Source organism: Magnolia sinica, chromosome 6 (assembly GCF_029962835.1).
Source record: "Magnolia sinica isolate HGM2019 chromosome 6, MsV1, whole genome shotgun sequence".
In the NCBI taxonomy this organism is placed as follows: Eukaryota; Viridiplantae; Streptophyta; class Magnoliopsida; order Magnoliales; family Magnoliaceae; genus Magnolia; species Magnolia sinica.
Window position 1 is genome coordinate 86,501,690 of NC_080578.1, and position 51,644 is coordinate 86,553,333.

At 41.8% G+C, this 51,644-nt stretch overlaps 1 protein-coding gene and 1 pseudogene across 1 annotated transcript; both read left to right on the forward strand.

The window, feature by feature from the left end:
* Nucleotides 1-6,183: 6,183 nt before the first annotated feature.
* On the forward strand, nt 6,184-49,945 carry LOC131249689 (uncharacterized). Its single transcript, XM_058250465.1, has 6 exons — nt 6,184-6,363; nt 11,779-11,976; nt 39,482-39,658; nt 39,768-39,851; nt 49,022-49,103; nt 49,205-49,945. Exons 1-6 carry the CDS (start codon nt 6,184-6,186, stop codon nt 49,633-49,635), a joined length of 1,152 nt encoding a protein of 383 aa, XP_058106448.1. The 3' UTR covers nt 49,636-49,945.
* On the forward strand, nt 12,008-30,180 carry LOC131250180 (uncharacterized; annotated as a pseudogene).
* Nucleotides 49,946-51,644: the final 1,699 nt, after the last annotated feature.

Here is a 51,644-nt window from a genome sequence, read left to right on the forward strand (position 1 = left end):
GATCCCTTAGAGAAGGGGTTTGTAAGACCCGTATCCTAGCCCGTACTATTCCATCGAATCTCGCGATCCTTCCCATCGAATTCTGACAAACTGCAACTGATAATCAATGCTAGTGCGCGACCCTAAGTCGTATCCTGTAAATTCGAGTCGGCTTAATCCGAAACTTGTACTATTGCGACCGCACCGTCGCCGCGGTTCCAACGCCGCGACTCCCGCACCGATCCAATACCCTAGCCGAGAGATGTGGGTCGGCGTTTATTTCGAAGAAACGCCGCGCGGATGCAATCCCAAGAGAATCTCTACATCATGTCCCATCAATCAATCACTCAAATCAATCAATCAATCAACCCATACTTTCTTTCTCTACAAGTCAAGCAACCACCAAGTCAACTCTCTCTCACCCTCTCTCTTACACACCGATACATGTCAAGTACAACATCACCTCACCCATCACTCACATCCATCACTCTCTCTCCTTACGTCCCATCTCTCTCTCTCTCTCTCTCTCTCTCTCTCTCTCTCTCTCTCTCTTTTCTCTACACAATTTCCAAGCAACCAAAGAGAGAAAAAATGTGAATGTCCATAGTCTTTCATGAGAGAAAAGAGTGTTGTGTGGCCCACTTTCCTATTTCAAATCCTTCATCCTAACCTTTAATTCCTCACCATCCACCATCAAAGTGGAGCACAAGGAGATCAACTTTCCAACGGACCAAGAAAATCGAACGGTGGGTGCTTCTATAGGCTAGCTTTCATGTTTGTATGATGGGCCAAGGCCTACCGATTGATGGTATGGATCTCACTTTGGACCCTAGGTGTGGCCGATGGCCCACCTTGATTATCATGATCATTCCATGTCGAGGCCATTCTCCATGGACTCCATCATGATGTTTACTTTCTTTGCATGGATAGAGGTCATCTAGACCTTCCATTTTGGAGGAAAAGTAATCTCCACCGTTGATCTTTGATTTGGTAGGCCCACATTATTGGGACCCACTTGATGTATGATTGAATGCTTAGAAAGGGAGGGCCCATAGTATCGGGGTCCCTCCATCACGTGTGTGTGTGTGTCTCTCTCTCCCTCTCTTTTTCATTTTTTTCATGTGATGATGTGGTTGTGTGGCCCACTCGGATGGACCCCACCTTGATGTATGTCTTATCCAACCGTCCAAGCCATGTGGGCCCTACCCTTGGTGATGGGAAAACACAAGTGTCAGGTTGATACAATCAAGTGGGTCACGTCCATGTGGGACCCATCAGCCGTGGTCCCCACACGTGCGACCCACCATGATAAAACATCCACGTCCAGCGTCCCTGGACGCTGGACTCACTTCACTGACAGTGGGTGTGCTCCCAAAAAAAAAGAAGATATAATAATATATTATATTTGGTTTATACTTTTTGGGTGGGCTGCTCATACAAGCCCTACCTTAATATATGAATTCAATCCAAGCCGTTTATCCCATTCCTTAGATCATTTTAGGCGTTGAGAAAAAAAATGAAGCTGATCCGAATTTTCGATGGGCCATAGCATAGAAAATAGTGGTTTTCACTGTTAAAATGCACTCTGACCTTTTTATACCCTAAACATGCCCAATATTGGGCTTGATGGATTGGTTATGGACTATAGAATCTAGTGGACGCGGTGGATTCAACTGATGCGAGCCCCACCTATAAAAAACCTCAAAAAAATAGATTTCCAAATAAAAAATATATATATATACATGTAACATCCAAGCAGCAGGTGCTGCTGACGTCCTCTGGATGTGCAGCGTCCTGCTGCGCTGGACGTGAAAAGAGGCTAGGTCGTGGGTCCCTGCCATGGGCCCCACCGTGATGTGTGTTGAACATCCACACTGTGCATTTGTTGGCCCCTTTAGGGAAGTGGGCCTCATCCAAAAATCATCCGTATAAGAAACTCGGGTGGCCCACATCATAGGGGACAGCGTGATTGAACGTCTACCATTGAAACTCTTTTGGGAGTCACTGAAGTTTTGGACCATTGTGAAATTTGTTTTTCTACTTTATCTGGGTCTGCGTGACCTCATCAATAGGTTGGATGGGAAAACAAACATTATGGTGGGCCCCACGTGGGACCCACTGATGTAAGCGTTTTACTCACACCGCCCAACCATTCTTGGGAGCCGACGGTTGGTGTACCTCACTGCAGCCACATAGCTGCTGTAGCAGCGTCACCAAGTTCCGTGGGTCCCACCAGCTCCATCCACGCAGTCCGTCTATGGGACCCACCTTGATGCATGCGTTGCATCCCATCTGTCCATCCATTTTGAAAACTCATTTTGTGGCATGAGGTTAAGAATGAGTTAGATCTAAAGTTCAAGTGGACCCACCATCAATGTGGACAGTGACCTTCACCATTCAAACTTCTTAGGAGCAATGGTAGCTTCCAATTAAGCTTATATTTTGTTTTCACTTCATCTAGCGCTATGTTAACTCATGAATTGGTTGGATCTCAAACACATCACGGCGGGCCACTCCGTGATATGACCATCTGTAAGGTCCACCTTGATGTGCATGAGGCCCATTGTTGAGGCCCACTTTGATGTGTTTACGACCCATCCATGAGACCCACCTTTGATTTGACATATGTATTTCTCTTTCAGCATTGTATTCAAATGATTATATTAGTGGATATGTGATGATGATGTTGCTTTTGTGATTTGGGTAAACTTGTAGTTATGCTTCTTACGAAAAAAAAGTGTACGTTAGAAAATCCTCCTTATAGGATCCCAGGATCAGAATCTAGCATGTGAGTGTCGGGATCCGACAATGGGGCACTACGGAGGCTGTCGGCGCCGGATTCGGCGATCAGGAATTTTGTGAGCCCGTTTTCTGAGTTTGGGGCGTGACAGGGTTAATATGTTAACCCACGAAAACTCGTTAAGGGGTCCCTCTCATATTTGGGGAAAAAGCCCATGGATGACCCGATTCCTCGACTAAGGAGTCGGCTCGTCATGCGATTAACGGATCTACAAAAAGTTACTCGCCATTCATAGGGGGGTTGACCCCTCAGGAGGTCGGTCCTTGTGATTTTAAACATTACGCGATTTTACAAAATAACCAAGGGGTCTCCCCCAAATACAGAAAGACAGCCCTGGAATGAGCCGACTTGCTAAGAAGTCGGCTCGACAATCAACAACTTAACACCTAGCAATCATCAGTGCAATCATCATCCAAAAAATCAACTATGTTATGTCACGCCCTCTCCGGAGGGTCAAAAAGATCATCCACCAAATTATCCATCAAAACTATTGACAAAATAATTGTTTAAAAGAGTTAAAAGAGGAGGGAATGTCAGAAACTATTCAGTCGGAGGAGGCTGAGAGGCGGGAGCCGGGGAGACGTCTTCAGCCGGTTTCTCCCCTGCATCCTTAGGGACGAGGGGCTTAAGGTTGAGATCTGGATAGAGCTCCTGGACCACATCTAGGCAAGCATCGTAGTCACAGTTATAGAACTTGGTAGCTTTGGCGGTTCTCTCCTCCAAAGACGTGAACGCGTCCAATGTAACGGCCACCACCAACGCCAGGGAGGCCTCATCTTCAGCCCGTTGAGCTTCCTCTGCCTACGTTACTGCTCGGCTCAGCTTTTCTGCCGACTCGACTTTGGTTCGTTCCAGCACGTCCCCCAATCGAGCATTATCCTTTGCAAGCGAGACGGCGTGGGCCCTAGCTCCTGTTAGCTCAGTTGCAGTAATAGTGCATCATGCCTGAAGGTCGTCGATGACCCCTCGAAGTTGCAGCTCTCACGCCTTTCCGTCGTTGAGCTGCCGACATAGTTTTGCCTGCTCTATTAGGAGAAACGCAGCCTCATCTCAGAGAGTCCCGACCTCGCCCCTGAGAGCCGCTATCTCCTTGCCCTTCTACGTGATCTCCCTCAACCTCACCTGAGTCATCAGGAGCTTCGGGACGGACTGAATTAAAAAAAAAAAGAAGAAAATATAAGCACACGAACGTGATGAGAAGAGAATCAAGATAGGAAAGGTTAGTAAAATACCGAGTAGAAGACAGAGGTCATGTCATTTATGAAGGACTCGTCTAATTTATTGAGGAGGGCTGCAATCTCCTCCTCTGGGGCATGTTTCGAAGCCTAGCGAACCAAGCTCGACATATGATAGCCTAACGGAAGTCTGTCCCCACTAGTCCCGACCCGAGCAGACCCCGTTGCTCCTGCCCAGTCCCACTGCCTGCCGAAGCTTGGGTCTCGGCTCTGGAGTCATCTCCAACTTCTAGAGGAGAGAGCATCGTGTCATCCGAATGGCCTTCTCCCGTTCAGAAGAAGACGGGATGGCAATGCAGGGTTCAAAGGTTGGTGGAGGTGCTTCAGAAACATAAGGAGCGATGGCTGGAGTGGGAATTGGAGCTGGGGCATTATCGACCGTGACCCCGACCGCGATGTGTGCTGAAACTGTAACAACTGAAGCCGGAGCTGCAACAACAAAAATTGAAGCTGGAGCCAGAGCTGCAATGACAAAAATTAGGGTCGTCGCGAGGAGTCGCCTGCCTCCTCCGATTCGTTGTCTTTGTCCGCGGTTCGGACCTTAGCATCTCCTCGATGGATGGGGGGGCCTTGCTCTTCCGAGATCCGGAGGCTTCGGCCATACCTGCACACGGGACAATGAATCAATGTCTGAGCTAAGAAATCTTCAGTTTCATTAAAATAAAAGGTGAAGGGGCACTTACTAAATGAAGTGGGGAGCGGCTTGGATTTACGAAGCCCGGACCGATGAAGGTTGTTTGCGGTAATCAGGACCAACCAGGAGCGTAGATCTTTTGAATGCGCCCTGGCCTTAGCAATCTGATTCTTCTGATTCGAGGTGACGGGAGGCGGGCCCCTCGGAAAGTCTACAAAAATGGAATAAAGACGCTGATCAGACTACAGTAAACAGAGAAACATTGCAAAGAGATTGTTTGGGATACAACCTGGAAGAGTAAATTGAGCAGGAACCTGAGTCCTCAGATTCCTGAGCTTCGCCGCTGACACTTCCCACTCGCCGAAGCCCAAAACCACTTGTTCTTCCAATCCTGAATAGAGGATGAAAGTTGCAGGACCAGCCCCAAGCCCTTGCTGCCGGTGGTTGCGAAATAGTACCACGGCTCCTAACTATCGTACTTGATCAAGTATAAACTATCAGCACTTTTGGTGTCAGTTTCGGGTTCTTGACTTGATGCCAGATGATGTATGAAGATATTAAAACCCTCCAAGCATTGGGAGTAAACTGGCCTGGGGCCAGTCCCAAATAAGCCATCAGGGCTTGGATGAAGGGATGCATCGGAAGGTGGAGTCCACATTGTAGGGTAGAGAGGAAGATCACTACTTCCCCTTCAGTAGGAGCTCTAGCGGTGTCAAGAGGCTCCGACGCCCGTATCCGTACGAAGTTCGGGATCTCAAATTTTGATCGGATCCAGTCCATCTGAGACTCAACCAGTACAGAGCCTCCTAGGATGGTCTCTGCAGTTCCCTCACTCGCAGGCATCTCCGTAGCCCCCTCCATCGAATCTCAGGGGGCTCAAGAGAGGCCTTTTTCCCGCCCTTGCAGCGCGTCCGAGACCCAGCTTCTTTGCCCCTCCTGAGAGGAGGGTAGAGAGGTACTGCATCGAGGGGGCCTTTAGAGGCCTCCATCTGAGCTCTCTGGCCCTGAGTCATCCTCGAAGGCATAATTGCCTTGGACCATCTCTAAGTCGTTCAACATCCCATAGAAATAAATGCTCTAAGGGTAACCCAGAAACGAGAGGGAGGGCTCACCGGACAGTCACTGGAAATCGCTAATATCGGAAACTCCTAATCGGTTTGAAATTGCCTCTCCCGCAGGTCGCAAGCGCCGGAAATAGCCTCCTCAGGTAGCTTACAACAACAAGAATTCAGAAAACGGAAAGGTGGGCGCCTCCGAACGCTAGGGTTTTTATAACTCATAAGGGATTCTCGCATTAATGACAAGACATGATGACCGCAGCCGAATCGTCGCGAGCCGACTTTGGAAGACACGTGGCTGAGTGCCACTGGCCTGGGCACTGCCAAATCACGTGCCTCTAGCATCGGGAGACGAGCCTCGAGCAGTGGAAGCGTCACCTAGCCGCCCCTCGTGGCTTACGTGGCGATCCCTCATAATGTCTCTGACGATTCGAGATCCTAACCGTCGCCACACATCCGCTTGAGGCTAACCCGCTGATGGAAAACCCGAGGACGTATCTTTTCGAATATGGAAACCATGATTGCAACTACATGCGTTGGGGGCGCAATGGAGGAAGCTACCAATCTTCTGCATGTGCTTACTCTCTGAGTCCATGTCCGAACTCGGAGCGTAGGGGGCTTCTGTTATGGGAAGATCAGAGACGTCTCAGCTCCGAGGTTTGAGGTTATCTAGAGCTGACTCGAGGCGTAGGACTAAGCTTGAAGTCATGAGTATAGGCGAGGGATGGGCCTCCAATTCGACGACTGTTATGTTTTCACTCCAAGGCCCCAGACGGTATGATTTGAGGTTGAGTTGTTCCATCCAGAGGTCAGAGCGGAATCCTAGAATGATTCGAGGCTGAAGCTGTCAGCTCAAAACGATCTGGCGCCGAGGTGCTCGGTTTGGGACTCAGACTGGAACCCACTTATAAGGGGGACCATGAGGTGTCCCATTACCACACGATTGGTGATGGTTTCTCAACAGCCCACATCTGCATGACCATACAACGACTAGGTAACCGCATCTCATGAGGGATGTGGCAAATGCCCCAAGATGCACCGAGTTATGCGGACATGTCCATCTCAGGTGAGGGGGTATAAATAGCATCTTGCGGGGAGGAAACAGGTATGCAATATCTCGTATTTTCCCTCTAGAACTCTACTTAGACCCAGATTCCCTTGACCTGACTTAAGCATCAGAGGGTCCCCTGTTTCAGCCAGGGTCTCCTTTGCTCACAACCGTTGTGCATGTTTAGGTCTCTGAAGCGGCTCGGAGTTCAAGTATCCGAGTGGAGGGTAATCCAGATTTTGTCTGCAATAGCAACATCACACGAAACAGTGGGGTTGAACACATACCATTGAAACTTTTTTGAGATCTGAAGCATTAAATCCATATTGTTCCTTATGGTGTGGCCCACCTAAGTGTCTGATCTGTCTCATTTTGGGGGTCACATTCTAACATGAGACAGATGGAAGGAGTGGATTTCACACTGAGATTTTTGTGCTACACGGGCTAAGCGGATTGGCTGGTGTACCTCACACCAGCTATACAGCTGCTGTAGGTACGTGTCGTGCGAAGACGAGCACTGATGCTCCTCGAGCTCCAAGATGTAGGAACGGTTCAAAGGAGATCAAAGTTACATGGCCCCACAGTGATGTATTTATTATAACTACACCGCTCATTTATTTTTAGAGATCATTTTAGAGCATTATCCAAAAAACATCTGGACCAGACCACAAATAGCAGCGGAGATAATGATTTTCACTGTTAAACAATTCGTAGGGCCCACCATAACGTTTATTTTTCCATCCAATCTGTCCGTAAGGTCAAAAAGACCTGAATTAAGAGGAAAAACAATTTTCATATTGATCCAAAACTTCTGTGACCCCAAAAAGGGTTTCAATGGTAAACGTTCAATCCCCCACTGCTTTTTGCAGTGTGGTCCGCTTGATAGTTTAATCTGTCTTATTTTTCATCTCAAGCCTTAAGACGAGCTCGCTAAATGTATGGACAGTTTGGATATAACACATACCTCATGATCAGACCCACAAAACTTACTGACGTCAATACAATAGCTATATACCTGGTGTGAGGTACACTAGCCAATCCTCTTCCAATGTATCGGAAGCGGATTGCGGGATGTGTGGTTCACGTCCCAAGTTCCATGACCCACCATGATCCAAATCCTCCGTCCATTTGATAGGATCGCTTTATAGCTTAATCCCAAAAAAAACAGTAGACATATCCAAACCTCAAGTACACTACACCACAAAAATCAATGGAGATTTAACATCTATGATTGAAAACTTCTTTACATGAAATTTGTATCAATCTGATATTTATGTTTTTATTTCATCATAGCTGTGTAATAGGTTAGATTGCAAATAAACATCATGGTAAGGTGGAAATCATTATCCCTACTGCTTTCTTTAATATGGTTCATTTGAACTATGAATGTACTTCAATTTTTGGCTCAAGCCCTAAAACGGTTTGACAAATTGATGGATAGTTTTGGATATAACACATACATTATAGTGCGACGCAGATTTCCTGCAAAAGCATTTAGAAGGAAGTTTATGCACTGGAAACCTTGGTGGGCCCACTGTAATGTTTATAATAAATCACCCCACATTTTAAGTTCATCTCAATAGTAATGATGATAGTAACATGGATGGCATGTAAACATATGTCGATGCCGGAGGGAGGTTTTAACTGTAGTAATTTCACTAATCACTTTTCCTTTAGTGCAGCCCACTTGAGTCTTATATCATGTTCATTTTTTGTCTTAGTCCTAAAATGAGCTCACAAAACAGATGGATAAGATAAATTTGTCACAAACATTACAGTAGGCCTCACTAAGGTTTCCACCTCAGGAACTTCACGTCATATCCTAAGCCTTTCCAAGGAAGTTCTTCACGAGATGTAGGGTGGGGCCCACCGCCATTCATCCGTTTTGTGAGATTATTTTAGGACAACCAAAATTGAAGATCCAACATTCAAGTGGGCTACACTAGAGGAAACAATGGGGATTTAGTGAGAACCGTTGAAACATTTTTGTGGCTATAAAATTTTGTATCATGCTATTTATTTATTTTTTCTGGTATTTTCACTTCATTCTAATGTTAATGACGTTATTAACGGTTTGGATGGCATATAAACATCAAGGTGGAGCCAAAGAAGGTTTCAACGGTAGCAATTTCTTCCCCCTATTTTCCCTATCGATGTGACCCACTTGATTTTTGAAACCACTTAATTATTTATCTCATGTCCTAAAATGAGTTTGCAAAATGGATGAATGAGGTAGATTTCTCACAAACATCACAGTGGGCCCAAACTAGCATTCTTAGGCGGAAGCTTCCTGCCAAAGGCTTTGGCAGGAAATCCGCCTCCTTTTATATCTGTCTTTCCAAATTATTTCAGAGCACTATCCAAAAATAAAATAGATTGAATTCTCAGATTGACCGTCCTAAAATGAGTTTGCAAAATGGATGAATGTATAAATAAAGTAGATTTCTAGTAAACATATAGTGGACTTGCATAGGTATCATCATTGGCTCTAGCAGGAAATGTTGTATTTTAAATTATTTCAAAATATCTATTGGGTCAAGTCGCGGCCATAGGTGCATACGTGCCCTACGGATGTGTCTTTTCACATCAGTCCGAAAGGTTGCAACCTTTCATATTTTGTTTTTAAAATGTGTCTTTTTAATCCTAAGGGTCACATCAATTGTGTTTAAACCCAATAGTCACAACCCTTTTTTAAAGGGTATCTTTACAAAGTCCATAAATAGACTTTCTCTCATCCGTTTTAAATTAGTAAGAAAAAGTTTGTTTTACATTAAAAATATGGTTTAAGTGTTTTCTAGTTCGGGTTAAGACTACAAGTGGTTCGAGCTCGTGTACAGTGAGTGCACCGCTGAGACCGGGTCATAGTCGTTGTATCTTGGAGGTCGATTGCTCTGGAAACCTGTTGCACTTGGGACGTTGTTCAAGAGGAGCAAATTCGATTTCAAGCCAAGTGACTCACATCACGCCTCGACTTTTATAAACCGATAAGTTTTCTTTTATTATCAATTTAAAATTTATTTTGTTTAAATAGTTTTCCAAACTCCATATCTCAACAGGAAATCCCCTCCATAACTAGTACACTTGTCTGTGACCCCGCCACATGAAGTTTTTGTGGTCTGGAGATATATGGGGCTCATAGAGATGTCTGTGTCTATCACTTTTGCAAGGCAACTATAGGACATAATTAAAAAAATTACTTAGGTGGACCACACCACATGAAATAGTGAAAACAGAAACATCCAAGACTGAAAACCTCCCGGGAGCAGACCATGATGTTTATATGCCACCTAATCCTATAAATAGTGTGCACAATATCACCGTGATACAAAACTTATATGACCCCACAAAGTTTCTAACAGGGAGTTGTGTAGTATGGCCTAAGGCATTGAATTTGCATTAATTTTTTGGACTCCTTTAATATTGTGATCTCCAGAGATGGATGGGGGTGGATTTATCACAACTACTTTTGTGGGCTCACATAACTTCTAACCACCCAAGCGAATAGTGGACTGAGTAAGTCCATACAATAAACTCCGTTGGGCCTACCTTGAATATATTTGGCTTGTCCACACCTTACATCCAATTTTTTCAAGCTCATTTTAGGAGTTGAGTCCAAAATTCAAATATATTCCATATTCAAGTGGACCACACCATAGGAAACAGTGAGATAAAGGCATTTAATTGTCAACCAACCCACAATCCAACTTGTTCATGATGACACACAGACATCGCTGAAGGGAAAATATCAGCTTGATCCCCATCTTTTGTGGCTCATGAGAAGATTTCAATGATCGGTGTTCAATTCACACTGCTTCTTTTAGTGTGGTGCACTTGAATTTTGAATTTACTTCAATTTTGGACTCATATTGTTAAGATAAGTAGTAAAAGGGATAGAAAACATGGATAAAACTACATAAATTATGGTGTAACGCAACGGCTTACTCCGGCCACGAAAACTTCCTGCAAGTGGAAAGGGGATTGGCTGGTGTACCACACACCGGCTATATAACTAGTGTATTGACGTCAGTAAGTTCTGTGGGTCAAATCATGAGGTATGTGTTATATCTAAACTGTCCATCCATTTTGTGAGATCTTATTAAGGCTTGAGGCAAAGAATAAGTCAAATTTAAAGATCAAGTGGACCACACTACAAAAAGTGGTGGAGGATTAAATGCCTACCATTGAAACTCTTTTAGGAGTCACAGAAGTTTCAGATCAATACATAATTTTATTTTTTTCATATTCATCTAGGTATTTTTGACCTTATGAATAGATTGGATGGAAAATAAACGTCATGGGGCTTACTAATTTTTTAATGGTGAAAATCATTATCCCGCTTCTATTTTAGGTGTGGTTCATTTGAGCTTTGGATATGATTCATTTTTTGGGTAGTGCTTTAAAATGATATTAAAAAATGGATGAACGGTGTGGATATAATAAATACATCATTGTGGGGCCATGTAACTTTAATCTCCTTTGAACCGTTCGCACAAATAAGAGCTCGAGGAGCGGCGGCGGTCGTCTTCGCACGACATCGTATCTACACCAGCTATGACGCGGATTGCTTAATACCCCGCCTGTCCCTAGCTCCGAATGGGCAGGTCTGTGGGCGGGCCCACCGTGATGTATCTGTACATCCAAGCTGTCTATCCTTTTTCTCATATTATTTTAAGGCATCAAAACAAAAATGAGGCAGATCCAACGATCAAATGGACTATAGATGACTCTTGCATTTAATGCAAGTTTTAATGCAACTTGCATTTAATGCTTTGTGCAATCCGCGTCCCCATGTAACAATGGTATTGTTTCCTATATATGTAACAATGGTGTAGACCACATAGGAAACAATGGTTATTGAACGGCATACAAATATCAACTCATCCAAGGCTTTTGTGGCCCACGAAAGGTTTTCAATAGCAATAACTGCTGTTTCATGTGGTGGGGTCCACCTGAAAATTTTATCTGTGTCACGTTTGGGACCATGCTCCACAATATAGTTACAAAACATATGGACGGCGTGATATACAATACATACATCGAAGTCGGTCCTACAGTCAGGGTCGCACCCACATCAATGGTTCCGGGGTCGCAGCCGCACTCCACAGGACCACAACAACTACCATTCCCTCTTCTCCTCTCATCAGGAGTCGTTTGGCACCCACATAATCTTCGATTTCGTAAAATGTCGTCGAGAAGAGCTGCCGCTGCCGCTGCTCAAAAGGGTAAAACTCTCTCCTCTCCAGCTTCTATTGAAATTACCATTTCTGCCTTGATTCTAAAATCACAGAGAACAAGATCCCGACTCCAACCCAATTCAACCATTTGGTGAATGATCTATTCAATTCGATTCGAGCCGGTGCTTTTGTGAGGTTAGAGGATGCAGCGGGCCTCTTCAATCGTATGGTCCGCACGCAGCCGCTGCCTTCAATCCAGACCTTTAATCGCCTGTTAACTACTATTGCTAAAATGAAACACTATTCGACCGTGATTTCTTTTCATCGGGAGATGAATTGGTTAGGGATCCCATCCGATATCTATACTTGGAGCATTCTTCTCAATTGTTTCTGCCACTTGAATGGCGTCCGTTCCGGTTTCGCTGTTCTCAGCAACATCCTGAAACGTGGCCATGAGCCGAATGTCGTGACTCTGGCTACTTTTATTAAGGGGTTTTGTATGGAAGGGCGGATTGGGGAAGCGAGTAGTTTCTTTCTGAAGACGGTAGAAATGGGATATCCTTATAATGTGGTGTCGTTCGGGATACTAATCGACGGTCTTTGCAAGTCGGGGAACACCGGAATGGCTCTTGGGTTGCTTCGGGAAATGGAGAAGGGTGTGGGTAAATGTAGGCCTAACCTTACAGTTTATACCTCAATCATCGACAGTCTAAGCAAAGATGGGCTCACAAAAGAGGCGCTTAACCTCTTCTCAGAAATGGTCTCTAAAGGGATTCAGCCAAATGTTTTCACTTACAGTTCTTTAATTCATGGACTATGTAATGTAGGGCAGTGGAAAGAAGCAATGAGTCTGTTTGAGGAAATGTTGGATCGAGGAATCTCGCCTGATGTCACAACTTTTAACATATTGGTGAATGCTCTTTGCAAAGAAGGAATGGTTAAAGAAGCACATGGATTACTAGAATTGATGACTTAGAGAGGTGAGGAGCCTAATGTAATCACATATAGTGCATTGATGAATGGCTACTGTTTTATTGGCCAAATGGATGCCGCCTTAAAGATATTTGATTACATGGTGTGTAAAGGTCATAAGCCTAGTGTCGTGACTTATGGCATGTTAATCAACGGCTATTGCAAGAAGCAGATGGTAGATGAGGCTATGTGGCTTTTCCGAGAAATGCCTTGCAAGGGATTGAAGCCCGATGTTGCTACTTACAGCACTCTTATAGGTGGGCTATACCAGGTTAGGAGAATTGTGGCTGCACAAGAGCTCTTCAATGAGATGCAAGCTCATGGACAATGTCCGGATCTCATCACATACACCATTTTGATGGATGGGCTGTGTAAAAGTGATCGTCCTGTCGAGGCAATGAAACTACTTAATGAGATGCAAATTAGAGGAATTCAACCAAACAATAAAGTTATTGGTGTTCTTATCAATGGGATGTGCGAAGCTAGGGAACTTAAATATGCAAAGGAGCTTTTCAGTTGGGCCTCTGCCAAGGGCTTGGCGAATAATGTTAGGACATATAACGCCTTAATCAATGGGCTCTGTGAAGAAGGGCTTTTGGAGGAAGCTAATGGATTGTTCTTGCAAATGGAAGAGAAGGGTTTCCAACCAGACAGTGTCACCTTCAATGCTTTAATTAGGGGCTTTCTACAAAAGAATGAGACCCTCAGGGCAATGCAACTTCTCGGGGAAATGGCTAAAAGGCATTTTTCTGTGGATGCATCCACCGCAACTATGTTAGTGGGCTTGCTCACAGAGGACGAAAAAGGTCAAGAATACCTGGGAATGCTTCATAAATTTGTACCATAGGGGCGACAAAGAGGTGATTTGGTGAATGTCGATTCAACATCAACTCTCTCTCTCTCTCTCTCAAGCTGTAACAACCCATGCCATAGTTGTAACAATGGTATCTGTTCTGACCACTGTTTCCGTTAGGGAATACCTTGCTTGTAAGAGGTTGATACACATTCAACTCCTCCCATGTTCCTTTGAGTTTCCTATAATATTCACCTAGTGATTTATCTCCTTGTTAGAAAGGAAAAAAACCTCTTCAAATAATTGGTGTGGATTGAGTGATGTTTTTATTTTTATTTTATTTTTTATGAATACATCTCTCATGGATAGAGCTGTAAATGAATCGAGTTAGCTCAGTCATCTCACTCGACTCAACTTGGAAAAGCTCGAAATTGGATTCAGACCGAGTCGAGTTGGTTTTTAGAGCTCGAAAAAAAATTCAAGTTGAGTTCAAGCTTGCCCGAGCTCAACTCAACTCAGATTGAACCTCAACTCGAATCAACTCGGATCGAATCGCCTCGATGACTCAGTTATTTTGAAATTGATGCTGCTCGCCGAGTGGTTGATGAAATGACTCAACGAAGTGTTGTTTCGGGTGCATACATTCTCCGCAAGATCGGTTGGTGGCGAGGAAGGAATGGAATCGAAACAAATCACTACAAAAAAAACTTTACATTATAAGACTGCCCTCATATCTTGATTTTGATGTTGCTCACTGAGTGTCTGATGAAATACTTGTAAAGTGCTGTCATTGTTTTACATTTTGTTTGAAATTGAAGATGCACTCTATGTGTTTGAGAAAATGTCGCACAGGCTCGAACTTGTCTCGAAATTGTCTGAGTCATTGATTGAATCAAGCCGAGCTGGCCAATTAGGCTCAAGAAACGAGCCGAGCCGAGTTCGAGCTGGGGTTAGCTACTGGCTGAGCCGAGCCGAGCTGTGCCAAGCTCGTCTGGGTTCGACTCATTTTCAACTCTACTTATGGAGAATCCGAAACTTTATTTGCCATATCTAGAAACATCTCTAACAGACATTTCCATACAATTCCACAAGCATGTCACGATCTAAGCATTGTCCTGAATTCATTCATCATATTTACTTCTTTTCATCCAATTTCTCCTATTGTTCCCCTTGGCTGTTAAGACTTGTATATATTTAGAATATTGGCCATTTAACTTGATAGTGGATATTTGAACCCTCAAAAAGTCATATGGATTTACAAACCTGATTTTTGCTTACCTTTCATATACATTGCAAATAGAGGCAATAAAAACCAGAAGAAATGGATGTACAATGCTTATAGAAGTAAGGACTAATGCTTTTGGAAACTTGAATGCTTCAGCCACACAATCCAACACAATGCGTACACAATACAGGATGCGCCAATCAGCCCATACACCTTAACCAAATAGTAGAAAGAACTACGATCACGTACACATCACCAACAACATTCACACATAGGCCATTGAAGAGGACAGTGCACTAGAAATAACCCTAAGTTTCTTAAAAAACTATGAACACAAGAGAACATGAAGGAAGGGAAGAGAAGGTTTTTGATAGGTAAGGGAAAAGAAAGTGATTGGAACTTGATCGATTACCGCTCTAATACCATCTAGTTTGATGTAAGAAAGAAGAAAAAGTGGAAAAGGGAACGAAGAGAATGGGAAAGGAAGAGAGAGTTACTGTTGGACGTCCCCCACCCTCTTGCTTATATTTACTTAAATCATAAAACAAAGTCTGTATCCAAATTTGGAACCTCCCTTTCAAATTTTGGATAAACAAAGTGTTCACAGAAATCAAGGCTTGTATCAAAATGGTAGTAGAGATTGATTTGTTGTTCGAATATTGTGAGAAAATTCGTTTTGCTATAATCTAAATATGGAAGAAAAAACTGCAAATGGTGCCGAAAAATATTTGAATAGAGTAAAAAATGATAGCATTTTCATAAAGTTGCAGAAGGAATCTCAGGAGTTGGTTATAGGTGTAGGGAAAGATAGCTTGAGCTCATCATTGATTGCGAATTAGAACGTGGAAGTTGATAGAACATCATATCGAGCAATGGATGATAAATCATTGTGCAGTAAATCCCTCATTGGTGGGCAGAAAGGTGGAGGGAATAAAAGAGGAGGTATTGATGCATGGTAGTAATGATACCAATGTCAGTCATGGCCGAAGCTTTCAACGGGTGTGGGTCTCTTTAGGGGGGTCAAGATGCTTCGAACGAGAAGTCGGGCAATAAGCGTAGGGTACTTTTCTTGTTTTAATGAAGGAGAAGAGAATGGTGACATGTGGTGGTGATGTCACAAAAAAAAAATGCTTTTTAGTGTAGCGAAGTTTTGAATGGAACTTTTAATGTGGGCCTCACATTGCGTGTAAAAGGTGTCTTGCGAGTGGTTTTGTTAACACAATTGGGAACCACATGTGTGGTTTGCTTCACATAGATGGGGGAAAGTAGTGACGGCATGTGCTTGAAATTAATATAACGATATGGTTTGCTTCACATAGATGGAAGGTGTCTTGCGAGTGGTTTTGTATCTTTCTTCTTCTTCTTCTTCTTTTTTTGACTTCGGATTGCTAGGAGAAAGAGAATATCTTCAGGAGCAATTGAACGTTTCCATTTTGAAATTATTGGAGGATTAGATAGAGTTTGGAGAGTGCAATGGGGTCTACGTTAAGCTTCAATCAGTTGAATGTTCCGACCAAGTGATGATGATTCATAAAGGTACACTATTATCATTGTTAGATCTATAGAGGCAAGAGGAAGATGAAGAGGCATCGACAGAGAGTTTGGCAATGGTTGATCTGATAGTTTCTCACGAGGTGTAGAAGAAAGAGAGGAGCTCAGCAAAGAGAAGGGCAAACACAATTTCTCTATGAAGATAATAAGTTGGAACGCGCGTCATCTAGGGTGTCTGTAAAAGAGGGCACATATTAGGAATAATTGTAAACAATACAAGGTTTAAATAGTAGCCTTCCAAGCAAGGTATTTCGTATAGGTAACTATGGCCGTAATGGTCACCACCATTACCAATATGAGCATCGGCCGTTACGGCCGATACGGGGGGCATAACGACCATTACGACCTCCGTAATGGTTGAATTTATTTTTTTCCCTGAAAGTTATGGAATAATATAAATATTCCAAATATGTATTCTTTTTTTTTTAAAAAAAAACATGTTTATGGTAGCGTAACAATCTACTCTTTTGGCGAGAGTGTTGTATCTGGTTGTTTGGTGAATTTTTGAACATGGTTACATGTCTCTAATATTTACACATCACAATTAAGCAATAGAACTAGAAAATGAAAAAAGGCATAAATAACATGTTTTTTGAAGAAAAAAATAGACCCTCGAAGCTTCTATTCGCCTAAATCGCTTCAATCTATGGTTTTAATCCTTAAAAATATATAGTAAGAGTGGTGGAAATCTGCTGTAGAATAATTTAAGAAAGTTTTTAGAATGAGAAAAGTGAAAAAATGAATTTAAATAGAAAAAAGTTGTCATTTTTTTACCGTTATGGGGGTAATGGTTGTTATGCCCCATAATGGCCGTTATAGCCCCAAAAAAGCCAATTGCCCCGTTTCACCTCCGTATCGTGTAATGGGCATTGCCATTACGTATACATATCGGCCTTTATGGCCATATCAGAATAAATATAGAACACTTTACTTCTAGGAATCAAAGCTGCAATCTTATGATCAGAGGATAGTGGCCTTGTTGTGTAGGGGAAAATTCAAAGGCTGGGTGGCGTTAAACACAAATTGTTCAATAGGTAGAATTTTAACTATCTAGAACTCAAAGTTGTGGTCAAAGGAGAACTGTTGGGAGGGGCATTTCTCCCTAGTTCTGCTAGTAAAAGAGGTTTTATCAGGTTTTAAGTGGGTTTTTACAGTTGTCTACGAGCCAAATAGACTGAGCTCATGACAATTATTCTGAGCTGAATTGGATTCATGCCAGAGTAAACAATAGTCGCCATTAGTGGTGGGTGGAGACTTCAATGTTGTGAGATTCTCTTTTCAAGAATCAAGTGGCAACCATATAACCAGAAGCATGGGGAATTTCTCAAAATGGATAGTCTATAACGACATGGTAGATTTACCAATGGGCGAAGTAAAATTCACGTGATCTAATGGTCAGACTAGGGCAGTTAAGTTGAAGCTGGATTGATTTTTAATCTCAACGGATTGGGTTGAAAAGTTTCCTTTAGCTTTTCAAAGAGTTCTGTTTAGGCCAATATCCGATCACTGCCCGATCTTTTTAGAGATGAAAGATGAGGATTGGGGCTTGCGTCCTTTTATGTTCGAGCTTGCTTCCTTAGTGGTGTAGGGTTTCTCGGATAAGGTGAAAGTATGTGGGTCTTCTTTCTCAGTTTGGGGTGGGGCCGGTCTCTCTTTTCCAGAAATTAAATTTGCTTAAGGGAAAGATAAATTTTTTTTTGTTTGGAAAAAGAGGTTTTGGAGAACTGGGAGGAGGAATCCTTGAAGAAATTCAGATGCTTAACGTAAATGAAGAGGGAGGCGAACATTCAGTTGATGAAATGGCATGGAGAAAAATTCGTAGGGCGAAGTTCAATGCGAGCTTAGGAAGGAAGAAATCAAATGGGGACAATATTCTAGGACTCTTTGGTTAAAAGTGGGAGGCAAAAATATGAAATTCTTTCACATAATGGCTAGTGTGCGAGCTCGGAACAACAAAATTAAAAGTGTGATGGTTGAGGGGGAAGGGGTTGAAGGGAAAGCAAGGGTATATGCATTGATAGTAAAACTTTACAAGGAGCTTTTGTCTAGGGAAGATTGGGAAAGACCAACATTTGGGTTCTATTTTGCGGGAGGTAGCAGAGTCTCTAGAGGAAGCTTTCACAGTTAAGGAAATAGAGGCAACCATTTCGGATTTGGTGAGTCAAAAGCCCATAGTCCTGACGGCTATCCGATTGCAATTTATCAAAAGTTTTGGGATCTATTAAAGGCGGATGTGATTCATTTTGTAAAGGTTTTTTTTTGTAAGGAGTACTAGCGGTGGAATTAGGGACCACTTTTGTTGCACTAATCTCAAAAACACAAGGGGTGGAAAGCTTGAGGGAAAGTTCATTTCCGACTACATATCTTGGGTATCAATTTGTACAGGGAAGCTGGCCAAACACATATAGGATAAAGTAATCGAGAGATTTGAAAGAAAATTATGAGGTTCGAAGAGAAGGCACTTGTTTTTGGGAGGAGGGTTAATGCTAATTAAGGTGGAGATGTCTAACTTACAACTCTACTACATGTCCTAATTTAAGTATCTGAAAGCGGTGGTGGAGAAGCTCTAAAAAATTATGCGGGATTTCTTTTGGAAGGAGGCAAAACAAAAGCATAATTTCATCTTTTGCAGTGGGGGGAAGTATGTTAGCCATTGGATCAAGGAGGAGCCGGTCTTAGGGTCTTGGGAAAGATGAATTTAGCATTATTGGGTAAGTGGGTGTGGAGGTTTGGTGTCGAAGATGATAGTTTATGGAGAGAAGTGGTGGGAAGAAGTATGGATTTCAAGAAGCTTCTTGGTGGATTAAGGCATCATCATTGTATAGGGCATTGTTTCTTTGGAAAGCGGTGGCCTCGCTAAAAAATTAGGTTTGGGAAGGAGTAGGGTTTTCTTTGGGTAATGGTGATGGGTGTCGATTTTGAGAGGATGTTTGGCTACATGATAAAAAATTGAGGGAGTTGCTCCCCCATTTAGCAGGGCTTTTGCAAGAGGTTAACTTGTCTATGGCAAGGTGTTTTTCTTTCCGAGCAGCCTAGGAGAAACTTAAATGAGGAAGCGATAGAGGAGTTGTTGAGATTGTTGGAAATGTTGAGCAAGGCATGCCCTTTGGTCTTACAAAGAGATTTGATGTGGTGGTTAGAAGAAAAGTCCGGCAAGTTTTCAGTTAAATCTCTCTACCAAATGATCAGTTGTAGGTTACATGTCAACGGGGTTAGTCACACAGCTTAATCTTTGGAGATATGGCACTCCTCTGAAGGTGGCTGCTACAGCTTGGCTAGTGGGAAGTAACAAAGTGCCTACAGTCGACAATTTGCTCAAGAGACAAATGATTCTTCTAAATGTGTCTTATGTGTTACCAGGATGAGGAATCAGTGAATCATCTTTTCCTTCATTGTGTAGTTGTAAAGAAAGTATGGGAGGGGTTTCTTGGCATGTTTGGTTCTCAGTGGGTTATGCTGTGTTCCATAGACTCTTGCTTTTTGTCTTGGCATGGTGGGGGAACAGGGTAGATCAACATGGAATGGGTGATCAAACCAAAGGCTATTGTGGCAGATCGGTTTCCTTAAAATTGGGCAAATTTTTGTAGTTTCTTTTTCTTTTTTCTTTTTTTACTTTTTCTTGTAATTCTTTAGGCTTTGGCCTCGTTGCAATAAAATCATCAAAGTTAAAGGAAAAAAAAAAGAGAGAGAGAAGAAAAAAGAGAGACATAAATACCTCCCATGTATTGCAATTTAACATGTGCATTGTAAGTGTACCAAATATGACTAGAGGCTACATGATAAATAAAGAGACTAGGTGGGCCGTACAACTTTATGGTCCTTATTACTATTATGTAGGTGTGCTATACGATTGTACACCCACATTCGTCAACGTTAACATAATTGATGCGTGCGGGTTTCTTCTCCGTCTGTTTGCTGTAATTTTGTTTGTTTTAATTAGTTTATGCATGGTTAATCTCCTTCAATCTGAAAAACAATTGATTTGCTTGTTTAGTTTGAAGTTACAGTCTGGTGGTAGTAATCGGTCACTCCGATCATTCCCTCGCCATCTTTGTTTCAGCGATTCTCTATTTGCTGAGCTAAAATTTATCTCCCTTTTTTATATTTTTAATACCCTTTTTCTATTGAAGGTGATGTCCATGATGTTGATTATGACAATGGTGGTGGTGAATATGGTTATGATGATAATATTGGTCGATGTTGTTGAACAACAGATTATGATGAAGAACGTAGCATTGGGATATGCATGTTGGGTGGAATGGCCCTGGTAATGTTGAGTGTGATCAATTGTTGGAATTGTATATAGTGGCTGGAATTTATCATTTATTGTTTATCTCTACTAACATTATTTTTCAGATTCACGATGAAAGTCAGGCCCTTGATTGAGTGGAATGGCCATGGGATAAGGCTTAGATGACGACGACGACAATGATGACCTCTGCTGCTATTGGATTTTCTACTTGAAGTTCTGAATATATGTTAGTCATGAGTTTTGGTGTTGTTGAAGATAGAATGTGGCTTTTGTTTTAAGGCTCCATATTTGATTCACAGCTTCTTGTTCTGACAATTAAAGAGCTTTAATTGCCCTTTTCAGGAGTTTGCACTTCTATTCTTCGTATGCTCAGTTGGTTTTCTGTGGGCTTCTATCCTTCAATCCTTCAGCTCGTGGGAGTGAATTTGGTGGTGCTATGCTTGTCATGAGCAGTGGGGTTTTGCTGGGCAGTTTCATATCAAATTCCATGGTTTTAAGCTGTAGTGCAGAATTGCAGGCCAGTAACAGCCCCAAGGATCTGTTGTGATTTTGATTGATTCATAGAGTTTGGTTGTTATCATCAAATGGAATGGCCCCATGTGCTATTTGTATGGGCTGCTCAGATGTCAGACACCCTTTCAGTGATTCATGCGTTGCAGCATCTTTTTGTTTTCGAATTGATGCCGTTGGAGCCGGTTTCTTTCTTACTTCTTCTTACTTGGTTTCTTTCTTTTCTTGTCTTCTTTTTTTATTAGCTGAGTGCAGATGATGTCCAATGTTAATGGTCAATCTATGCATTAGTGGCTAGCTGTTGCCGTCTGCTCGGGATAGTTTATTTTACAGCGGATTCATTGATGGAGACTAGGTGCAGGCCAGTGGCAGCTTGATTTTTCTCCAATTTTCTGTGCATTCATGGCCTTCTGATGTTGGTATAGTGATGTCTTAGGTATGGGCAATTCGTCTAACTTGGAGTAGTTAAAAGTAGCCCACTTGTTTATGCACTGTCAATTTGCAAACTTCATGTGAGAAGCTTTTCTGATCTCCTTGGTATAGGTTTATTTTCTGATGCAGGGAGGGACATGATGAGGTCGATCGCCATCTTCCTCAGGGGATATCTTCTCCGAATCCATGGAGCTCTTTGGACTCCTAACAGAGCTTCCTCAAATTCACAAGGGATAAAAGTAGAAATAATTTCTAATAAATTCAAAACAACTTGATTGATGATAAAAAATGAAATTACAACTCTTTAAATAAAGAAGTCAAACCTAGGATAGAGTTTTAGACTTAGACTCCAACTCAAACACCCTAAAAATGTGACTTATTATAAATAGTAAACTTGCTATCTATAGACGACCTCTATTCCTACTAGACCTCATGGTTTTTGGCTAAAATTAGCAAGTGTCCAATTCGGCCCAACCACGTTATTCTCCTAATTTTTCTAAGCCCTTTTCATGTTGGGCAGGACTTCTACAACTCAAATGATCAAAAGTTATACTCGAATTAAAACTTACTATTTATAGTAAAAACGAAATTAAATGGGAATTTTGACCGTCGATCTAATTGAATCTTGCAAATCCGCCTTGGGTAACCCGGCATAGTGGGTTGGTTGGCTTAAGTTGGTTCTCTTACCTCAAAATCATATAATATGTCAAAAAACTCATCCAGGTTTGCAAGATACAACTGTTTTAAGGTTCTGATGGTCCGGATCATTTCTGCCTCCGATCAGGCCTTTTTTTGTCCATCTTTGCCATGAAAGTGTCTGTGACCTGCTCTACATCATATACGCTGGCAGCATGTGGTATTAGGTGCCAGCACGGAGACAAATGCTCATTCCTATGCATATGGTCATTTTACCATTAAACCCAACTGTTGTGGCTGCCAGTGACCAACTCATAATAACAAGTAATAGGTAGTGGCAGATTATTCAAAACAACTCAATCTCACATATGTTTGCTCTGCTTGTTTGATTTTTCTATGAAAATTCTGTATGGCCGACTTCCATGGTGATTGGAGCAGATTGATCTGGAAGAGATCTTGACATCTCAAGGACCCGTATGAGTCCAATCATGAACTGTTTGTGATGAATATATACAGCTTTGTCACTCAGTTCAGCTTACATCAAAGCCAGCTTTCTATTCATTTCATTATTCTTACATTTCTTGAGTGTTGCTCATTGGCTGACTTTATACAGAGAGATTTAAATCAATACAGAAGTTAGTATTTTCAAACCAGAGATGTTTCTGATTCAAGTACAAGCGTACATTTGCGTGCGTTTGACAGAATTCATGCAGCCTTGTAGAAAAATTCCAAGAAGGCTGCATGCATATAACATCTAGTTTCTCTGAATACCTCAATCAAGAAATAATTAAGAATTCTCAGATGTACTGAAGAACACGGAAGAATTTAGGTGCAATTCCACCGATGGAGGTGATCGATGTTTTTTTTTTTTTTTTGAAGGAAACAAGATGATAACTCTCTCAAGCTGTTAAGCTTAGTAATGAAAAACTCTTAAGTAGAACCTCTCCAATGTATTTGTCTGAATAACTTCGAACCATAGTTCCAAAACTTGTTTGACTTGAGGTTTTTTTTTTTTTTTGAAGGAAACAAGATGATAACTCTCTCAAGCTGTTAAGCTTAGTAATGAAAAACTCTAAGTAGAACCTCTCCAATGTATTTGTCTGAATAACTTCAAACCATAGTTCTAAAACTTGCTGACTTGGCTTTAAACTCGTGAGATTTCTGCATGAAACTGGAATTGCCGGTGACTCGGCCCAGTCATATGGAAACTTGTTGAGTTGACCCACTAACTCGGTCAACTCAATTCACTCTGCCTCAGTCTGTGTCAATCATCTTGTCAGAAGTCTTTTTTAATTAAAAGTGAAAAAAGATTAATTATGCTAGATTCAAACTTGCAACCTCTTTAACATGGACTTGGATGATTGGGTAGTGACCCCTCCTGGACTGACCTCAGTACTGTAAAAGCTCTGTTGGCCCCACCATGATATATGTGTTTTATCTATGATGTCCATCCATTTTGCCATCTTATTTTAGGTCATGAGTTAAAAAATGAGATAGATCCAAATCTCAAGTGGACTACACCATAGGAAGTAGTAGTAGTTGAATGTCCACCATTAAAAACTTCTTGGGGAACAAAAGTTTTGGATCAATCTGATATTTATGTTTTCCCTTCATCCAGTTCTGTCCCTTTAACATGAGAAGTTTATTTTTATTTTTATTTTTATTTTATTGAGGGTGTCAATCACAGCTGTTTCTGCGGTGTGGTCCACCTGAGATTTGGCTGTCTCATTTTTGGGCATGAGCTGGCAAAATGAATGGACACCATGGATAACGTACATGCAACATGGTGGGACTCACAGAACACCGACCTTAGTACTGTAAGGGTCACTACCAAATCTCAGTCCCCCCACATCGGGTGTTCATATCGAGCAACGCGATGAACGCGGCTGGTATGTTGATGTGTTGCAAGCTATGAGGCCAACATCAGGTATTTGTCTTATATCCAGACGGTCCATATCTTTTTCCAGTTCATTTCATGGCGTGAACTCAAAATGAAACATACCCTAAACCTTTCCAAAGCCCCGTTTGTTTGTCATCCAACTTCTTGATGAGGTCACTCGTATTTCTGTGAAGGGAAAGCACAAATATCAGCCCTTTTGAAGTTTTTAATGGTGGGCGTTCAATCACTACTTTTTTCCATTGTGTGGTCCACTTGAGACTTGGATCTGCTGCTTTTCTGAATTCATGCCCAAAAATAAGCTGGCAAAACGGATGGACAGCTTGGATATAAAACACACGCATCACATTAGGTCCCACTGCACCCAACCCGCCGACACACTGAGGCAGGTGTTGCCTGGTGTCCAGCCAGATGGGAAGCGGATTGCGTACTTAGTAACTCAGTAGGATATAGCGTACAGAGTAAACTTTGTGGTAGGGCTGAAAGTTAGGCGCGTTGGGTTGGGTTGGGTCAGGTTGGTGCTTAACCCTAGCTGAACCCAAGGTTCCTATACCTCAATCATATCCCAACCCAACCTCGAGTTGGGAATTCTCAACCCAAGCCCAACCCAAGCGGGCTCGCTCGGGTTGGTTAGGTGGACACATACTAATATATGTAATTACATTAGTTTATTATATTTCAATACATGTATTATTTTTTGCACCTATGATTTTATAAATTATATATGTAATTATTTATCATAAAGAACTTCATTTTTTTTCTAAATAAATAAGCTAAAATATATATTTAAGAGGGAGAAATCCAGCATATCTTGTTAGCTCGAGTTATCAGAAATGTCGGACTAATAAGACCCAACAACGTTAGAATTTCCTATGCCTTTAACACAGATGACCCGCATTCAATTATAATTTATAACTCATATATCCATCAGGTTTGGGTTGGGTCGGGCAACCCGAGACCTCAACCTAAGCCCAACGCAACTTTTATTGGTTAGTGTTTATATAGCCTAAGCTTAGACCAAACCCGATACATGCCCAAGCCCAACCCAATGTCGGGTTGAACCCGCCCGACTTTCAGCCCTACTTTGTGGGCCCACCATGGATGTATGTGTTTTATCCATACCGTCCATCCATTTTTTTCAAATAATTTTGGGCAAAACCCTAAAATTGAAGCATATCCAAAGTTCAAGTGGGCCACGCCGTAAGAAAACATATGGATAATGAAATCCATTGTTGAAACCTTTCCAGGAATCACCGTGATGGACGGAGTGGGTTTTTCACGGTCATCTATGTAGGCCTCACATAGTTTCCGACCACAGGAACTACATGTTGCACCCGTCCTCTTCTCTCAAAAATCTTCGATTTCGTAAAATGTCGTCGAGAAGAGCTGCCGCTGCTGCTGCTCAAAAGGGTAAAACTCTCTCCTGTCCAGCTTCTACTGAAATTACCATTTTTGCCCTTGATTCTAAAATCATAGAAAACAAGATCCCTACTCCCGCCAAATTCAACAATTTGGTGAATGATCTATCCAATTCGATCCCGGCCGGTGCTTTTGGGAGGTTAGAGGATGCAGTGGGCCTCTTCAATCGTATGGTCCACGCGCAGCCGCTGCCTTCAATCCAGACCTTTAATCGCCTGTTAACTACTATTGCTAAAATGAAACACTATTCGACCGTGATTTCTTTGCATCGGGAGATGAATTGGTTAGGGATCCCATCTGATATCTATACATGGAGCATTCTTCTTAATTGTTCTTGCTGCTTGAATGGGATTGGTTCTGGTTTCATTGTTCTCAGCAACATCCTGAAACGTGGAGCCGGATGCCGCGACTCTGGCCCCTTTTATTAAGGGGTTTTGCATGGAAGGGTGGACTGGGGAAGCGAGTAGTTTCTTTCTGAAGACAGTAGAAATGGGATATCCTTATGATGTGGTGACGTTTGGGATACTTCTCGACGGTCTTTGCAAGTCTGGGAACAACGGAATGGCTCTTGGGTTGCTTCGGGAAATGGAGAAGGGTGCGTGTAAATGTAGGCCTAACCTTACGGTTTATACCTCAATCATCGACAGTCTATGCAAAGATGGGCTCACAAAGGAGGCCCTTAACCTCTTCTCAGAAATGGTTGGTAAAGGGATTCGGCCGAATGTTTTCACTTACAGTTCTTTAATTCATGGACTATGCAATTTAGGGCAGTGGAAAGAAGCAACGAGTCTGTTCGAGGAAATGTTGGATGGAGGAATCTCTCCTAATGTGACAACCTTCAGCATATTGGTGAATGCTCTTTGCAAAGAAGGAATGGTTAAAGAAGCCCATGGATTACTAGAATTGATGACTCAGAGAGGTGAGGAGCCTAACACAATCACGTACAACGCTTTGATGGATGGCTACTGTTTTACTGGCCAAATGGATGCCGCCTTAAAGATATTTGATTATATGGTGTGTAAAGGCCATAAGCCTAGACTTACAGTATGTTAATCAATGGCTATTGCAAGAATCAGATGGTAGACAAGGCTATGTGGCTTTTTCGAGGCAAGCCCAATGTTGTTACTTATAGCACTCTTATAAGTGGGTTGTGCCGGGTACGGAGAGTTGTAGTTGCACTAGAGCTCTTCAATGAGATGCAAGCTCATGGACTATGCCCGAATGTCTTCACATACACCATTTTGATGGATGGGCTGTTTAAAAACAAGCATCCTGTTGAGGCAATGAAACTACTTAATAAGATGCAAATTAGAGGAATTAAACTAGATAATAAAGTTTTCGATGTTGTTATCAATGGGATGTGCGAAGCTAAGGAACTCGAATATGTGAGGGAGCTTTTCAGTTGGGCCTCTGCCAAGGGCTTGGGGAATAACGTTAGAACATATAACATGTTAATCAATGGGCTCTGTAAAGAAGGGCTTATGGAGGAAGCTAATAGATTGTTCTTACAAATGGAAGAGAAGGGTTGCCAACCAAATAGTGTCACCTTCAATGCTTTAATTAGGGGTTTTCTACAAAAGAATGAGACCCTCAAGGGAATGCAACTTCTCAGTGAAATGGCTAAAAGACATTTTTCTGTTAATGCATCCACCGCATCCATGTTAGTGGACTTGCTCATAGAGGGCGAAAAAGGTCAAGAATACCTTGGAATGCTTCATAAATTTGTAGGGCTGAAAGTCGGGTGGGTTGGGTTGGGTTGGGTTGGTGCTCAACCCTAACCCAACCCAAGGTTCTTGTACCTCAACCCTAACCCAACCCAACCCAACCTCGGGTTGGGAATTCTCAACCCAAGCCCAACCCAAGCGGGTTCGGTCGGGTACATACATGCTAATATTTTAATGATTGCATTAGTTTATTATTTTTCAATACAAGTTTTATTTTTTATATCTATAATTTTATTAATCATATACATACTTATTTATCGTAAAGAACTTCATTTATTCTAAACAAACAAGCAAAAATACATGACAACTACGTATTTAAAAGTCGTGTTGTGTAGCACACAATCTATTTGGGAGAGAGAAATCCAGCATTTCTTGTTAGCTTGAGTCATCGGAAATGATGTGGACCAATGAGACCCAACAACACTGAAATTTCCTATGTCTTCAACACATACGATCCACACTCAATTATAATCTATGAGTAACTTCTATATTGATCGGGTTCGGGTTGGGTCGAGCAACCCAAGACCTCAATCCGAGCCTGACCCAAGTTTTATCGGGTTGGTGTTTGTATAGCCCAATCCTGAGATCGGACTCTATACATCCTGCCCAAGCCCAACCCAATGTCGGATCAATCACGGGTCGGTCGGGTTCAACCCGCCCAACTTTCAGCCCTATAAATTTGTGCCCTAGGGCGAAGGAGAAATGGTGTTGAACACTGGTACAACATCATCCTATTTTACATGCTGTAATGAGTGTTGTTGCTTGTCGTCAGCTATCTTCTTCAAAGCTTTCTTGCATGCTGCACCGTGTAAGAATATCTATATGCCTCTTCCAATATCTTCTTGAAAGCTTTCCTGCATGCCACATTGTGTAAGGACATTTATATGGTTAGTGAGAACTACACGAGTTGCTTCCTTGCAAATTTAGGCAGTATTCTGTGAAATTACCCAATTACTCAATACTTTTCTAGTAATGCTTTGTAGATTTTTTAGACAAATTAATTAGGATATTTCCTAGGGTTGAAAGTCGGACGGGTTCAACCTGACCGACCCGTGACCGACCTGACATTGGGTTGGGCTTGGGCAGGATGTATCGGGTTCAGTTTTGGGCTTGGGCTATAAAAACACCAACCCGTTAAAACGTGGGTCGGGCTCGGGTTGAGGTCTCGGGTTGCCAGACTCAACCCGACCCCGATCAATATATAAGTTATAAATTATAATTGAATGCGGATAGTCTGTGTTGAAGGCACGGGAAATTCTAGTACCATTAGGTCTAATTGTTCCACGTCATTTCCGATGACTGAAGCCAACAAGATACACTGGATTTCTCTCTCCCAGATAGATTGTGTGCTACACAACATGAGTTTTAAAGGAGTAATTGTCCTATATATTTATCTTGTTTGTTTAGAAAAAATGAAATTCTTTACAATAAATAACTACATATATAATTAATAAAATCATAGGTAAAAAAAATAAGACGTGTATTGAAATATAATAGACTAATGTAATAACGAAATATTAGCATGTATCCACCCAACCAACCCGACCAACCCCGCTTGGGTTGGGCTTAGGTTGAGAATTCCCAACCTGAGGTTGGGTTGGGTTAGGGTTGAGGTATAGGAACCTTGGGTTGGGCTAGGGTTGAGCACCAACCCGACCCAACCTGCCCGACTTTCAGCCCTAATATTTCCTTTAAGAAAAAAAAAAAAAAACATTTTTTGTTGGTGGCCTTATCTTACTATAACTAGCGATGTTCTCTACTTCTCTTGCTTGCTTCACCCATAGTTCAAAAACTTGATTCAACTCAAAATCTAGTTGGGTCGGGCCAACTCGAAGAGTCGACGAGGCTTTACTTGACTCGATATTTAAGTTTATAAGTATCCAGCGTGTGTGTCCTCCCCAACATCCCACATTCAATTACGACACCCTCATATCCAGCGAGGCGGATCCGGTAAAAATAGACAATATCTGCACCATGATCAGGTGTTTTGAGGCGGTTTCGGGCCTTAGAATCATTCTGTCCAAATCCAAAATGTTCGGTATTAATCTCAAGGAAGAAGAGGTCAGCTCCTTCGCTCTCTCGTTTGGGTGTTCTGCTACTGCCCTGCCAGCATCGTTTGTTGGCCTACCTCTGTGTGCGGGTCCTCCTCCTATATCCAGCTGGGATAAAGTCATCAACAAGTTCGGAAAATATCTGGTTAGATGGAAGTGTAGATACCTGTCGTTGGGAGGCCACATCACTCTCATCAAGGCAGCCCTATCCAACCTTCCGACATATTTCATGTCCCTCCTAAAATGTCCGGCTGTGGTCCTCTCCAAGCTCGAAAAACTCAGACTCGACTTTCTATGGAACGGTAGGGAAGATTCAAAAAAATTTCATCTGGTGAATTGGTCTCAGGTTTGTCAGCGGACCAGCTTAGGGGGACTGGGCATTAAAGATTTGAAGAAGATGAACAAAGCCCTTCTTGGCAAATGGATTTGGAGACTCGGTTCGGAGGATGATAGCTTGTGGAACAAGATCATCAAGGGTAAATACGGAAAATCAATCGGCGGATGGTGGTCAAGTGATTCTTCTTGTTATAGGGCCTCGCCCATTTGGAAGGGTATTCTCTCTGTCAAAAAGGCAGTTCTTGCAGGTATAGGATTCAGCCTGGGAAATGGGGCAAAAATCCAGTTTTGGGAAGATACTTGGGTGGGCGATGCACCCTTAAAAACCGACTTTCCGAATATCCATCGCATTGTTTCCAACCCCAAATCCTTTGTAGCCGAATGCTACAACAATCTGGACAACAAGATTGATTGGATCATCGACTGCAGGAGAAATCTCCAACTTGGAGATTGACGAGATGGCGGGTCTTCTTCAGCGCATTAATTTGAGCACGCCTAACCCCCTCGTTTGGGACAAGCTAATTTGGAAAAGGCAGATAAATGTTCCAGCTCTTTTTCAGTCAAATCCTTCTACCTGCAGCTGGACCAAGCTTCAAACCTTCTCGAAGCCCACCATCCCTTCAAGTTCTGGAAGTACTCTGTCCCTCCCAAACACGTTGCTTTTGCCTGGTTAGTTGGCTGCAAAAGAATCCTCACAATGGACAATTTGAGAAAAAAGGGTCTGTCAATCGTCAACATGTCTCTGCTGTATGAAGAGTGAAGAAAGCATCGACCACCTTTTACTGTCCTGCCCATTCATATCAGAAATTTGGACAGATTTTCTCATGCGTTTCAATTTGAAGTGGTGCTTTCCTGGATCTGTTTCCCTCCTTATCAAAGCCTAGAACGGGGTTAGCCTGGGAAAGAAGAAGACGAGGATATGGCGCATGGCAATTATAGCTATATGGTGGTTGGTCTGGGAAGAACGAAACAATAGGTGCTTTAGGGATGTTTCTAATCCAGTTGCAGCTATAGTCAGCAAAGCCAAACGTCTTCTGATAGAATGGATGGTCTATGTTGTAGGCTTTAGCCATGTTGATTTTCTCTTTCTCGGGGTGTAATGGCTAGTCTTGCCAGCTCGGCAACTTCCATTTTCTCCCGTGTCTGTTTCTCTTGTATTTCTCCCTTTTCCTTTTAATATATTCAGTAACTTTAAAAAAAAAACAAAAAAAAGTATCCAGCGTGTGTGGTATATTTGAAAATAACATAGTTTGTAAATGCCCTCATTCAAACACAAATACATGTCATAACACGCCAGTGGAGCGCCTGCTCTCCTTACGAGTGTTGGATGTTCAACTCTTGCCTCGTTTATATATATATATATATATATATATATATATATATATATATATATATATATATATATATATAAAGGGAAATGGTACTATGAGGTCAACCTAATGGGAACTTCCTATGAGGTCGAGTTGTGTGAGCTCCACTGTGATGTTTGCCGAACCTCTACCCCATTAGTCGGATGCACCATTCCATGTTGGGCCACAAGCTTAAAAATCAAGTCAATCCATGACTTGGGTGGGCCACACCACATACAACAGTTGAGAGGGGTTTCCCTCCTATTAAACATTCATAATCATTTATTGTGCACACTGAAATGTGGTTCACAAATCCAGACAATCCATTGTGTGTGTCCCACTTGGATGAGGGGTCAAAACAAATTTCAGCCGCAGGGCCCCACCAAGTGGTTTGATATGTTTTAGACTTGTCTTCATGTGGTTTCAGATGGTATGGCCCACCTGAGTTCCATATATGGCTGATTGTTAGGATATCCCATAACCTAAAGGGGACCCATCAAATGCACAATGGTTATATTTGACACACATCACGGTGGGGCCCACAGAGCTCGACCTCATGGGAACTTCCCATGAGGTCGAGCTCTATGGGCCCCACCGTGATATATGTAGAACATCCACCCCATCAATCAGATGCACCCTTCCATGGTGGGCCATGGGCCTAAAAATCAGGCTAATTGATGACTTAGGTGGGCCACACCATAGACAACAGTTGAGAGTAGATATCCACCCGTTGAAACCTTCATCTTCATTTATAGGACCCATCCATTGTGTGCATCTCACTTGTATGAGGGATAACAATGAGTTCCAGGCCCAGGCTTAGTTATGATTCATGAAGCAGCTATAGTAAGAAGATTATTATACCCATTGGAGTCATAAGTGTAATCCCGTGACATTATGATGAAGAATGTAGCTTTGGCATGTGCATGTTGCCACCCCCCCCCCCTTCAAGTGTGGTAATGTTGATTTTGATCAATTGTTGGAATTGGATATAGTGCTAGTAAAGTCAGGCCTTGATTGAGTGGAATGGATGAACAGTATCCATGTAGCTGACCCCAATTAATTGGGATAAGGCTTAGATGACGACGGCGATCTCTGCTGCTATTGGATTTTCTGCCCGGGTACTGGAAAAATGTTAGTCATGAGTGTTGGTGTTGATGCATATAGAATGTGGCTTTTGGTTCAAGGATCCATCAAATGATTTGCAGCTTCTTCGTTTTGACAATTAAGAGCTCTAATTGCCCTTTTGCAGGAGTTGCTCTTCTATTCTTCATATGGAGTGTGCTAGAATACCTTCCAAAGATATTGTCCTTTTCCCTAAATATGGTTTAGCTGTAAAATGTTTTCATTTTTTTCCTTTATGTTTTTATTTCTATTTTTTTTTTTTGGCTTTGGTATGCATTCAATAAAGGTATCATTGTTTAAAAAAGGGGGGTGGTTTTCCCTTTGCATTTTTTTTTCCATATATATATATATATATATTCGGATTTGTTGAAAGATGTGATGGGATTCATTCGAGAATTTTGTAAAAATAGTATGCTCTTAGCAGAGTTAGGAGCATCCTTCATTGCGTTGATCCTGAAGAAGGGGTATATTGTCTAAAAGATTATTGGTCGGTAAGCTTGATATGTGCTCCTCACAAAATACTTGTTAAGGTCCTAGCATCCGGGTTTCCAGCTATTCTTAGGCATAACATGTCCATGGTGCAGGGTGCATTCGTGGAAGGAAGGCAAATGTTGGATAGCTCTTTGGTGGCCCACAAACTTATAAACTTGCAACACAAGGAAAAAGTGGCATAGTGTGCAAGTTAGATATGGAAAAAGTATATGATCGTGTGGATTGGCCATTTATGGATTATATTTTGAGTTGGATAGGATGTGGGGAGAAATGGAGAAAATGGATACAAGAATGCGTCAACTCGGTCAAGTTCTCAATCCTAGTTAATGGATCATCCAAGGGGTTCTTCGGGTCATTTAGGGGACTCAAGCAAGGGGACCTGCTATCTCCTTTTCTTCTTGTGGTGGTGGTAGAAACCCCGAGTAGGATGTTAGATAAGGGGGTTGTGGATGATCTACTTGGTAGCTTTAAGGTGGACAAAGGGGATTTTAAAGTGTCCAGACATCACAGTAGCTCAGTGATTCTCATCCCAAGGGGCCAAGGGGGATTGGACACCTCCATGTTGAAGAAACCTACAAGATGACGAATTTGAGGAACTCGTGGCCCTATTGAAACAATTATCATGGGTGATCCTATCTGTAACATCCCGGATTTTTGCAAACTTGGAAATAGATGTCCTTAGGCAATGGGTCGATGATAACACCTTACTGACCTCTCAGAACTCAATCCCAAAGTCTAAAATCGCTTTTCAACCCATTTCCTTCAAAATCTCACCTTACACCACCTTATTCTTCAAATTCTTCTAAGTACTTTCATATTAGACATAAATCCTAAGCTTTAAGTGATGAAGAACAATAATGAAATTAAAATTTACTATAAATAGTAAATAAATAAATAAAATGGGCTTTTGACCATTAACCTTTTGGAATCTCACGAAACAAATAGGCTATTTGGATAGATCAGCTTCTCCTACCCCAAAAACATATATTGCATGTCAAATAACTCATTCCGGTTTGCAAAATACACCTGTTTCAAATATCGGGTGGCGAAAACACCACCAAACAGGACAGCGACCAGCGATGGCATCGCCGGATCGGCGAGGCCTCGCCGGCCAGTGGGCTTGGCGGGTCGTAGCGGGGCGGGCGGCCCATTTTCTGCCACATTTTCTGCAATTTTTGTCCGACTTCAAAAAGTCATATCTCCCTCATTATAACTCCGATTTAGGTGATTCAAAGGCCAGATTGAAGCTTAATAAGTCTAGTTTCATATGAAAATAAGTAAAAAAATATAATAAAAATTTTATTATAGTTAAATATAGGTTGTTGTGACAATTGTCCAAAAATCATTAGTTTGGATAGCTGCTGCTTATAGAATTTTTAAAATATTACTACAACACGAAATCTAATGAAATTTGACGGAGATGAAGTAGACTTGATGATGAACTACTAAAAAAATAATTAAAATAATGTATTAACTAAAAGTGCCAGAAAAGGATATAAAACTGTCCTAGGACCTTATTCTGTCGTAATTAGGGCATAAATTTAGTTACGCACTAAACTGAATAATCAGTAGAAGTAGCTTGAACCACGTTAACTGCGAATTGCAAGACCCAAAATGAGTAGAACCGCTAACGTTACGTTACCTAAAAACCTAGGATCAATCTCTAAACCCAGTTGCTTCCGGGAGCACTTTGAAACTCTGTATCGGACCTGGACCGCATGTTGAAAGTCCGATTACCGCGGAACTCTACGGTTATGACCGCCTTACTAGGCTTGACAACCATCTCGAAAATCAAGCCCTAAAGGTATCCAGAAATACACAACTTGAGTCCGGAGCGAAGTGTATGAGAAACGCAAAATCTTTAGGAAATGAACTGAAACTTAAGTGAATTGAGTCGTTCGCTTGCGGGCCAAATCTAAGGATTTAGACCATCAAAATCTGACCCAATTACACCCTCGGATCAGGAAAAATTTCCAACACATGTCAGTGCACTTGTGGCCCTGATCGAGTACCGGTGACCGTTGAACTGAAACTAGTTCCCCGCGGCTGATCCACTGATCGGATCTGGCCGAGATCTTAGCCTGACCTAGATCCAATGTCAGGAAGCTTAAGTCCGACCGCATGTAGAAAAGGGGCCTTCGGATCAGCTCCGTTGGGCCGAAACGGCCGGTCTTTAACTATAACCAAGTATACCATGGCCCTGGGCCCATTCCCATCAGTTCTGGGCCTATATAAGGGCCTTAAACCCTCTCTCTCCCTTCACATACGAATTTGCAACCCTAGGAGAGAGAAGAGGGCAAAGAGAGAAGGAAAGAGAGAGAGTGAGAGAGAAAGTGGGAGACTATCCCTGGGATCCTTCCCTGCCGCTCCACGTGCTTAACCACTCTGTCTGTTTCGCTATACCGGCGATTGCGACTTCGTTCTTAGGTAAGAAATCCTAACCCTAATCTGTTTTAGGGATTCAAATAGAGTAAATGGCGAAATAGCTAACCTATTTTGTGATTTAGGTAGCTGTTGTGCCGTAGACAAAGGCGTGATGTTCGAACTAAGTTCGATACGAGTTTACCAACAGAAGGTGCGGACTATAAATGTTTAGGTTATAGTTTTCAAGGCTTTCAATGTCAGTAATGGTTTATGACTGACTTGACTGTTGTCACATGTGCTTAGATACGGTGTTTTCCATATATTACATATAGATATAAACTATGTTGAGAATAATGCGTTCTATGTGTTTGTTGAAATGTCTAAACAACTATGGAAATATGATTTGTGCTTGCCATTCTTGTAAACTGAGAATATATGATTGTTGTATGAGTGACAGCTCCCTTGTGAAAGGATTTGTCCTAATGTCTGTTGGAACTAGTATATTACACGTATGTGTAATATGTAGTCTAAGCGTTTGACAAAATGCCTGTATGAGTAATTGGTCGATGCTTTGTAATTACGAGGGTTGTTGAGATAGCATTCTCAACTACCTTAGCTATATGTATACTTTTCTTCATGTTGCTTTAATTTCAAGTGTATGTTTTGTGTAGCAAATATATATGTAGAATATCATGTTTTATGTGTTGAATAATATGCTCAAATGATATGTACGTTGGAATTGGTTGTTAAATGCCGTATGACTATTATGTATGCTTACTTCTTGCATTTGACTGTAATTGGGACTACGACGTAGTCCAGGCAATCGGTAACAATTCCTGTTTAAGTGGCCGAGCTAGTCTCACCACATTTGAGGCGTTCGGTGAATCTGAGTCATATGATGATTGTCGACAATGGTTAGCGCTCCATGTCGATTAATTCAGCATACGCTCGTACAAATCGAACTTATCAAGTAACCCGATTTGCCTACTATGTGTTTACCATGTATGGACACTACTGCTTGAACCTAAGGTACCCCTTTCCAATGTAAAGACCCGTATCAACTATGGTACCACGATCCGCTAAGACTCATGAGCTGGGCATGGTGGTATGGGACAACGTGGTCGAGCTGTCGGCCTACGCTGGGGTGACGAGCCTCCCCTTAGTGACCAGTGAGCAACCTAAACTCGTGAGCCGAATACGGTGGTATGGGACACTATATTCGAGCTGTCGGCCTACACTGGCACAGCCTGACTGTGGTTCCCAGTCGGGTTGGTGACGACCCTTTGAAAATAGACTACCAGTTGGTAGGGCGTTAGTGGAGTGACCTTGAGCATGAAATAGGCCTACCCCGGTGCAGCCTGGCTGTGGTCCCCAGTCGGGTCGATGACAAGCCTTCGAAAATAGACTGTCAGTTGGTAGGGCGTTGGTGGTAGTGACCTGAACTTGCCTATCGTATATGATTAACTAGGATTGACGACCCTAGATGGATCAATGTTGGGTCAATGATATAAAGGGAGGTACCTTAGCTTCCCAATCCTGCTGTATGAATATGTCTAACTAAGAACTTGGCTAACACGACCATGCATCGCATTGCACGGTGCTTTGGCGAGGAAGTGCACAAAGGAAGGGGTGCATGCCGCGATCGTGAGATGATGTCGCTGAGGGAGTGTAGGCGAGGGCATGCATCATTATGGCATATCATTCCTGCATTAACAAGAATACTTAGGACTTGATTGTTGTACTGCTTTATCATTACTGCTTGACTGAATTGATAACATGTTAACCTTTGCCTTATAGCTCCACTGAGTTGATCACTCACTCCCACGTTCTGGGATGATATTTTAAAACACCAACCAGACCCTGTTGTAGTTGCAGATGATGTTGAGGCTTGCGAGATGGAGCCTACCTTCTACGACGACGACGAGGAGTTCTCCTACATGCAACTCTCTGGCGGGTCTATGTAGACCTGGAGTTGCGAATCGGGGCTACAGGGATATGAATAGATGACATTACACTTTATCATTTTTTGTATCTTTTGGAGTTACACTTGTATTTATTTAACCTGGTGACGCTCATACTCTGAAGACTTACAATCACTTATATGCCCTATATATTTATCATAGTCTTCCGCTTGCGTAATTTAACTGTCTCTGGAGTATGATATGCTGATTTGGTATAATTCCCTTTCATGTATAATGCACTAATATGGATAACATTCAATCATCATTATTTATGTTGCATAAGTGATGCGTTGGAACTCGGGAGCTGAGCTTCTGCTCGACCCCCGATTTTCAGGGCATTACAAGTTGGTATCAAAGTATGATTTGGATTAAACTGGACCTGGGTTATGGTCGCACGACGCACACTGATGTATTTTGACTTAGGAGGGGGCGTTAAAACGTAGCAATGATCATAGGATTCCCAGTTTCGCCGACAGGTGAAACTGACCGTTGAAATCGGGGCCCGTACGCATCTGTGATCATGTGTGGTGACCCTAGATCTTCCCTAGACTGTTAACTGATGGGTTTAGTTGATGAATTGACAGATCCCACACTCGAACAAACTGAAAAGCGCAAATATACACGAGACGAAACCCGAAATGACTTAAACGGAGTCGGGGGCCCACATAGTGCAAATCGGAGGGGGCCGAAGTGGACCCCGTACATTTCCGACACCCTGGGGGGTGGGATGCCATCGCCCATGGGGCGAGGGCTCGCCCGGATGTCCAGGGACTGGCTATGGCATCGCCGGATCGGCGAGCCCTCGCCGATCGCACGGACCGGGCCTGTCGGGCCGACCCCCCAACACGTGTGGGGCCCGCGAAAGGGTGTGGAACCCCCTATATCCTTCCCCTTTGGCTTCCTTTCTCCCATTCTCACCTACTCAAGCTTCCAAACTTCAAAATTTTCATTTTTCCTCTCTCCAATCCTTCCTTTATTCTCATATTCCCTTCATTTCCTTCATTCCGTACACACCTCCACCACCTTCATCAAAACCCATCTTCTATCTCCTTCATTTTCCCCTTTGAGTGCACAAAACCGTATTGGTGTCACATACATCTCCAAATCCAACAACCCATCCTATCCCCCATTGTTATTTCACTCAAATGGCTCTTTTCGAGCTCGTGGCGACGATTTTATCCATTTCCACACTTCTTTCTCTTACGAGGAAGAAGAGGGCTTCCACGGGTGAAGCCGGGCCTAGCCGCCCTACTCGTTCAAGGAGGCAAACAGGCGCCGTGGCAAGTACAAGTGTCGATCGGGAGATAAGGGAAAAGCGGGATCTCGATCCCTAGGCTCCCTTCGAAAGGGCTCTGCTGGCGGAGTTGTCTCATGGAAGATTTGAGGGCCATAGGGCGTTACACTATCAGCAAAGGCCAACACCTCGCATTGGAGGGAGGACAAGTCAGGTAAATTCTTGGTGAAATCTCTCTACAAAATGTTAAGTGGTGCTTCTCATGATACTGACAAGGTGCATACCTCATTCCCTGGATCCTATGGTGCTCCTTCAAAGGTGGCTGGCTGCCTTCACTTGGCTAGTGGGTTGGAACAGGGTGCTAACGGTTGACACTGTGAAGAAGAGGGGTTTTATACATCATCAATGCTTGCATTATGTTGGTGCAGGAAGGACACGGCCAAATATCTCATCATGCACTGTCCATTTGCAAGGGAGGTGTGGGAAAATTTCTTCAGGATTTTTGGAGTGTCATGGGTGTTGCCAAGGACACTCAAGGGGTTTTTTAGGCAATAGCAAGGAGGGGGTAATGGTAAGAAGGGTAGAGGAGCGTGGAAGATGGCATTGCTAGCTGGGCTATGGGCAACTTTTTCCCTTTTTTTTTTGGGTGGGGGGGTGTGGTCCGGAAAGCCAATGGGGGGATTTTATAGGGCTAAATTCAATAAAATTGAATTGGCATCAGTGTCCGCATAAACTATGCAGATATATCTTAGCTGGACAGGATTGGGGAGCATTGTATTTTTTTTTGTAATTCCTTGCGTTGGAAAAAAAGAAAAGAAAAAGAAAAGAGTCAGTGAACACAAGCAATTGCTTTCTTATCCATGAAACAGTGAGGCACATGTATCCAGTAGGGGCTTAATCTCTATTGTAGGTTTGAAATACATTTTGGAAGCACGATCTGTGTGTTTGTTTTCAACTTAAAAGTGTTTTCTTCACAATTTGATCTACACTTAATGCAAAACCAACGGGTATGCTAGCAAGATCATAATCTTTCCTAGGTTCTTCTATCTAATTTTTACTCATTCTCATCGGAAGTTATATTACTGCGATGTCTGAATATCAATTGAAGCATCCTCTTCATTTCATTCTCAAGGATCTGTCAAGTATCATATTCATTCAAACTCTGAATCTGTTTCTTTGAAGTTTTTTATTGATAATCTGCTTAGTGTTCTCAGGATGCTTCTTATTTTTCAGGTGGGCCCCACAATATACAGCAGCAGAACCATTTTCGAGGATGCAACTCCAGAATTGGTTAGAGATTTCTTCTGCGATGATGATTTTCGAGCCAGATGGGATCACATGCTTGCGTACTTTAAACTTTTGGAGGAATGCCCTCTTATAGGGATGGCAATTGTTCACTGGATAAAGAAGGTGGGTCTAAATTATCATCTATATCATTAGACTTCTGTGTTCTTATTCATGTTTTGGGTCTCTGGAGTTTTCTGCTTTGGTCCTTGATTTATGTGTCTGCCATTTCCAGTTCCCTTTTTTCTGCAGTGATCGAGAATATATCATTGGTCGACGAATATGGGAATCTGGGAAGACATTTTACTGTGTGACAAAGGTATGGGTTGAGACATAATATTCCTCTAAACAAATCTTTCTTCAAGTTGTTCATCACTTGTACTCCAGATTTATGGATTATGCCCTTTGTATTGGTTATTTTAACCCTTTCTATAAATACACACCTGGACCATGTTCCCTTTTCTGGTTGATGGTACTTTTCTGCTCATGGATTGAAAGAATATCAGTTTGATCAGTGACATGGGAGATATGCTTTATTAGAAATGAGAAATGCATTTAAAGGAAATGGAAGGGACCAAAGACCCCACAGCCTCCTTTTCTAATTCTAACAAGAAACGTGGTCAGTCAACTTCTGGATCATAATGAACAAGCTGTAAGGCCTTGGGTACCAGAGGTGTTAGGGATATATGGAGCTTGTCTCAAATATCCAAGTACCTAAGTGCCGATATCTACATTATAAGGGTACAGTGATTCTGCCCACTGAGAATAGTTAAGGGTGGTTTAATGACTCGGCAATGGTGGCCGACAGCTACATTCGATCTGATATGACATTCTAAGTTCTTCTAGGTCCTTTCTATTTAAGAATTACAAAAAAAATCATGTGAACAGAGAAAATACGAAAATGAGAACTTTATAGTAAAAGAGAATGTTAGCACCTATTCATGTACCAATTATTTCAATAAATTCACCCAAAATACCATTGATTTCTGTGAATGTGCTTCGTTTTCCAATCTTTCCACTCATGAGTTTTTTTTTTTTTTGAAGAGCTTTGTGTGTGTGTGTGTGTGTGTGGGCGTCCAACTACTTGGCATGTGGGGCCCACCATGGTGTTCCCACCGTGAAAACCGTGAAAATGGGATGCTCCAAAAATAAGGTTAATCCAACTATTAGGTGGGGCACATCATTGAAAACTATGAACTACCACCCAAAATAACTTACATTCATGTTAGACCGGCAAGATGTCATACAAACACCATCTCTCAGGGATGTCCAACAAGTAATGTGCAAGCATCTCTGTGTGTGTGTGTGTGTGTGTGTGTGTGATTGTGTGTGCGTGCGTGTACAAAGGAAGAAAGAGAGCCAAGGCAACCCAAAACAAAACAGCCACAGACCTCTCCACTCATGAGTTATCGACCCAAAATATCGAAAGTGGTCATTTTGGGAAACTTCTTGGTCATCAATCTTAACTAATTCCTTGTTTCCACTCCTTTTGTTACTAAAATTCTACTCCATATTCCATATACTTTGTTCTAATCTAACTAAATTTAAATCCTTTAGATTCTAAAGCACCCCTCCATAAATCTATCTTTGTGTTTATGCCCTCCATTGTCTTGTCAATCAAAACTATCTCGTCTGCAAACAACATATACAATGGGATCTCTTCTTGCAAATGCCTCTTTATTCGTCCATAACCAATGGGAAAAGGTATGGGCTCAATGCCGACCCCTGGTGTAAGCCTATAGTAATTGGGAACTCACTCGTCTCTCCACCAGTGGTCCTCACATTTGTTACACTCCCTCATACATATCCTTAATCATGTCAATGTCATCCTCTTGAAACTCCTTTCTTTCCAAACACTCACCGGATTAACTCTCTAAGGACCCTATCGTAAACTTTCTCTAAGTCAATAAAGACCATATGGAGATCCTTCCTCCTCTCCCTATATTTCTCTATCAATTGTCTAGGTAGAAAATAGCTTCAATGCTACACCCTCTCTAGCATGAAACCAAACTGATTTTCTGATACTTTTGTCTCATGCCTAGGTCTTTGCTCAATCACTCTTTCTGAAAGTTTCATAGTATGGTTCATAAGTTTAATCCCATGATAGTTAGTGCTGAAACCCAAGAAGGCTACATACCTTACTCTAAACTGAGGAAGAAAATTGGTAATGTAATAGAATACGCTTAACAGATTCTTCAGCCCTCAAGTGCGAGTAACAACCATTCATCAATATTCTGTTACGGTGCCAGAGATGATCGATGGTTAGGATCTTGTCCTTGCCCTCAACCCAGCAAAAAGCCACAACAGCATACAGGCATTTAGCTTTCCCACTAACTGAAACAGAAGAATTATTTGGATCCCAACCACACATCACATCAAGAAATCATTTCACCATAAATCTTCCCAGATCCGATGATTGCGAACCCAGATTGCTTTTTCCAAACCTGATCTCGGAATGAACATCTCTTCAAACCAAGCTAGCAGAAGAGTGTAGTGATGATTTCTTCATCCCTGAGATGCCTTCTGAGCTGGATATTCCACACAAAATGTCCACTAGATCTTAACAAGCAGCTTGCCATGGAGGCACAACCAATTTGTATAAAGCCTAAAACTGGGCCAAGAGAAGCCTGTCCCAACACCAAACGTCAGACCAGAAAGAAACTCTGTTCCCACTGCCCAATTGATTCCTGATTCCAGCGCTAAGTGCATGCTTCATCTGATGGATAGACCTCCACACAGCTGATACATGATTATGTGGCCTGTCGGGAATGTCGCAACCATTTGTCTCATCCATACTTCTCCACAAGGAGTTGATTCCGCAGATTATTACCCTCTGTGGACACTTTCGAAGCCATTTTCCTAGGAGAGCATTGTTTAATTTTTGAGGCTTCTGATGTCTAGGCCCTCCAATCTTTTAGGCTTGCAAACCTCTTTACATTGAACCAGGTGATACTTGCCCTTTTCTTCTCTTTCTTTCCACAGAAAGTCCCTTGGAATATTTTCTATATGCTTGACTACACTTATTGGACATTAGAGTAGTGACATAAGTACACGGGCATATTTTCCCTGGCTACTTTGATCAGGGTGATTCTCCCACCAAAGGAGAGATATTTGCTTTCTGAGCTGACAGCCTGCACTAGATACGCTTAATTACAGGATCCCACAGCTTCTTTGACGATCGATAAATTAGCGGAAGCCCCAGGCTTTAGATCGTAAAGATCCAGCTTGGCATCCAAGAATACTTGCAATAAGGGAGACAACACTATCATTTAGCCTCGCCACCATAACTTCCAATTTCGCCCAATTAATTATTTAGCCAGAGATAACTTGGTACCGGCAAGGATGATTTTCGAGGTTTTTTTTTTTTTTTTGAAAGATGAAGGATGATTTTCAAGTTGCCAATGTATTCTTCCTTTGGATCACACAGAAGCAAAGTATCATCTGCAAACTGCAAATGAGAAGCTTGAAGACCATTCTCCCAATTTTGAATCCCTTAATCAGTCTCACCTCAACACCTTAGACAACATTCTGCTCAAAGTTTAGGGTATTTCCTTGAAGGAGGCTCCTTGATCCCTGGAAGAAACCTTTTGGGGATCCATTAGTGAGTACCGAAAAAGATGACGAAGCAACCCATTCTCTAATCTAAGCACTCCATCTGATGCCGTATTCTCCACACGTGGTGCAAAAAATCCCAATAGACTCTATCATATGCTTTCTCAAAATCAAGCTTGATTGCACACCTTCTCTTCCTGATTTATACTTAGAATCCAGACACTTGTGGGTTGCTAAAGCTCCATCCAGAATCTGACAGCCAGACAAAAAAAATCTCCTTAAGATTCTGAAATCACCTTTAGGAGAACATGGGCCATTCTCGAAGCTAGAATGGTAGCTAGAATTTTATATGGACCTCTGCCTGTCTTACCTCCTCTTCCGAAATGGCTGATTCCAGCAATTCTGTTTTCTTCAGAGTTCATATCAAGTCGGGGATTATATAGTTTAGGTCTGTTGCCCACATCAATGATATATAAAGACAAAAAGAAATTAACCAACTGACCGCAATTTTCCTGGCGGTTTCTCCACTTTTCTTCCCTCAACCACAACAGACTGGATGAAGTTGTTTCTTCTACAGGCAGAAGCAATCCTATGGGGGAAAAAGACTTATGTTTTCTATCCCCCACATCAATAGCCCGAGCCCGCTGTCTCCATTTTATCTCTTCTTCGGTCACCTTCCTTTCAAAGTCATCTTTCAGAGAGTGATGAAGAGCAGACTCTTCCTCCAGAAGGTTTCTGCTTAGTTCTATTTATGGTACCGATCTCTTTTGTCATGCTTCTTGTAATCTGGCTGCCTCCTCTTCTCCCCCAATGCACAGTGGAAAATTCAACCTACGACCCTCTGCATCCAACTCCTTCCAGAAGCACGATCTCAGCAGAGCAAAGGATCCACCTGAAACCATCCTGCTGCGAGATGAATTGAATGGAGACTGAAAATTCTCCAATCCAACTGTTGACTTTATGGAATCTAGAGCTGTCCCAGATTATTAAAATACTTCCATAGGCTCCCTGAGAATCTGAACTCACCCATTCATGTCATGAACCACTAACCATACCGTCACACTGATCTGATAATGGAATCAGATAAATCTGCCATCCTTGTCTCCTGAATCATTGCTAACTGGACTTTAAGATTCTGGATTGTCTGCTTTAATAGAGCTTTTTTCATGGAGAAGCTCATGCCCCTCACATTCCAAGAAACAATCTTCATGGAGCACTCCGATTCTCCCTTTCCTGTCCCCTTTCTGTCTTGGACTGCCCGCTCTTACCTCTTTGCTAATCAGCCCCTTATCATAATTGATAAACGACGAAAGATTTTGGATTTCTTTTTTACCCCTCAATGTCTTCTTTGCAGATGTAGCAAGGTTTGCCTCTGATTCACGATTTTGTACCTCCAGATTGCGAAGGATATTTTGGAGATTACCTTCAACAGAGTACACAACCACCCCTACTGTCTGACCTATGTTGATGACCATTTGATTGATCCAGTGTGTCTCCCTCCCAAGAACTTTTACGAGACCAAGGATCCAATTCATCCATCTCCTCTGACTCATCAATCCATCTGATCCTTCTAGATGTTTTGTCCTCTCCTTGCATCACAGCTTCCTCCAGTGGCTTGGCTTCTCTCCTGAGGCAAGAGAGGCTTCTAATTGGGTCTCTGCAGCTCCACCAGTCTCAAGAACAAGTGAGGGGGAGAGTTCAACCCTTTAGAAACGAGAACGGGCTACCTTGGTGATGCTGATGGATTAAAGACAATGGAGATGGAGAGCTATTTGAATTTATAAAATTACCCTCCCCACATACCTCAGGAGATACGAGGGCTGAGCTCTACACAAACCTCCACCAGCTTCCATTCCTAGAGAGTATGTGGTTGACTTACCCTCCGCATTAATAATCCTGACGCCATCAGTTGGTGTGTCTTCTGACAGGTAAACACACCTATCGATCTCAACATGAATCTCTACACCCAGGGCTATCCTTAGCGTCTCTCCCTTGCCATCCTTTCTTCCACATCACCAATAGCTAGGGCTGATCCATCCCCTTGCCTCCTCTCCTCCAAGTGACTCGAGGCAAGTTGGCTCCTCTGCACCAAGGAGTTCCTCTTCCCCTTCCAGGGCCTACTGACGAGGACTTCCGCCAGTGATCACTGTGCAGATCTGAGAGGTTTGGTTTAGCAGCAACCTCCACATCAAAGAAATTATCTGCAAGTCAGATTTGTATAGATTTCATATCTTCCCATTCACTAGCATCTCGAACCTGAACCCTTGCAAATTCCAGATAGTCCGAATCAAGGGATGCCTTATCCACTTCTAATACCTGCCAAAGCACTAGCCCAGCGCTTTAATTGTATCCTCTGTACAGTTAGTAAGAGGGATGTGGAAGATAGGGAACCACTGAGATCTATCTTTGAGATTTTCTTCTGACCACCATGGATCAGTCAAATGGATCGGATTCTTTCCCCTTCTTCTGACCACCCTCCATTCTCCCATGTTTAAGCCATAGTTTAGATTGTGTAGGGAAAATATCAGCAGCACAATGCCTAGATAGCAAGTTGGAAGAAGTTGATTGGTGCAACGAGCAAAAAACCATGGGGTTGATGATCTCCGAAGATGTTGTATGTATGGCTACTTCATTGGTGGCTGTGTTAGCCGAGTCAAATGGAGTGCAAATTTTATAAAATAGTTCATCTTTTGCTATTTTCTTATCTCTCCCTACTTGGTATGTTTATCAGATGGTTTATGATTTAGTGTGCATCCATTGCCATTTAATAAATGGCATCACTTAGGGCCTATTTGGATAATGGGAAAAGAAAAAGAAAAAAAAAATGTAATTATTGTCCAATGATGATTTCCCAAGATTTTTATGAGTGGGTCTTGTTTGGATAGCAATTGGAAATCTCATAAGGCTCTCACAATGGTTACCTTGTATGTTGTGCGTGAGATTTTAACCATGGTGTTTAGATAATGTTCTAAACATTTGATTTTTGAAATCCAATATTTTCTTTTCTATCCTCTAATGTAGTAAAATGTCCCATCGTGGGAAAAATTATCCATTTTCATTTCATTTCTTTTTCCAATATCCAAATAGGGCCCCATAGATAATAATAATAATAATAATAATAATAAAGAAAGGAAAGTTGTGTTATCCAATTAGTCAATAATTTGGGTGGCTGAACCAAAAAGGCCCATTTCAGTACTTTCTTGGATGGTGTAGTCTTTCCCCTCTGTCTTTAGCTTCATCACTTGGGAGGTCCCAGAATTTCACAATACGTTCTCGAAACCTATAATATGTATTTACATTTCGAGGTAGCAGTGAAAACCTTTGAGAAGTAATATTTTCAAATTGCTATGCTCGTTGGTAGTCCGTCGTTCTGAAATGGTAGCCATGAATAGTGCTCCTTTTCAATCTATAGTTGCTCTATGAAGAAACAAAATATTTTTTCTACCATTGAGTTGGTTGGGAGTTGGTTCAGGAGCTGAAATATATCTGTGCATCCAAGTTTAGAATATATTCTAAGCTGTGTAGCTTGCACACAGACACTTGTGTCAGTGTTGGACATGGATATGTGGTATTAGACATTGTGCTTCTAGAAGACAGATTCCTCTATGGATATGGGTTTTTAGAAGACATTATGTAACTTGGACATGGACATGTGTCAACGTCATATGTTGGTTACAGGGTGTCAAACACATCCTACATGGCTTTTAAAAGTTAGTTTTGTTGACATGTGTGTACGTATGTTTAAAACATAAACTATTATATTTAATAGTGTATTGTAATTATTTATGGAGGTTTTCATTATACAATGTTTGGGCCAAGAGTTTGTACAGTATTTGGGTTTTCAGTTTGTGTAAATTGGATCAGACCTGTGGTGCAGAAATCCAAACTGTTGATATTGTGTGCCATGCTAACAATGGTCCGTGCACCAAAAACCTTCCAGATGGAAAAACACTTAACCCTTAAGTAGGTGGCTAGAAAATAGATAATTAAGAAAGAAAATTCATACACCCAAAACAAATGAAGAAGAATAAGAAGTCAAATAATATTCTGTAGTTTGGATCACTGAACCATGGGCTCAATTGTAAAAGCTGAAAGACTTCTTTAATAAAATATCATTAATTTAATTTTATTTTATTTTAATTTTTTTTTAAAGAGAGTAAAAACTGAAAGCTGTGACATACCCTACAAACACTTGATCCAAGCATTGTATAATGCCTTAGGGGGCGTTTGGCGCAGGGTATTAGATGGGATTAGGTGGGATAGAACTGCATTTGGTCCCGGGCAATTCCATCTAGCAATTGGAGAGGATGGGAAAGGTTGGGATTGGGTGGGATGGAATTGCATTTGGTCCATGTAGGATTTCCGTGGATTTTGAAATCCACTACACATGTGGGCCCCACATTGATACATGCGTTTATCCATGCCGTCCATTTACACTGTTTACACGTGAGGACACCCTGTGTCTTCAAAAAACAAAAAGTGAACAACAACTATTTTGAATTTGTTCCGTTGATTACAATTCCATGGTCCACCTAACATGATTTTGCTTAACCCGGTGTTTTCGCGCAGCAAAATTTTTATCCCAAACATGAGATTGGATTACTACAAAACCATGGTATTTCCAGGCATGCAATCATTGTGCAATTATGATGTTAATCCCATCTAATACAATTCAATACCATTCAATTCCATGGACCAAACATGTCCATGCTACCAAACAACTATGGGATTTGAAACCCCCTCAAATCCTCCCAAATCCATGGTGCCAAACGACCCCTTATTGGTTATGGTAAAGACAGCCAGTTAGTTGCTATGGCCATCATTTCTATGTTACCACTTGTTGATTTGTAAGAGCATCTCAAATAATAATAATAAGCATAAAATAATGGCAGAAAAAAGTGGTGAAGGATTCATAGAGCTGACCCCAAGTAGTTGGGATAAGGCTTAGGTGATGATGAGGAAACATAAAATGACGATGAAACTTATTTGTTAGTGTTATGTGCAAGGGAGATGAGAAATTAGTCAATCATCTCCATAGTAGGTTGTTAGATCCATTTGGAATCATTCTCTGAAGCACTTTGGTACTTCAGAGTCAGATGGGTGTTGGAGAGTGCCTCTTTGACGTTATTGCAGGATCGACTGCAGGCCCTTTTTTTCTTGTGGGGTAGGTACGCAGGGGAATTGTTCCCATATGCCATTCTCTAGGGGATTTGGAGAGAGAGGAATGCAAGATTATTTGAAGAAAATGCTTCATTTATGGTATCCCTGGCTTTCTGAATTGTTTCCTTGGTGCTGGGCTGGGCTCTTATGCCTCGTGAATTCTTAGGGACCTCTTTTGTGTCTTTTGATGGATGCAGTTGTTTTTTTGGGTAATCTGGCCAATGGGTGGGGCCTGATACTTTCTTGCTTTTTCTCCTTTTGTTCTTCTGTTTGGTTGCTTGTGTTTTTTTCCTGCCCTGGTCCTGTGGAGATGGGTCACCTTCCACTGCTGCTTGTTTTGCTTTTGTATTTTATTTCAATGAAATCATCTCCTTCCAAAAAACTAATGATAAACCTAAAAATTAATTGCTTATATATGTATGTATGTAACAGAATCCAAAAATAAAAGATAACAATTTTAAAAAATGTTTTTCTGTATGAACCATATCTAGGAATCTTTGACATGGACATGTGTTGACACAGAATTTCCAAAAAGTGCCTTGCCTATGTTACATTTATTTAGCCATCAACGGGCATAACCTTCGTCACTCTCTGCGGAGGGCGAGCATCATATAAATTAGATAAGCTAATCCTGATCCCATGGATGAAATTAGCCCAGGATGTCACGAAAATCAGTTTACACAACCACTTCTGACACCCCCTTCTCTCTGTCATGAAATTGTCTCTGGTATTTAAACTGACCCAACATTCACTTATTACAACTTCAAACTTTTTCAGGGGGTTCCATATCCAGCATTACAAAAGTGTGACAAGCCAAGGCGTGTGGAACTTTATTTCTTGAGCTGGCGCATCAGGGCCGGTATGAATTTTCTCTTGCCTATCAATTGTGATAATTTTATGGACCATTGTTAGGTGAACATTTGCATTTTCTTATTTAGTTTGTATTCGAACATATGTCAGTGGAATCTCGTAAAGGGGACGGACAGTTATCTGCATGCGAGGTGTCCCTCGTCCATTATGAAGACATGGGAATCCCTAAAGATGTAGCAAAGGTTGGCGTCCATCATGGGATGTGGGGGGCCGTTAAGAAATTACAGTCTGGCATGAGAGCTTGCCAACTTGCGAGAAAGTCAGAAGCCTCACTATCTCCAAGCACGCTGTCAGCAAGGATAACCACTAAGATTTCTGTTGATGATGGCATCAATTCTCCAGACCCAGCATCCAGGATGGAAGGAAAAGGTCAAGCATTGGATTTGCACGGGGAAGATAAAGGTGTCCAGTGGAAATGGGTGGTTATAGGTGGGACGGTTGCTCTCATCAGTGGACTTCAAACAGGTATCATTGGTAGAGCCTTGTTGCTTGGTGCAGCACAGAGGATCGCACGACGGTAGGCTAGTTTTTGTTATCTTTCAGTCCATGGGAGTCGTGGATCCCTGATCATAACATCTTCAATGCATGTATTGTTGTGAATGGGAGATGAGCCTGCATACATAAATCTATATTTACATATAATTCTTTTTAAGTGAGATTTGGATCACTAAGTCATGGCCCTCTATCTGTAAACCAACCGAACTTCTTTGTCGTGTTTAGCATCCTACCTTATTAACATGGTGTGTATGCACATGCCCACCATCCATTTTCATAGAAGTGGTGGGAAGTTCCATCTATGAGCATTTTCCAGATGAACTGGTATGGATTAGACGCTAAAGGGTCTGATAGGTGCATATTCTAGATGCTAACTTCTCTTCTTTTTATATGATTTCCTTCTCAGTTCCCTTTTCCCTTGGGCCTATTTGGCCTCAGGGAAATGAGAATATGAATTTCGTGAATCCATGAACATAATCAAAGCCAGAAATTGATGGGGTTGGGAAGCATTCATAGTAGCAGGAGCATTATTGCATGGAAACAACTTTTATAGCTTCTGTGCAAGTTTCTCATTTTGAGCAAATCACTTTGGTTTCTTGCCAAGGAAGTCTTAACACTGAAGCTATTTTCCTACTTAGACAACTGACAACCGATAGAGAAATCTAAGGGGAGGAGGATCTCCGCATGGTCTTTATTAACTGAGAGAAGGCTTATGATAAGGTCCCGAGAGAATTAATCCGGTTTGAGAAAGGAATTTTCAGAAGATTTATTGACATGATCAAGTGTTCAAGCATGCATAGCAATAATAAATGTGAAGACTACTAATGGAGAAAGGAGCTCAATCACTCTAGGCTTGCACTAGAAGCTGGCGGTAAGTCCGTGTCTTTTTACATTGGTTATGAACGAGTTGCCAAGGAATTTGCATGAAGAGATTCCATAATGTGTGTTTTTTATTATTATTATTATTTTGCAGATGTTATAGTTTTAATTGACACGGGAGGGAATAAACACAAAGCTAAATTTATGGACTGGTACTTTAGAATTTAAAGGATTTAAAATTAGTCAAACTACAATATATGAAGTGAAATTTTAGTAACAGGAGTTGAAACAAGGAAGTTGGTTAGGATTGCTGACCAAGAAGTTTCCCGAAATAACTGCTTTCAATATCTTTGTTCAATAATTCATGATAGAGTAGAGATTGAAAAGGATGTTGCCTACAGAATTCAGTGCGGTAGAAGAAATGGAGACATGCCTTTGGAATTCTATATGATTGTTGTGTACCACTAATTGAAAGGCAAAGTTTATAGGATAGCTATAAGACTCAAAATGTAGAGTAGTTAAGGAACAACTTGTTCATAGGAAGAGTATAGCTTAAATGAGGATGTTGAGATGAATGAGTGATAAGATAGATAAAATTAGAAATGAACGCATAGGAAGGAATTGCGTAGCACAAATAGGTAATAAGATTATGAGAAGTAGACTTAGATGGTTTAGTCATGTGCAAAGAGAAGACTTGGTGACCCTTGATAGAGTGAAATGGCGGAAAAGGATTCATGTAGCCAACCCAATTAGTTGAGATAAGGCTTAGATGATGACAAAGACAACAGATATGGCAAATCTCCACAAAAAAACAAGCATAAAATTTGAATTTCCCAAATCCCTCACCCAAACAGCCTGTTAGAGAAGTAACTACTTTTTTAGGGCTAGACACTAAGGGATTAATTGGCAATTTCAAAATGGGCACACTCATCCACCATAGATGACCATACATGCATGGCTTCATTGGATTTGGGCCTCTGAGAGCTTACTACTAATTGGATGGTTACGTCCATTTGATGAATTTGATTTTCTTTTTCAGCCTAATTCTCCATCTACAATGTGCTGCAATGTGGACAGTTTTTATTTATTTTGTACGTTTATGCCATATATATATGATGTGCCTCACCTATATCAATAAAATGAACTATCACCTTAATCATGTCCATGTCTCAAGCGGGATAGGCACTCTGATAGTCACATCAGCCATACACATGTC

Bases quoted from the DNA above. Each gene is read 5' to 3' on its own strand.
- LOC131249689 (XM_058250465.1), top strand. From the start codon at position 6,184: ATGGAAAACCCGAGGACGTATCTTTTCGAATATGGAAACCATGATTGC. The intron at 39,659-39,767 runs GTGGGTCTAAAT...TGCCATTTCCAG, and splicing joins TTGTTCACTGGATAAAGAAG to TTCCCTTTTTTCTGCAGTGA. The intron at 49,104-49,204 runs GTATGAATTTTC...AACATATGTCAG, and splicing joins GAGCTGGCGCATCAGGGCCG to TGGAATCTCGTAAAGGGGAC.